The following is a 72,089-nucleotide window of genomic DNA, read 5'->3' as shown; positions in this document are numbered from 1 at the left end:
GGTCAATACTGTTCACCATAAGCCACAAATCACATGTTATGCGGATTGTTGTGTCATGAAGGTGATGCATTTAAACAGGAGTTATTTAAATGTACTTGAACACACAATTTCAGAATTCCAGATACGTTTAACCAGAGGGGGTAATCACGTGATAGTCAAGATGGCGACTTCCATGCCGAGACATTTATTTTTCGCCGTTTCATTACGTTTACTTTTGTTTAATGTTTAAATGACGCTAATTTTCCAGCCATATCAGTTAAATGGTTATAAGCGTTTATTTCGTATTTAAATTCGCTTTATACCTCGACTTAATGACCCGCAAATTATCTTAGTGGAGCCCTAATTTAGGTCATCCTGCTAAGAAATTTCGCAGCGAGTAAAGTCGAGATATAGAGCAAATATTACTATGAAATAAAAGCCAGTAAATTTCTTCCTAATATGGATGGAAAGTGAGCGGAATTGAAAATAATTTTACAAGTAATAAAGGGTATGAATCGGCGAAAAATACCTGCCTCGGCATGGACGTCGCCCTTTTGTTTGTCACGTGATTACCCCCTCTGTTAACAGGTTCAAATAAAGTATGTGAATATGTAAAACATCACACATGTCAAGTTCAACTTCGTTTGATGTAAGCCTTTTGATAAGACTGGTTATTTGTCTATTTCCTGATAGCTTATTGATAGGACGACCATGTTTGTATATGCAGGAACACCACGCTGCAGGCGCTGCGGTTTTGCCTGGTGGGGGCTGGAGTCAATATGTCCGCCGCAAACAAAAAGTTGGTGCTGCCCACTCTGGTGGAGTTGCTGGATTCCCAGGAAGAAACTACACGCACTGTCGCGTCAGGCTGTGTAGGTTCGTTCTGTAAGACGCTGCCGGACGAGGAACTCACGGCACTGCTTGTCAATGAGCTCCTCGGTATGTACAGGGTATAGTGATCATCCTGAAATATTGATTGTCTTGCTTTGATTGCAAACGTCCCGCTGATTAACCACGTTGAAACTTGACAAGGCCAAGTTTAACACTTGGTCATGTGAAGTCAAAAGTTAAATCACAAGGCAAAATCTTCGTCAATTTGTTTCACCACTTGGCCCTCTTGTTCTTAGTACTGCCCACTTACAAAACAACAAAAATAAAAATTTATGTCATATTCATTCTACCTTTGCCGTTGAAGATACCGGTTCATATGCATGCGGGACGCTTCGTCATGGTCGAGGTACAGCACTGGGTGTGGCCCTGCTGTTGGCGTCTGACCGCCTGTGGTCAGACCAATATAAAACCAACGTCCACTCGACTATAAAGGCTCTCACAGAGTCTGACCTGGTGAGATAAAGATGGTCTCCTTACTTTGTAGAAACTGTTTATGTTTCTTATCTGTTTATTGTGTAACTTATATAGCGAAAGATCTTGGATCACATATAATACAGGTAGTTGCAAAGAAATTAGGCAGGGTGAAAATCCCTACCAGTGTGCTGACGTATATATAATTAGTCTCAAAACAGTCAACTGTAAGTCATTTGCCTTGCTTTTCTTCCGTAAGGCTATTGAGTGGATGCGTGATAGCCGCAGTATACATGCTTATGTGCAAGTCTCATTAAATATCCTTATCAAAAATGAAAGATCTGTAAATAAGAATCGGCTAATATCAGTTACGGATTTTACAGAATATTTTTGAGTGGCATGTGTTTTATCTATCCATAATTGAAGACCACTGTAGCAGCAGTGAAGTGAGGGGCATCCTGCTCTTTCAGCTTTCCTAAGCCAATGTATTTCAGATCCCGCTGTGTGCCAGTGGCTACAGGTGTCTTGGCTATATACTGGCCCATCAGGTGCAGACGGGAGACTTAGATAGTGACCTGCTAGCAGTCTTCCTCAAGGTCACACAACTGTTCTTAAAATACAAATCTTGTAATGTCCCTAGTTATAAATAGGTCTCCATCAACAGTTTTGTTTACGTTATAATTCTTACAGTATATACGATAACTGATAATGACTGTCTTTGGTTTTGTTCAATAAGTTTTCAATCAACTTAGCACATGGGGATTGTTAGGATATCGGAATGTCTGTATTCGGAGGGTGCTTGCATGTGTAAATGTTTTCTTCTTACGACTTCTCTTCCTGAAACGCTTCGCAGACTAAAAAGAAATGAGTTCAAATCGTTACGATGCACTGCAGTCATTATGGCTTTAAATAGATTTAAGGTATGATATTTTGTACGTAACATCGTATGACGAGTGGGTCACGCGCGATGTGGATCGTGTTATTTCTTTACATTTGATACAGCATTTGTAAAACTATTCCAAGATATGTACATTTCCAGAAAGGAAATTCATTTTTGCGTTGAATAAGACCAAGTTCATAGAAATCGCTGCATATTTGATGATGTTATGGTTGTTCAAAGCGATGCACCCTGTTTTCGGGTCATTTAGAGGTTATATATATATATAATCTACAGGGTGGAAGTTGTATTTGAAGTTTCAATAAACCATTCAAAACTGTTGCAAGCATCCGTTTTGTGTTGATAATTATTAACCGTGCAACGTAGTCTATTTAACGAGATCGCACGGTAGAATGACAATCACAGAAATCAACATAAACTGTTTTATTCCGATATTTAGGCAAATGATAAATCTGACTGAAAGTCGCTATATTCCGACTTATACATGTACGGTTCAACGGACAAATCATCACAATCACTATTATCTTCCATTTAAGTTGTGAGACATATAAAATTCGAAGCTTTATAAAGTCGGCTCGTTATTAAGAGCATTGTCAGGTGTCGAATTAACGTCACTTCCGGTTCGAATGCCAATGGCGAGTACATCGGAATGTGTGAAAATTCGCGATTTTGTTGTAATTGTTCTCGCTAACAACACCTTTTTTGAATCAAAGTGAGATGCGAAAACGTTTTATATCTACTTAATCCGATAAATAGTGTTGTTACGGGTTTAAAAAATACGGCATTTTTCCTATAAAACGTAAATAAAAGAACAGTTATTGTACAACCATCACAATATATAAACATCACAGCCTTTTACTACCTTTCTCAAGTGAGCGATCTATGGCATTTAGGCCAATTGTCTTTAAAATTGCATGGCAAATTATTACTGTAACCATTTGTTAACGTACATCACTCTTTCAGGGCATTGAGCATGAGTCCGATGACATCAAACAGCTGATAAGCCAGTTGGTGATTTACATCATCAGTCGCACAACCGCGCCCCTCACCATGGAGATTGTCAAGATTATGATTCCCGCGCTTGTGATGGGCGCCAAGGAGAAGACTAAGCCAGTGAGAACAAACTCGGAACTGGCTCTTATATCACTGCTTCAGCTCAGAAAGGGGAATTCATATTTTAGGGTTAGCCTTATTAAAGATTTTGTAAATTTCAAATCAATATGTGAAGTGTTTGTGCACATGGTTTCATATTCTACAATTTCTTTGTACAATCAAATTACTGTCTTAAGCTGTACATTTCATAAGTGCAAATGATAAAATGAGCTTAGTGAAATTGTGGAATTACAAAATAAATTAAAAATGAACAGGACTGCGTTTTGTTGATATCCATGAAACAACCACTAAACAAAACGCTCGCCTCTGAATGAGTGATAAAATATTATGAATGTCAACAAAAGCTGTTTATTCATTTTTTATTTATTTTGTAAATCCACAATTCCACCAAGCCTATTTCATCATTTGCACTTTGAAATGTACAGCTTAGTACAGCAGTTTGTTTGTCTCCCAAACGTTAAAACAATCCTTTATAATACACGGATCCAGACTGAAGTTCAGATCAAAACCTTTAAAAGCTAAACAATATACTATTTGATTGTTTCTTAAAATTGTCAAATTGACATGACGCCTTATCTATGATCGCTCCGCCCACTAGAATTGATCCATCAATCAGCGATCGATTAATCGGGCGCACTCGTTAGCAACGACCTGTCCACCATTTTCTAGACAAGCTACATGTTAAGTTCACTTTTATTCCAACGAGTTCCTTTTGTTTTCCTCTTTAAAAAAAAACGATTTAAAATGGTTAAACGGTGTCAATGGGGATTATGTAACTCGGACAATCGATATCCTGAAAGATAAGTTGGTGACATTTAATTTATATCGTTTCCAAAGCCGAAAAGAGATCTTGAGAAGTGTAAGAGATGTATAAATACATGCGGTCGTCACCACGAACAACTGAACGTCAACACTGTCAAAGACAATTATAATATATTTTTATCGGATATACTAGCAGATTTAAATAGTTTATGTTATCGATCTGATTATCACATAATATTTCACTTTTTTTTAATAGTTTTATCAGTTACTGGGTCAGAAGCGAGGTTCATCTGCATTACTTAAAGAGAAATAAAACCCAGCATGAAGCCTAATTCATGCTGAGTTTTATTACTCTGATAGTAATGCACTTAATTGACATCATACATGTTATTTGAAGGTGACATGTGATATATTATCTTATTAACGGTATCTACACATTTGCACTTATGTGGTGTCACCAATAAACGCTTTTAATCCACACTAGGAGCTCGAATGCCTAGATCTCATTTTTAAAACGAGTTTCGTTTATTTTGTTCGGATTAAAAAACGGAATGAAATATGGCAAAAACGGTTTAAAAAGGGTAAATGCAACATTTGGTATCCAAAAAGAAAAGTTAGATGAATTAAATTTATACCATTTCCAACGCGGCAATGCGGTCTTGACAAGAGCGAGTGGAAGCTTCAAGAATTACCGAGATCCCCATTATAGAACATTAATTTATTTCACAAACTTGAAATGTCATATAAGCAATAACTAAGCATTATTAAGTATGTATAATGCCACGTGTGCATGTAAAATAATTGAGAATTTTGGTACCCAATTCGTATAACTTTACGAAATCCCCGTTAAAAATCGCGTTTCTGTGTGTGTCAGAAACAAGTGAAAACCATTTTGTTATTATTTTAATAAAGACGTATCGATAAATGCTATTGTAAAAGAGTTATTATTACTGGTATTAGTTAACCAATAAATGCGGTAACTTCGGGGAAGTCGGTACCTGCGCGAGCGTCTGATATGGGTAGCCTTATTAATTTATAATAGCCTGGCCGTATTCCATTTCTTACAACGCTAATTTTATATCAGACAATGTCCAAACTTACTGTGTTGTTTTTGCGCTTTAAAGATAGTGATTGATAAATGTCCCATAAGCAATGTTTAATATGATTAATATCACTTTTATACGCAATAACATGTGGGATTGAGGTACCCACCCGGCGTCAGAAAGCGCGTAAAACTTCACCGAATTCCCAGTTATAAAGCGCTATTTCGTGTCAAATAAATGGGTAGGGGGGAATGTTTCGGTAATCATCTTGTTAATAACACGGGTTATTACCGGTGAAGTGTTAATTTATTGCAAATACCACCATTACACGTAATAACGGGTTCGATTTCGGTAAGCGCGCAAGCGTTTCAGAGCGTGTTCAATGTACCGATTTACCCGTTATAAATTGCTGATGTTCTCTTTAATCGTATATTTTTTGCATTTGCAGAATAACTAAATGGCATCAACCCCTTTACAAGTGTAATATGGTGTTAAACAAGTCCATAAAATCATCCGGAATATCGCTTAAATCTATATGCAGTCTATAGGCAAAGAATCCATTTTGGTGTTAGCTTGTCTAGGTTTTCTTCCCGCTGAGCCACGTGATTAAGTGGGCGGAGCGATCACTGATAAGGCGTCATGGCAATTGTCATGTAATACACAACAATGCTGATAATTACGGAACAGCATACCCAACACATGCAAAAAACAGTGCAATGTTGGCACTAAACCTCAGCTCACTTATGTTGTTTTTTTTCTCACACAGAGCGTGGTTAACAACATAGACAGCAGTAGGCAGGACTCACTGCTGGAGGTCTACAGCAAGACTCTCAAGAAGATGGCCACTCTGCCCGAGCCACTCGCGGGCAACGTCGACGATACCATAATCATGTAGCAGGCTGACACTTGAATATTTTAGATTGACTTTTAATAAAATAATATTAATTGATATATTAAACCGGTGAGAGAACCACAATCGTTATAAGACACTGTGCTTAATTGAGGCGTGCAGGATAAGTGTGATAGTCACAATGTTGTTGGTCCGGTAAAAGTCAACTTATATTTGTTTGGGCGTAACATAAATACTAGAACCTTCAGCGGTTTTTGGATTATTTCCATTCCACTACCCCGATACACTTTTTATAAGATCTTAACTAGCAATATTATACGCAATGACATGTAATTAGATTTAGTGTAAATCACCATGCACTTCATTTAGAATCAGTATACATTTATAAAACACAATTGTGTACTGAAGGTATGAACACCCGCATCACTGTTTTTTAACCCTTGTCATATTTCGATGAAAACAGCATAATGTTTTCTTTCTGTATTATAATAATATAATTTGGTATAACTATATGGAACTGTAATGTCACTGTTGCATGTTTGGTGTCTCTTGAAGACAAAACTGTTTCGAAAGTTGGGAATAATAGCGTTCAAATGCTTAAAAAGAGATTTATAAACGGTTTATTTATAGAAGTTATAGATCGTTGGATCGGGATATGTTCTTTTAATGTTGATGTAAAGGTTCAGTGGTTCCAAAACAGGTTAATTCACTGGATGTTGGGAACAAATAGTCTTTTGAATAAAATGAAATTACTGATGGCCAATTATGTTCATTTTGCAAACAAAATGAGGAAAATGTAGAACACATATTCTGGGAATGTCAGATATCTAAAGCAATTATTTATGAAATGTTACCAGAATAATCTTTTTTTTTCATTAACATGACAATCTTTCTACTAGAATATTAAGTTGAGTCTGCTCGAGCCATAAATAATGTTATTGTGTTTATTAAATTACACGAGTACAAGTGTAAAATGAATAAATGTATTCCAAGCATAACAGGTGCAAAGATAAACACTAAGTATGAATATGATAACTTAATAAAAATATAAATTTAAAACAAGTTAAATTCCTTATACAGTGAATGGGAACTGTTTAATGCTATTGTCTCAAAAACTTACAATTAAAATTTGACGCTTGTTGTAGTTTTAAGCATTTTTTACAAATACTATATAAAGCGTACCGTTACTCAAATAAAATGTAGGACCCATGTGTTATATACTATAACTATAAGCACATATAATTGTTTCTCTATGCCTTTTTCATCTGTTTACAATGTACACGTTCTTTGTTGTCTTATCACATAGGGAGTTGTTTTTTTCCCGCTGTTTTCCTTTTTATGTATTTTTGTATATGTTTTTTTTTCAACATACAACTTGATATAATCGTAAAGTTTACAAGACACTTCACTAACTTATATATGCTTTGTCTGTTATTTACTACTACTATTTATTACTTTAGATATGAGTTGGTTGAATAACATGCTTGCTTTGGTTTATGTTTCCGATTGTAAATCATTATTGTTAAAATTCATATTGTACGTGTACTTGTTTGACATTTCCTTATAAAATGTGTTGGAAAACAAAAGCTTATTTTTGTAACAACGCTATTGCCCAAAGATAACATTTAAAGGGGCCTTTTCACAGATTTTGGCATTTTTTTTAACTTATTCATTAAATGCTTTATATCGATAAATGTAAACATTGGATTGTAAAAGCTCCAGTAAAAAATCAAGAATAAAATTAAAAAAAGGAAAAGAACATTGCCCGGACCAGGTTTCGAACCAGTGACCCCTGGAGTCCTGCCAGAGTCCTGAAGTAAAAACGCTTTAGTCTGCTGAGCTATTCCGCCGAGTACATATATTTGAAGTATTTTATACCTTATATAAGCAATCTTCGTAGTTTCACAAAATTTAACGACAAAAACAGAACTCTCCAAATTATTCAATCGTTTCGCGTTGCAACGCTTTATAATTTTTAGGTTTTAAAATCGTCAAAAGATGCATTTAATGGCTATATTAGACCATGGTAAATGTTCAGTATTACTGTTTCCTCACAAATATCATAACTAAAACGAAAATTTGCGAATCTGAAACAACTTTTTTCAATTTTGTCAATTTACCAAAGCGTGAAAAGATCCCTTTAAGCTCTATATTAGTCTCAATTAAATACAAAACCTATTGAAATCAAAACTTAAGATGCTGCCAACATTAGTTTACCAATAAATAAAGTTGTCAGTCAGTTGAGATTGACGGAGGATTGCCTCTTAGACGGAGGCAACGTTCACTTGGTCAGTATAAACGTAGTGTTCCCTGTGCTACATGTTTTATGTCCGCTTCATGAAGGATTATCAAAAACTTTGTTTAAGTGGCTTAGTCATCGAGAGGATGTGTAGTAGGCATGCGTCATTTACGCCGGGTCAATTTCATACTTCAAGGTCGAATATTTGAGCCTCCATTTTCATGTCCGTTTAATATCTCTTATACCTTCCGACAGATTTTCATGAAACGTGCCTTTAGTGTTAAGGGAACGGGATATATGTGCTGAAAGCATGAGTCAGTCAACGGTTTTCGTGTTCGCACCATAAGTGATATACCGGTATCCTTTGAAGGGTTTTTATGAAACTTGAATAAAATGTTTAGGTAATTGAGTCACGCCTGCCCGAAGGCATAAAGGCATATAATATGAAACGGTCATTAGTCGCAGGTATCTCACGAAGAGTGCAGTGTTGTCTCCTAACGTAGATTCTATGATGAATATTTGTCAACAAGTGTAATGAATAAGACGTTTGACGTGAATTAAATGATAGCTTGACATGTTTCAAAATTCGCTTGATCGTGAGACAATATAACAAGTAGAATCTAAATAAACAGCAGCTTAATGTCGTCGAAAAGAGCCTTACGTATGCGAACGGACAATGCTATCGTACGATCACGAGGCTGTCCATCGCGAAAGTACGATGACGTAGAAGGGAAAATACAATTAAGAAAACGTGCGACCACTAGTAGTGTATATCGCATGATTATTGCCGGCATGTCTCTAAGTTAATTTTTGCGATTTCGCGCGCGTTCACAGTAAGATCCTTTTAATTTAAAGGCGAAGATTCATATGACACATGACGATTGCCGCACACTGATGCAATCTTATTTGGCAATCAGTTAGTTTATTCTTATTAATGTTTGTTTTAATCGACCTAGCTTCTTTATATAGCAGGCTGCCATTCTGAACATTTTTAAACGGTAATCTATCTGACCTAACCTGAACAATTTATCAAGGATGTAACTCGTAACGTAATGTACATTATTATAATATTAAAATAAATTTTGATTATTAATATATCTTTTACCATAATGCAACGTGATGAATATTATTTATTTATTAGTAATTATTATATATAAATTGGAAATTATTAATAAATCTTTCATTGAAAATTATTAATAAAAGATTACCTGAAATTTGAAAATTATTAATAAGTGATAAATTATGAAGAATATGATAATATAAATAAAAGAAAAGAATCTTGATTAAGTATCCCGCAAAACATTAAAAACAAATCAGGCATAGGTCAACATACTTTGTTAATACGTTTTAGACCAGTAACTTAAAGGTCATCAACATCCTCACTACTGTATACATAACAAATTACCAGACGGATAAAATAGGTAATAGAAGTCGAAAGAAATGCTTTTGTACATTACGTTACAAACTGTGTTAAGTGAGATTTATATTTCCTACATAGTGCGCGCAGTTTATCTTCGTGGACTTAAAGGATTCTATGATTTCCGTAATTTACTCGGAACATAGCCTCCCTGACGCAGCGGCTGTCGCCAGTGTATGTAATGTTGAATTATATCCGGTGTGTTGCGGAAGTATTATCAGCAACACCTCATGACTTGAAAAGCTCCCAATTCTGTGTGATGTCAACAAATTTAATCTAGTTACAAGTAAGGTTTTGTTTTTAAAACGAGTAAATGTTGCATGTTCTATTATTTTACATTGTTTTGAAACATATTGGGTCCATTATTAATATGAATAATCTGGTCTTATTTAAAAAAAGGCAAAAAAATAAGTTTTTTGCTTCCACTAAAATCTCCAAATATGTTGCAGGTAGGTGGGTCAACCTTTTATTTTCGTTGGTAACTTGATTAGTATTCTCATGTAATTCCATGCTACATTCTATCATTATTAATTATAATCGTAAGTTTTATTTTTACACAACAAAAACTATTTATTGCAGAGGGATTGTGTAGATTTCAGCGGTGAACATCCTTAATTAAGTGGTGTCAAAATGGTGCCTTGCTCTGCCCCGTAAGGTGGACCCGGTAGTCTGTAGAGGCCTTGTACACTGAACTTTCTCCCAGTGAAGCATCAGAAGCTGTATCAATGTTGTCCTAATTGAACTGCTTCTTCCTCTGACCTAAAACTGTAATCTGAACAAGAAAATTAGCTTCAGAGTAGTTAAGGTCACTAGAATGTATTAAATAAACATTCGAATATACGTACAGCCATATCTAAAATGATAAAAATAGGTGGTGTAAAAGGTTACAATATACCAAAAGATTTCCTACACAAATTCAATGTAAAAGCAATAACTTCAACAAAAAATAAAGTCAAACTTTTGCGCATAGAGACCCCCATAACCATACCTTTTCTTAAAGAGCATTCCAAGTCGCAATGATTTAGACAATAAAAAAGGGGGGTCATGCGTTTTGCAAGAAAGAACTCGATGCGAATCAGCGGTCACTGTTTTACAGCCATCAATTTACCGGATTCGTACCAGTGGATGTGGGTTTCCCGCCATCTGTCAAAGTCTCATGTAGTCTTTAACCTTCAAGCAAATGAGTGAATTTCTGTTAAACATCAATGTTTTCCCTACCACATGCACAAAGAAACATTCTAAAATAAAGTCATGGCAAGTGCCCACACAGAGAATTGTGTCTTCTTATAAATGATGTTCAGGTTTTTAAAGAGTATAGCATTGCACTCCAAAAAGATTTAGTATATTGTAACCTAAAGGAAAAATATGTTCTGCATGAAATGTGTTTTTCTTGCATATTATTATCTTCCTATTCATATTGCACCAATATATTAAGTTTGGCTGGATTATCTGTCCATTTGGCCATTTTAGATCACATTTTCACATGCGGGTGTTTTCGGTCCGAAGAAGGCGATTTAAGGGCTGTTAAAGCTTAAATGTCCCTTTAAGAGTTAAAGCTGTTGTGTTCAATATCTGCAACAAAATACCAAAACAAACCATATGGACAGGCACGTGGGGCTTATGCGGGGTGGGGAAAGAATGAACTTGTCAGATATTTTCACTCTAAGCAATTTTGATAATGTCTTTTTTGTGTGTGTTTTTTTTTAAATACCCCCAAAAATGTCAATTTCCCAGCAAAAATATCCAATTTCATCCAAGACAAACAACAAATAAGCAAAAATGAGAGATCAAAGATACTTTGAAGTGTAGAAATCAATAAGCTTCCTATAACTTGTTGTTTCACACTTATAAAAGTGTGAAATCTTGAAAGCGCCTTGTTGCTCGGAGCCCATTTATTTACCAGTCGCAAATGGTATATTCTAGCATATAATGCCATGGGTGCCTTTAAACTGCAGCAGATGGTCAATATGCTCTGCCAGCTGTCATTCAGAGGTTCAAGAGAATACAAAATTTCATATTTTGGGCGCAAAACAAGTACTTTTGACTATTTTTATGGTGGCAATCTGGTCAAAATGGGCGTTAATAACTGAGCGAAAGACAAAAATGCTCATTTTGGGGGTTTAAACTAGAAGGAAAGGTTAAAATGAACAAGATACATATATGTTGGAGAGCATTATAAGCTTAGAAATGAAGTTCTATGAAGTAACAGGGGCAGAAAGGCAGCTCAGATCAATGCAGGCTTCCTGAAAGAGGTTTCTAGTACATCTTCTGGGGACACAGCTTCCCGCAGAATTCTCAACACAACACATATCATTGATCCATGTCACCTTTGTATGCAAAGACAAGCAAATAAGGTCAATACTTCCCATAAATCACTGAATGAGAGAAGCATGTACCAAATGAAAAACTAAACTGGTTGCTGAAAGTGCCACATTTTGGCAAAAAGATCCCTCTAAGGTAAATGATGAAGGGGACACTTGCTACAACAATCCTATATTTAAGTCGGACGCCACATCCTTTCAAGCCGGGACCATGACTGTAAGCATATTGTGAGAAAACAATACCAAACACAAGCTAATTGTAGGGTTACAAGTAGCATATCAACTCAGATGCACTGCATACATGCTTAGGAACAAGGATAAACCTGTTAAGTGCCAACTTCTGCTGCCAACAAAGCGCGAGCTTTACGTGTCAGGACGCGGAACTATCCATACAAACTGCACGGGGAATTGCAAGGCGGCAAGGGTTTGAGTGACCACAAACCTGATTATGACAGTATTTCACACCTTAAGCATCATAAATATGCTTATTTGCTTGCGTACATGATAATAATTTAGTATTATTACCTGTTTTACCATCAACAACCCTTATCCAGTGGCCCTCGGCTTAGTTGCAGACATTCCTCTACCTGAAAAAGTCAAAATTCCCAATAAAAAATAGATATAAAATGGCAAAAAACATGCACTTAAGTATTTTTAGTGTATTTTTATGAATAATATGAAGTAATAAACCTTGTTATGTTCATGATTGCACTAAATATGAAGGCTGCCTCAATTAAGTGTCTGCTGCACTGTCCAAACTGTAAAAATGTCCGCCATTCCATGTCGGTGAAATGGGGCTCTGTTTGAATGTTCATGCTTTATGCACTAGCTATTGTTGCGTTACTGGATCACGGAGTTCCTGGCGTTGAATTCTGACTTCATGTAGCACACTAACGCTACACGGTCAACCAATATGCCTTTGAATTCAAGTCGGAAAGCAATTTAGCCCTTATTTGGCTATATCAGGGTGGGGGTCAACTTGAAAAACAACTATTCCAGGTCAAATTATCTGAATTCATGCATTTAAGGCACTTATTTTCTTCTCTTTTGTTAAGAAATGACCAAAAATCAGCTTTCCCAGTCATATTTTGCACTTGCAGATGATATTTCATTTTTACCTAAAGCTAGTTTAGGTTACAATATACCAAAAGATTTCCTACACAAATTCAATGTAAAAGCAATAACTTCAACAAAAAATAAAGTCAAACTTTTGCGCATAGAGACCCCCATAACCATACCTTTTCTTAAAGAGCATTCCAAGTCGCAATGATTTAGACAATAAAAAAGGGGGGTCATGCGTTTTGCAAGAAAGAACTCGATGCGAATCAGCGGTCACTGTTTTACAGCCATCAATTTACCGGGTTCGTACCAGTGGATGTGGGTTTCCCGCCATCTGTCAAAGTCTCATGTAGTCTTTAACCTTCAAGCAAATGAGTGAATTTCTGTTAAACATCAATGTTTTCCCTACCACATGCACAAAGAAACATTCTAAAATAAAGTCATGGCAAGTGCCCACACAGAGAATTGTGTCTTCTTATAAATGATGTTCAGGTTTTTAAAGAGTATAGCATTGCACTCCAAAAAGATTTAGTATATTGTAACCAAAAACCCCAAACTGATAATATTACTAGTGTGTAACCCACGCACCTGCACGCAGACGAACGAATGGGAAAATGGGAAATTATATTAAAAGCCTAATATCAAGGTAGATTTTTATATGACTAAGAACATTACAAGAATCGATTCATACAAGCAGCAAGAGATTTTGTTGTAAGATTTTGAAAGCTAGATGGCACAGGCTAGTTTCTCACTCTGGATAAAAAATCGAACTGTTGCTTAATCTTATTGAGGATTCCGGAGAAAAACGATGTATCGCGATTTAATTGGCTGCAATCGTGATACATCGGCTATCTCGGATTCCTCCGTAAGATAGGAGAAATCAATCTGAACGCATCGGACAGTGGGCTACACCACACCGTCTCTCTGATGTACGTAGGCGGCCGTCATATTGGATTTGGAACTACTTTAGAAAAAAAGATGGCGGCCGCCTCGTAAAGAGGAAAAATTTAAATGTGTGTTTTAGCTCGTCTTTTTCAAGATTACAAGTGATATTTTTAAGTCATAAATTAATGTAGATCTGTGAATTCCCACAACGTACTTAAAAACTTGTTAAAATTTAAAGATGCCATTACTGACATACTGATAGGAGTACTTATAGTTATAGAATTGACAGCGAGTTCATTAAAAAAATTAATCGACTGTTTTCGTTATATTTTGTGAGATACGAGGATTGCTTACATAAACTTGATAAAGTATGAAACACATCACTCATGAGCATGGAGGGCCGAGTGGTCCAAACGGTAGACTTTAAAAGTTTTACTCCATGGGGTCAATGGTTCGAGCCCATTTGAGGGTTACTTATATTTTTTTATTCAATTTTTTTTTTTATTGCAGCTTTTTAGATCCAATGTTTGCATTTATCAATATAGCGTAGAGTCTATAATGAAAAAAATAATTTGGGGAGTTCTTATGTTATAGTTATACAAGGATTGCTTATATAAAGTATAAAATAAACCACTGACTATATGGGAGCACTGATGGCCATTGGTTTAAGCTTTTACTCCAAGGGTCAGTGGATCGAGCCCAGTTAAGGAAGACTTCCTTTCTTATTTTTAATTCTTTTCTTTTATTGAGGTATTTTGCTCAAATGTTTACGTATCAATATAAAGTATTTAATAACAAACTTCAATACATGTCTAATTTGTGAAAACGTCTCTTTGAAATTGCTAGTTTTCCTCTTACATGCCCTTGTATTTTAAGATAGAATACTTTCCTCTCCAGAGGAAAGAGGTATGGGTTTGAATCCCATCGGGGGCTTCAGAGGATGATTCATTTTGAGAGAAATGCTAATATTTGCTTTAGTGTATCCCAAAATTAACCTGATATTAAAGGGGCCTTTTCACAGATTTTGGCATTTTTTAACTTATTCATTAAATGCTTTATATTGATAAATGTAAACATTGGATCGTAAAAGCTCCAGTAAAAAATCAAGAATAAAATTAAAAAAAGGAAAAGAACATTGCCCGGAGCAGGTTTCGAACCAGTGACCCCTGGTGTCCTGCCAGAGTACTGAAGTAAAAACGCTTTAGCCTACTGAGCTATTCCGCCGAGTACACATACTTGACGTATTTTATACCTTATATAAGCAATCTTCGTAGTTTCACAAAATTTAACGACAAAAACAGAACTCTCCAAATTATTCAATCGTTTCGCGTTGCAACGCTTTATAATTTTTAGGTTTTAAATCGTCAAAAGATGCATATAATGGCTATATTAGACCATGGTAAATGTTCAGTATTACTGTTTACTCACAAATATCATGACTAAAACGAAAATTTGCGAATCTGAAACAACTTTTTTCAATTTTGTCAATTTACCAAAGCGTGAAAAGATCCCTTTTTAAATATATAACTGTGAAAGATAATTCAAAATAATGTTTGTTTCTATATACATTGTGATCCATGGACATGAACATTCAATTATGCAAGAAACATGTATGATTTGAGGAAAGAATACAACAGCAAACTTAGAATGGACATTCATTTTTATTTTTAAGATTGTTAAATAACTAAAACTATAAATGTTGTAAAGCTTGTGTATGACGTCCTTGCTTCTGGGCAGCAGAACAGTTTAGGCATATATGATTACTCTTTTTCTTTAGAATCAACATTGATGCATTATTACTTAAGCAAAGTTAATCTTTTTTAAAACTCTATGAATTGGGAACTGAATTTGTCATGTTCGTTGCTTGCATTGTACTGAACATAATGTTACTGGTGAACAAATGCCTTCTCTCTTTACACTTCACAGGGAGATGGTGTTTTTCATAAATGTCCAGGTTAATTTGTATAAATACCGGGTAAGACCTCGTATCATATTTATATACATGAAAGCTATACATTTATGATCAGGGATTGAAACTAATCCTTACTATTGGTGGCCCGCACGGGCAACCATCTTTAGTACTTTGGTTGCCCAGATAAAGAATAACAAGCCCAGAAGTATGTACATGCGTTAATTATACATTCTTTTAATAAAATAATAGATAATTAAATAAAATTGCTGACATTACACATGTTCAATGCATGATGTATTATTATGAGCCTGAATTGAATCATTTCCTATTCCAAAATAATGCATGTTATTTAACTTGTATTGATCCATGGTGGTCAATTGTTATTCAATTTTTTTTGCACTGAATTGTTTTCAGCTTTAAAAAAACAAGTTGCCTGGCCGGACTACCAACTTTTGAAATTGAGTTGCCCAGGCCAAAATCTACTTGCCCCGGGCTCACGGGAAACCACTAATTTCCATCCCTGATGATGATGACATTTTGTGTTTCGCTGTAAATTTACAGAGAAAATATACTACAGCCGCATGTCACCAGAGTTGTTAAAAGGGCATTTTGACAGTATTGTCCCTAACTTTTGCCAATTTTGACATATTCTCATAAACAAGAGGACCACCATGGCCCTGTATCGCTCCACTGCTGAAAAAAGGCTGAAACAAATATTCTCGGCATGTGCAAATACTTAAATATAGGCCCTTTTTAAGCACATGTTCACTTTTGTGACCCCCTGGGCTGGGTCAAATTTAACCCCAGGGGCATAATTTGAGCAAACTTTGTAGAGGACTACTATACCTCACTACATACAAAATGTGGTAGCCCTAGGTCCTAGAGTTAAGGATAAGAATATGTTGACAGTTTTCACAAAATAAGCAAGATATAAGCGTATATAATGTTCAATTTTGTGACCGCGGGTCAGGGTCAAATTTTACCCAAAGGGCATAATTTGAACAAACTTGGTAGAGGACTATAAGATGTTACTGCATACCAAATTTGGTAGCAGTTGTCCGAATGGTTTTCAACAAGAAGATTTTTAAAGATTTCACAAAATAGGCGCTTTATAAGCGTTTATTCAATCTTGTGACCCCCGGGGCAGGGTCAAAGTTGACCCCAGAGGCATTATTTGAACAAATTTGGTAGAGGTTCACTAGACGCTACTACATACCAAATTTGGTAGCCCTAGGCTCAATGGTTATGAACAAAAAGATTTTAAAGTTTTCACAAAATAGGCCCCATATAAGCGTATGTTCAGTTTTGTGACCCCCCGGGCAGGGTCAAATTTGACCCAAGGGGCATAATTTGAACAAACTTGGTAGAAAACTATAAGATGTCACTACATACCAAATTTGGTAGCCCTATGCCTTATGGTTAAGGACAAGAAGATATTTAAAGTTTTCACAAAATAGGCACTATATTAGCATATAATCGATTTTGTGGCCCCCAGGGCAGGGTCAAATTTGACCCCTTGGGCATAATTTGAACATACTAAGTAGAGGACTGTACAATGTCACTACATACCAAACTGTGTAGCCCTAGGCCTAATGGTTATGGAAAAGAATTTTCTTTTAAGTTTTCACAAAATAGGCATTATATAAGCATATGTTCAATTTTGTGACCCCTGGGGCAGGGTCAAATTTGACCCCAGGGATAAAATTTGAACAAATTTGGTAGAGAACTATAAGATGTCTCTACATACCAAATTTGGTAGCCCAATTTTTATGGTCGGACAAGAAGTTTTTAAAGTTTTCACAAAAAAGGCTCCATATAAGCGTATGTTCAATTTTGTGACTCCCAGGGCAGGGTCAAATTTGACCCCAGTGGCATAATTTGAACAAACTTGGTAGAGGACTATAAAATGTCACTACATACAAAATTTGGTAGCCCTAACCCAATTGTTATGGACAAGAAATTTTTACAGTTTTTACAAAAAAGGCCTTCTATAAGCATATTTTCAATGTTGTGACCCTCGGGGCAGGGTCAAACTTTACCCCAGGGGCATAATTTGAACAAACTTGGTAGAGGACTATAAGATGCCACTACATACCAGATTTGGTAGCCCTAGGCCCAATGGTTATGGACGAGATTTGTAAAGTTTTCACAAAATAGACCCTATATACGCATATGTTCAATTTTGTGACCCCCGGGGCAGTGTCAAATTTGACCCAGGGGCATAATTTGAATAAATTTGGTAGAGTACAATTAGATGTCTCTACATACCATATTTGATAGCCCTAGGCCCAATGGTTATCAACGAGGAGGTTAAGAAAGTTTTCACAAAATAGGCCTTCAATAAGCAATTTCCAATTTTGTGACCCCCAGGGCAGGGTCAAATTTGACCGCAGGGGCATAATTTGAACACATTTGGTAGAGGACTATTAGATGTCTCTACATACCAAATTTGATAGCCCTAGGCCCAATGGTTATGGACAAGAAGATTTTGAAAGTTTTCACAAAATATGCCTTAAATAAGCAATTTTCAATTTTGTGACCCCCAGGGCAGGGTCAAATTTGACCCAGGGGCATAATTTGAACAAATTTGGCCAGTGGAACTAAAAACTGATTCTTTGTTTAGCGTGCAAAGGGGATGGAGGAACATTTGTTGGTGCCTTTTTAAAAAGTTGTTTAATTGTGTGGAAAATTGAGTTTAAAAATGTATACACAATGCCTAATATGTGGCAAATTCCAACAATGTCTGTGGTTTTTCATGTAAAAACAAGAGATGTGTTTGTCAGAAACATAATGCCCCCTATTGCGCCGCTTTGAAGCCGTATATTTTACCTTTAAGGATGACCTTGACCTTTCAGTACTCAAAATGTGCAGCTCCATGAGATACACATGTATGCCAAATATCAAGTTGCTATCTTCAATGTTTCAAAAGTTATAGAAATGTTTAAGTTTTCAGACAGACAGTTAGCACATATAAGTTGGTTTTACAAATTCACTGAGTGTAAACATTGGGCACTTATATAGCTCAAAGTGACCGGGAAACAAATTCTTGTGTTCTGATTTACATGCATGTATTTACACTTGCAAAATTCAAAGTTAAGAATGGTAATTGTTCTCTTATTGCCAACAACTGCATAAATCTTAACATTGTAAACTGGTTGTTTTGTCTGTTTTACTACTTTTGTACATTCTTTTGTATTGCCCTCTTTATATTAACTTTCAACATATATATTATATCAAGTAATTGTAGATATCATATGTTTTGTGATGTAAATGTGTAGGGTTCTTGTTACTTGTCACACCCATTTCCATTTCATAATGCCTTAACACTGATATAGGATATTAGTGATTTTTGATTATTGTATTTATGTAAACTTATTCGATATGCTGATGAAAGTGTCATCCTTTATTTTCACAAAGATCCTAGTATCAGCAGTAGTGTTGTTTGTAAAGAACTTGAAAATTGTATTAAATGGTTAGTGGATAACAAACTGTCTTTACAACTTGGAAAAACTGAATGTATAGTGTTTGGTTCCAAAAGGAAATCTAAACTTCATAATTTTAATGTAAAATGTAATGATCACACTATTGTTTCTCAATCATCTGTTGATCACCTTGGTTCAATATTCGACACTGATCTTTCTGCTACATCTATTGTTAATAATATTATTAAAAAGGTGAACTCAAGAATAAGATTCTTCAGGGGCGTAGCTAGCATTTTTTGAGCTGTAGGCCCAAATATATTACATAAAAACAGGATGTGTGTGCAGGGGTCCTCCCCTGGAAATTGTTTAAATCCTATAACGCCTGTGGTGATATTTAAAGCATATCTAGACAAATAATAAGTTAAGAAATTATAAGACTTTGGTCTGTATTTCTTTGATATTTTACTGTTTTATCTCAATGTCAGAGAACTAAATTTTGCTGTATTATCTTTATACCAGAGAACTCAATTTTAAAACAATATGGAACAGAGAAACATTTAAAATTGTAACACTCACTTATTCACAAGACAAATCATGGGAAATCTTTCCAATAATACTGTCTGCATGTCTATATAGAAAGAAGTAGAGTTGATAATTGGAAGATATGTCCTTTGAACAAGACCAGAATCCATTGCCTGAGGATCATGACAATATAAAATGCAGATTTCTTACACCTCACCACCTTCAGGGTCAACATTTTAATGCATTTTTCAAAGTTGAAGCAATTCTATTTTTTTCATGTTTAAAAAAAATTGTAGGCCTGGGCCTGCTGTGCCTAATAGCAGCTACACCCCTGTTCTTGTATAGACAAAACCACTGTTCAAATATGGAATTAGGAATATATATATACCGGGTATATATATATATATATATATATATATATATATATATATATATATATAATAAGTATATAATAATTATATTTGTATGTACATTTAAATGTGATGACAATTGTCATCACATTTAAATGTACATACAAATAGTGTAACTAAAGCTCTCTAATAATATATGCTAATTACTATTTGATCTCAAGACTACAGTCTCAAGTTTAAATTAATGATATTTTGTATGCGTATTAATGCCACCATTTTTGTACATTTTCCACCCATCTATAGGGCCCCATTGGAAATAAGTTGCAAACCTTTCATGGGACATCCTGTGGTATATATATCATGTCTTGATTTCAACATCTTGTAACTACTTGTTATTTCAGATCTCTGCCAAATACACTGACTACAGTGTATTTCCTTGTAACTGAATTTAAATGATTTACTTTGACTGTGATATTCAAAATGTGATATATCAATGCATTGTGATCCAAAACCTGTGATAATTGTTTTCCAATTGTTAAATGTTGTAAATTGACTGTATTGTATGATCTGTACTTGTATGACATATATATGCATGAATAAATCAATATTTAGAAAAGTGTGACTGACACTGTTTCCAGACATATTACAGTTAAAATACTTCATGTCAGTAAATGGCAGTCAGGGATGGAAAATATCTTTTTACAATTGTTACCTGGACTGTCAACCATATTTAGTGTTTTTGTTTCCCATCTAAAGAGTGCAGACCATAAAACCATGGGCATGCCTGTGATATGTATCTTAAAGTTTCTTAAAAGATAAATAATATAAATTTTAACAACACAGCTCAGTTTTAACATTTCCAATACAGTATGTCTTATTTTGAGAGGCCATTCTGTTCATTTCCAAGGGCAAAGTTATGCCTTAATATATTAATATTACCAAACTGAACATTGTTACACTGTCCCTAATTTTAATGGCACTGGATTGTTTAAGGCTTTGAAAAGCTAGTTACCTGGCTGGGATTATAACAACATCTGGAATTAAAATGCCTAGGATAAAATATAAACAATATCTGCCAGAAGTACTGTATGGTTGCCATCATCAAATGTACAGAAAGAATCGTTTTTCAAATTCAATCAAGCCCCACTCATTCCATTCAATGAAACCTTTCAGGTGTCTTAATACTGATAATAGCCCCACTGAGGGCCGTACGGCTATGGTCCATATACAGTTTGTGACTGCCTGGCTGGTCACTGTAATGCCATTGGGACCAACGTAGAGTTTACTATTTCTTATATTACATCGAAGAGTTTTCTCTGTACCACTGTACAGTGTTGTACGATTGTTTATGGTATAGAACATAAACATATTGATTAAATCTCAAAATTTGTCGCCTGCAGCCTAACATCAGCAATGTTGCAATGAATATAATTTAAGAAATACTGATTCTTTTAAGTTTGAATAATGTTGATGTTTTCACTTCAATAAACAACTAATTGGCTTCCTTAAATTTGAATATTTTGCATGCAATAATATCTAATTTTAAACAATAACATTAATAAATATTCTTTTATATTACTCCTTAAAGATATTGGTCCTTATATATCTTTATTATCGGTTGATTTAGTGAAAATTTATTCGTGTGTAACCCGAACTATATTTTCGGTGTAATATCTTCCGCCTAGAGGCGTTAGACATATCCTTCCACCAAATACACCCGAGAGACGATCGCCGTTATGGCGGAATTGTCCGAGGAGTCCCGATTGAGGAGAAATATGAAATAAATCGTCTGCTGATCCAGAGTGAATTGGCTGGTCTGCAAACAATCGGAACACCTCGGACAATTCCGCCATATCGGCGATCGGTGTGGTGTAGCCCACTGTCCGATGCGGTCTGCAAACAAAGACAGGTTGCGCTAATGAATCAAAGCGCTGAAAGCATTAGAGTTGTTCCCTATTGCATAATCTTAGACGCAACTAATTTTTAAAATTATCTTGTAGCTTTTTTATCGCAAGTTTGAAATAAACACAACCCATTCAAATTTGTAAAGAGTGTGTCTAAGCGCAAAGGACGAGATGTGTGTGCAGTGTTTTTCATCTTAAAGATGGTATCAACAACAGCATGCATATTTTAGACGTTCTGAAAACATTATGAAAATGGTATAATGAGTGCAAGTTCATTTAAAATACTATTTGAATTCACCATCTTAATATAAGAACATTGATGGAATATCCAATACCTATCACACTAAAAATATAATTTCATGATTGAAATTCCCTTAAAAACTTTTTATACACCTAGACACAATTTTTGGCCCAGTTATAATTACGCGTTAACATCAATCTCGCAGAATTTCAGGGTCTGTGATTGGTCACTAAATCGTCAGGGGAAGACATAATTGGCTATCGATAAACACGCTTTTGCTTTCAAGATGAGAAAACAAACACTACAGAAAAAATTAGGGTCACGATAAGAGGGAAATCGTGTCATTATCTAATCACAAATGTTTGCCGTACTCGGTCAGCCAGTCTGGAAAGCGTTCCTGAACGCGTTAAAAGGCTACCATAGTTTGCCAGTTTGCTATATTTGCTATTTTGAATTCAATTTTATATCGAAAATCATTTTCTAAAATGTGCCATTTACAATACGCAATGAGATTTTTAAAGACCCGCGTCATGCTTAAATGGGTCTTATTCCATATGCACCAATCATAGCTGCAGCCCACCCAGGATGCGCATGTTGCAGTCTGGTCAGGAGATACATAATGTGACCATAAAACCTTGAGTGATTTTATAGCGGACAGCATCGCCTCTGAGCAGACTGCTCAGGCTGGGCTTGAGCTACGCTGGTCGGAACGCCAATAGACCCATTTTCGCATGACGCGGCTATGAACGTGTGATTTGAATGTGTCGAAAGAATACTGCGTGTAAATCAAATATTTGCGTACGATATATTTCGATGGTGAAGAAATAAACTCATGCGGTGAATATGCAAAATTGTGACATAAAACACAATAGGTAAACTTTTGTTTTCAATTTCATTATTTAGAGACGTAAATTTTCAAACTTTATTTCAAAGTCAGCATGTACGCCGAATATCTTTTAAAAGATATTTCTTGTTATATTGAGTTTTTATATTCGGTTTTAGCGATTATAAAGCATTTGTGTCATTGTCTATAGTATACCTGCACTAATGTTCACTGCTTTATAAATTGAGAATTGTGAATATAAACAAACTTTGCCTTATACTATTGCGTTGTTGTCACCGGTGCAATTGAGAATACATGAGAAATCGCCGCTACCTGATGAGAACAAAAGAAAGTTTTCAAATTTAACCCCGCTGTACTAGCAAGCACTATCAACGAGGTTACGCGACAGACGCGTGATTGTGTATTGGACTCTCCATATCCTGTGTTGATTAGCAGTAGTTTTATTGTCCCTATTTTATTTGAAGCCTCGGATTTCGAATGACGCGCAAAGTACCACGTGATTAAGACGTAGCAATTAGTGGACTATTTTAGTAATTCATAAACATTCTCTTCCGCGACGCGTATTTATATATAATTCAAAAATAGTTTGATGGTGTTTTCTATATACGCTCCGTTAAAAAATATTCTATATAACACAATATTCACATTATGTGTCAATTTGTGAATGAATATATTGGAAGAACTGAAACCTCTGATATAAATGGCGAAATCTTTATCGGCGCGGATGCAGCAGTAATCAGGTTTTGCGTGATTAGCAAATCTGACTTGCAAAACTTGGTATTAACCATAGTTGTTCGCAAACGGATCAGAGTATACCTATGCCATCCTTTAACAATGTTGGGATAATGCGACTGACTCATTCAAATTACGCCGGCCAAAGTTTTTTTGGGACGTGTATTATTTATATTGCTAAACTCACAAAAAGGCATATTTACTCGCGTTTGTTATCACGATACGCAATCACGACACCAATATTTCATAGATAATGGCAGATCCTCTTTAACAAGCTGATAATTTACGCATAGTTATGAGTAAAATTATTTTTGTCTATTCTCAAAATACTTGAAAGTTATAATCATTATCATTCAAATAACCATAACCCTTATTAATCGAATTCTTTTCTTATTAATAAATTAAACAATTACAAATACTACTGAGTGTTTAAATTTAAAGGGTTTTCTTTAAGAGCAAAAACAAGTTTTATGTTGCCCTGATGCCATGATGCCTTAGTGTGTAACTGTGATCAATTTTCATGGCACCGCTCAGTTGAAGAATCTTCAGGGCGTCCGCAAACGGTGCACAATCCTTCAGCAATGAAAAATGACATGACCTAGTTACTGAACTGAAATTAAACTAAACCACAACTTTATTAAAACTCAACGCTTGTGAACAGTTGGTCAATTATTTTAACAAATGTTGAATCGACAACGCATGTAAATGACTACACAAAACCTTACATTTTTCGCACTAAATTAACCCGTTTATGCCTAGCGTCTAGAAAAAAGGCCTTGGCGAACAGCGTATACCCAGATGAGACGCCGCATGGTGCGGCGTCTCACCAGGGTCTGCACTGTTAGCTTAAAGGAATTTCTGTAAAACATATTCTAAATATACAAATGAATATATACTAGACATCCCTAATTTTGGAAATACTTTGATCAAATTTAGTAGGATGTGAGAGTCCACTAGGCATAAATGCGTTAACCATTAACGTTCTATCGCTGGTAAATAGCATGCACAAAGCCAACATAAAAACCGCATTTTTCAAAACTACAATAATTTCATATATCTGTGCTATGAGACAGGTTATGTACTTCATTTAACAGACACACAGAAGGAGAGACGTTTGTTCAGACTTAAACAACGGTACATAGTCTTCATACTTAAGCATACACATTATTTTCTGTCATGTTCATTGGTATAACAACTAAACAATATATTAACATTCCCTTAACATTACGAAAATACTTCATCAGTTTTTAATTGTAATCTGTGTACGTTTCGTCGTAGGCCTTGTGCATCTAGACAGGCGCTTGAACGATATGCATAATGTACAACGTCACGTAATCCCCGTGGAAAGCTTGAGCGTACATTATTAAATTTAATCCCGCTCTACTTCAAGTAACTGTAAAATATAACTGTGTCAGTCAGACGGTGGCAGAAAACAAATGCGCATCGACCCAGAAAAGTTGTATAAATACTATACATTTATTGTTTTGTGTATGCCTTTAAACTTAATGTCCGCCCAGCGACCGGAAGGTGTTCGGTTCGCCTTTCTATGGGAGCGATCTAAAGCGATTTCCAATAGTACTCAGGGTGCAGAATCAACGGTTTTTTATGATTTACACAAGGGCTGGACAGTATGTAAATACACCGTTAAGGACTTTTTAAATATCTCAAGTTATTGAAATACACTTGCAAAATTGTTCGTGGATGAAAGACAGTTTTTCTTTTAGTTCGTGTCGATATCTTAAGATTTAAGAATAAATCCTTTAATACGTCTTAAATCGGTGACAAAAAAATCACGTTGCGTGCTGTATAACCGTGATGAAGAATGCTACATACACATCGAACATTTGGCTAAGAACAAAAACTGATTAAATAAAGTAAATCTGATGTATTTCAAATTGCCATTGGCAGCATACACAACTGTCTTTTATGCACTTGTTGAAATGCTTACATTAAAAAATTGTTTAAAAAAGTTATTTAAAAAAAAGTTCCACTTACCGGTGTGTTTACTTTAATTAACGTTCAATTGTGAACTACACGAGCGTCACGCTTGATATGTCATTTTAGGCTCGGGTACATCTTATATGTACCCCGGGTACTATTAAGTATACTTAAATGTACCCCGGGTACGGAAAATATACTGAATCGTACCCAGGAAGTCTAACGCTATTATGTCATATCTATGTCAATAATCTGTAAAATGAATTCTATATTATCGAAACTCCTACTATAAAAAGAATGTTGATGCAGGTTTCGTTCACAAAGAATTTTGTTTCGTATTCCGTAGCGCGTTTTCGGACATCGGACTTTTGGCGGGAATACAACTCGGGTACTGTCTTAATTGGTCTGTTATGCACGTGTTGGTACATTTTCCGTACCCGGGGTACATTTAAGTAGTACCCGAGCATACAATTACCAATGGAGTCAAAGTCATGATGATGTGATCCTGCATCCCGGTACTTGTTCAACAGAGGAAACGGACTCGAGAGGTTACTGCGACAATAAACCTATGGCATTTATTCACTTACAACAAAGACCTATAGATAACTTAAGTTATCTATAGGTCTTTGCTTACAATAATTGGCTTACAAGTACAACAAACCTTCCTAAAAAAATCACCTACCTGCCGATCCACCCGTCATCTTATGGGTCAGATTATCCCATACTAACATTTTCTTAGGGATGGCCTTATTGAGTTTAGTGCTATGCAACCTTGATGAGCAACTTACACAACAAAAAAAAATATTCTAAAATTTTATTTTTGCACATGGTTCAAATTCAAGATCATAGCGGGCAATCGAAACCAACGCATACGATTAAATTGGTCAGTATTGTTGAGGCAACTTTGATTTGTATGCACAGTCATTTTTGTAGAAATTATATTTGCTTAAATACAGGCAACGTTTGTATTTTGTTTAGATGACACAAGATTTCGCGAGGTCTGTGTTAAGTCTGCATCATCTTTTTCTAGTGTATTGTCAGATTATGAAACCAGAAACCAATTTGAAGTTCTATCTGATACTTATAAAAGTATTAAAAAGCAATTATGTTCAATAAATAGGAGTAAAGTCGTTATTATGTCAATAAATATCAACAGTGTTAGGGGTAAAAAACTGGAACTACAAACCTTAGCAACGGAAAATCCGGACATGGTCACAATACAGGAAACCAAGTTGGATAATAGTATTACTATTAAATCAAATGAAATTATACCAGACAGTTTGGAATTTAAACGGTGGTGGTACTATGTTACTCATCAAATTTAATTTCCGTTTAACTCAGTTGAAAATGAATCAGAATCAGTATGGGCCAAATTATCTTTAAAAGGGAAAGATCACTTCTTCAGCAGTTGGTATAGGCAGCCGGATGCCCCAGTAGATCATCTTGTCTTATTTAAAGATCAGTTATGTAAAATTAAATCTTATGTGAAAGAAAATGTCACACCATGTATACATGTATTGGGTGATTTTAACTTCAGAAAAATAAACTAAATAAATTTACGTCATCATGCTTATCGGACTGTGATGGCCAATCCCATATTGATATCCTAGACAAACATAGTGCTGAACAACTTGTAAATTTTCCCATGAGAACAAAAACATTCTGGATTTGTTAATTACAACACTACCCAGTCAATTTGAAAATATCTACTCGCCAGACAAGTTTAGTGATCATGATGTTATCGCTGGTAGTATCATTATACTATGTTTATTTGTAAAAAAAACAATAAATTCTCATTGAAATCTACTTCATCATGACACATTTAAGTCATTTAACACATTTGAGATATGTACCGGTAGCACCTTTTCATCACATTTATTGTCATTATATTACCATCATCCCTATGACTGCTTTTGTAACAAAACACAATCGTAATGCAGAGAACATCTAGTATATCTATTACTGTTTATCCGAATACCATACATGTCTGAAATATGTACACTTAAGAATGCCTTGCCTGTTTAACTTTAATAATCCAAATTGTCCTTGTTGTTATCTGGTTTAACAAACCTTATCAAATGTTTGTTAAATCCAGTTAATGCTTTCTCCATTTATTAATCACCATTACTTGAAATTTGAATCGCCAGCTTTGAATTGAACGCGGGTTGAATTTTACAATACGTCTGCCATTTGCAATGTCGATGGTCATGACGTAGTAATTTAATTCTACTCGGATAATTTATATCTAATCGAGGAAATGTGTTTTCTCAATGTTTATGTGTAGTATTATGACTTGTTAGTATAAAAAATGAACTGTGATTCCACTTTATATAAAACGGGTGTTTAATACTTGTAATTATCGGTGGTTTAACAAACTGACAAAACTCGCTGGACTTAATAGTGGATCTACGTAATTAATAGACCTTTGATCAATTTTGTTTTTCTTAAGTTATTGTTGCCAACTTTCTTTAACCGTGCCGTCTGCGAAAAAAACTGCAATTATCGGATGGTCAATCAATTATCACGTTATCATTAGACAACTTACGGCACGCGTGAAGAGGCACGAGTGTGTTGTTAAAGCAACCAATATTAAGAGACTGCTTTGTCACGGTCAATTAAACATCTGTGCGGGGGGTAAATTGTGTAACCGTTAGATAAACAACCAACAATAAACTTGCTAATCGCCTGCGGGGGGTAGCACGCATTGGCAATAATAATCAGGCGGCTTGATTTTCGCTTTTCCGGTCTTGTTTACTAAAAAAATTGGGCGACTTGATCTTCGCTTTTTCTGGGCTCGTAAGGCGATATCACAGGCGTTAGAGCGTAATTATCGCTCTAGTCGCCCGTAGAGTAGTCCCTGTCCATAGGAGATTATGACGCAATGAGAAAGGAAACTTCGGACTTTGCTAAGGACAAATATTTCAATATTACTGAAAAAGGAGTAGAAAAATTGCTTCAAGGCTTAAATACAACCAAGGCCATGGGTCCTGATAGTATACATCCAAAAGTATTAACCCTTAAAGCGCTGGAGCTGAATTTTAAAGGCCTTTGCAAACAGTTTGGATCCAGATGAGACGCCACAGAACGTAGCGTCTCATCAGGATCCAAACTGTTTGCTATTCTGATAGTATTCTTTGAAAAAAAATCGAAGAAAATGCTAATTTTAGAAATTCTGCAGACGACATTTTTGCAGACGACAAATTTCCCAGCATGCAAAGGGTTAAAAGAACTTGCAACTAGTATATCAAGTGTCTTAGCACATCTCTTTCAACAATCAGTAAACATTGGTACTATTCCGGAGGATTGGAAATCAGCAAATATTTGTCCGTTATACAAGAAAGATGACAGATCAAAACCAAGTAACTATAGACCTGTGTCGTTGACTTGCATATGTTGCAAAATTCTAGAGCATATCATCTGTTCCAACTTAATGCAACATTTTGATAACAACTCTATTCTGAACAAAAATCAACATGCTTTTCGTAAAAATCGCAGTTGTGAAACCCAACTTGTAACTGTCATTAATGACTGGGCAACATCAATAGATAAATCCAAACAAGTGGACATTTTTATACTCGACTTCGAAAAGGCGTTTGACACCGTGCCTCATGAATTATTAAAACCTAAATTACACAAATATGGAGTTCCCGTAAACATTCTACAGTGGATAGACTCATTTTGAGTAAACCGTAAGCAATGCGTTGTAGTTAATGGCACCAGATCAGAATCCTCAATTGTTAAATCCGCAGTAACGCAGGGAACTGTGTTAGGCCCTATCCTATTTTTGGTGCATATTAATGACATCTCTATGGACATGACTTCGAATATTAGACTTTTTGCCGACGATTGTGTTTGCTATAGGGAAATTAATAATTTTGAAGACTGCTTAGATCTACAATCGGACATTAATAAACTTGGTAATTGGGTCACTTCTTGGGGTATGAGATTCCAACCCAGTAAATGCAACATGATGACTCTTTCACATAAAAAGAATAAAATTAATTTTGACTACACATTGAAAAATACTCGTCTAGACTTCTTATCTTGTATTAAATATCTTGGAGTGAATATCACATGTGAACTGAATTGGAGCAAACATATAAATGAAGTCTGCAACAAATCGTACAGAACGTTAGGTCTTCTCAAAAGAAATTTATCCAAGTGTCCTCAAGACGTAAAACTTCAGGCATATAAAGGCTTAATCCGCCCAGTGTTAGAATATGCCAGCGCGGCCTGGGATCCGCATCAAATTTATTTACAAGAAAAACTTGAAAGCGTACAAAAGCGTTCAGCTAGATTCATCACTTCTAATTATCGGGACTATGAACCAGGATCCATGACTAAAATTTTAAAAGAATTAGAACTCCAACCTTTGAAAGAAAGAAGAAAACAAAATAGACTAATATTACTATGTAAAGGACTTAATTCATGTGCAAATTGACCATTGGACAGGGGTTGAAGAATCCACTCGACCGCTCGCATATGCGAGTGAAGTTGACGGTCTGGCGAGTAAAATTTGTTAAATACTCGACCGACCGGGCGAGTGCTGTTTTTCAAGTTGAGAAATATAAATTCAGTTCCTGAACTCCTTCCATAGATACAAATTGCGAACATTTTTTCGAACAAACAACAAATACGTTTAGTACACAAAGAAACTGCACTTTTGTTTAGACAATGAAAAATGACGTCACGGACAGGGTAAAAATAATTCTCGAAATCGGCTGCGCTCTTTTCGTCGTTGTCAGTGCTTTTAGCTAATCAATTAAAAGTGAATAAAACTGTTAAATATATTGGTCATCCCGTGAATTTTAATGTAAATATCAATAAAACAATAATTCATCATGGTTAATTATAATACTTCTTATATTTAATTAAAAATAAACAGAAAAAATAATTATTAATTAACAGAATAATTCCGAATTTCATGATCAGAAGCCTTAGGCAAAATTTACCATATTGTAACCGTTTGTCAATCAAGCGTGTCTTTTAAGTAAAAGTTCGTCTGCAATATTAAAATGGAAAAGGGTTCTATTTTAAAATATCTGCAAGGTGCAAGCGACAGGGAACAGAAAGAATTAGAAAGGTTGTCAAAACGAGAAGCGGAAAGAATTGAGAAAAGGAAAGAGGTGCAGAAAACGTAATGAAAGCAAATATAATCCATCAGATAATGTAGTTAATTTGTTTGCAGTTTAGTGTCACTATGAAAATTTGGTTTAAAAGGTTCTGGTTGATCATAACTATAAATACAGATATCTATTTTTTTAATGCAGGGCGAGTAGATTAAAGTGAAGGGCGAGTGGATTGTCGGGCCTACTAGCCCTGCAGGGCGAGTGGCTATGGAAAAATTCTTCAACCCCTGCATTGGATCAACTCCATCCACCTATTCATTTTACCAAAAACATGCATAATGAACACAAGGACAAACGTACTTAAGTTCAGTTTCATCCCAAACACAATATGTGACTGGAACTCTCTTCCTCCGGACTTGATTCGCAAATAAACAGCTACTAATGATCCTGTTTCTGCGTTTATAAACCAAATTAGAGGGGGGCTCGAAAACTAAGTATGTTTCACAGCTACTTGACGCACACGCGGTGAGTAAACGTTTTTCAATGTTTCACCATAACACATCAAGATCAAGAAGTCCGTTGAAAACGAGGCGCCGTTGAAAACTATTGCAAAAAGTCTGTTTATTGAATATTTTTCCTTTGATTTATCTATTTTATCTTTGAAATAATCTTGACAAAATCATATTTCTAGTAGGATATATAATTATTCTGCCTAGTTATATGAGCTTGCTGTTAGTGTTACAGTAGGGTCAATAATCCAATTCCCAGCTTTTTTTCCTACGGGTCACTGGGAGTTGCAACTGGTAACAAAGATTTTTCAAAGAAACTTGCCTCTCAGAATCCTGGTGGTACTTTTGGTAAAATAAGCTACATAAACTATTTTCTGGCTTAAACAAACAAAAACATTATATATTTATCACTAATATGTGAATGAAAACAACTTAAGTGTTACAGTCAACTCTCCAATAGGGGGTCACACCAATAGGGGGTCACTATCATGTATTTCATGAAAAAGTAATTAGTATAATCAAATCAAAAACAATTGTGGCATAGTGTGTCTCTTGGATAAATGTACAATTTTACAAATTTGTGAAAAGATGCTCCAACTGTTGATCTGACAGGGGAGATAATGCTGTAAACAGTGATCCTTTATTGGCGATAGTGAGTGCTTTTGTGTACCAGGGTTCGACACTAAGGCACGTCCGACAGACATTGTCTAGTAAGATCGGTGGTCGGGCTAGTAAAACTGCGGGCTAGCTTGTCCGCCTGGTCGTACATAAAAAAATCTATACTGATTCATATAACTATAACTAGCTGCTGTGAAAACCTTTATTTTTAATGTGTAAAATTACTCTCGTATCCGTTATTTACATTAAAACAAAACTAGTGTATTTAAATAAACGCGGAGCATTAAGATGATTCATCGCTATTTTTAGACGCAAAGGAGAGCTTCCTGCAGAAATTGCTTGTTTCCATTGGTCAAGTTGTCATAAATATTAATGATTTTCTGCAGTGTCGTCAAACTGTAGAGCATGATTTTACGACTTCTATCGAAAATCAGTATCGTCAATGTAAACATTTTTGCGTAGCAGACAAGAGAATGTAATTTAAAGAATGGCTTTGTTCAAGTTCGGATTTTCGTCCGACAAATCGGTTAATAAAAAAGAATCCGACGCTTAAACTGACACGAAACGTAAATATGAAGAAACACGAAAACGACAATTTTATCCTAGATGGAAAATCGAGTCAGTTCCCATGGATTGAATTTGATGGAGAAAAGCAAAAAAAAAGTTTTATTTTATTGTTTAACTCTATGCATAAAAAAAATCTGGTGTTCACTGATTATTTACTAATAAATCCTGATTAAACAGTTACATGACACAATTGTGTTAATTTGCTATGTCATTTGTGGTCTAGTAGACATCAGGTTCGGGCTAGTACATTTTAAGAGGAGCTGGTCCGACGGTCTTGCTGTATAAAAAGGTAATGTCGAACCCTGTGTACATCATTTTATTAACGGTAATGTTTATTTATTCTCAATGAAACCTTTTTCAATCTGAAAAAAGGTTAAATGACAGCGTTATAAACTGTTTAGTTTTTGTGATCATCTTATATTTTTTCATTGTTGTACTTTCATTGGTCAATTTTGCAAAAAATCAGAAGTGTACTGCGGCAAAATAATAATACAGAAAAATGATTTATTTTTACATCTTGTCATACATACACAAAAGCCAAAAGGATCAAATTCTAATGGAAATATTTAACGTTTTTTGGCATGTGATTCTCTATTGGCAAGTTGATAGTATGGTGTGCTCGCATAATAATGATATTTATCCAAAGTTTCAAACACGTCAACAGTTCATGACAATATGTCAGTTTTTGCAATTTTAAAAAGCCAAGTAATCAGCATTCAAAAATACTAGTGTTGTGTCACCATTTTGGGAATGGGGCTGGGTCCCTTTGCATGTCGGCTTTGGATTGGGGCAATTTGCAGCATTTGACTTAAAGTGGGAAATTGGTGTTTTTGTTGTTTTGCTAAAAAATCTTAAAAAGTGAGAGTATTAAAGACTTAATGTTTTCAGGGTTATATTTACTGAGGTTGAACTGAGGTTGAATATGGATGGGAGATGATCAAAATATTGAGATTTTAAAAAAAACTTTTTTTTTGGAAACCTTCCATTGGTAATTTTAAGCTCCAATTTGGGAAAATATATACTTTTTTAGCTCATCTATTTTATTTTATTTTAATTATGAGCTATTGTCATCACCTTGGCGTCGGCGTTGGCGTCCGGTTAAGATTTGCGTTTAGGTCCACTTTTCTCAGAAAGTATCAATGCTATTGCATTCAAACTTGGTACACTTACTAACTATCATGAGGGGACTGGGCAGGAAAAGTTAGATAACTCTGGCGTGCATTTTGACAGAATTATGTGCCCTTTTTATACTTAGAAAATTGAAAATTTTAGTTAAGTTTTTTGTTTAGGTTTATTTTATTCCTTAAGTATCAAAGCTATTGCTTTCATACTTGCAACACTTACTAACTATCATAAGGGGACTGTGCAGGCAAAGTTATGTAACTCTGACTGGCATTTTGACAGAATTATGTGCCCTTTTTATGCTTAGAAAATTGAAAATTTGGTTAAGATTTGTGTTTAGGTCCACTTTTTTCCTAAAGTATCAAAGCTATTGCTTTCATACTTGCAACACTTATTAACTATCATAAGGGGACTGTGCAGGCAAAGTTATGTAACTCTGACTGGCATTTGGACGGAATTATGGGCCCTTAATACTTTTGTTTTTTGGTCCACTTTACCCCCAAATTATCATCGATATTGCTTTCATACTTGGAACACTCGCAAACTATCATAAGGGTACAGTAAAAGGACAAGTTGCATAACTCTGGTTGTCACTTTTATGGAATTATGGCCCTTTTTTGACTTCGTAACTTTGAATATATGGTAAAATTTTGTGTTTCGATCCACTTTACTTCTAAAGTATCAAGGCTATCGCTTTCAAACTTCAAATACTTTCATGCTATCATGAGGTTACTGTACCTGGCAAGTTGAATTTTACCTTGACCTTTGAATGACCTTGACTCTCAAGGTCAAATAATTAAATTTTGCTAAAATTGCCATAACTTCTTTATTTGTGATTAGATTTGATTGATACTTTGACAAAACTACTCTTACCTGATATACCACAATAGACTCCACCCAAACCATCCCCCGTGCCCTCCCCCCCCCCCTATTTTTTTTTAATAAGATCATCTCACAAATGACCACCACACCCTCACACAATACCCCCCCCCCAACCCCCCCCCCCCCCCAAAATTTTTTTTGCATTTTTTTTTACTGGATTTTTGGAAAATAATGTAATAAATGTCCACACCCCCACACTATACACCCCTCTTCAATCTACCCCTCCCTCCTTTGTGATTGAAATTGAGAGTCCATTCACCTTTAAAAAGAAAATAGATGAGCGCTCTGCACCCGCAAGGCGGTGCTCTTGTTTCCTTTAGGAATTGGGCCAATTACCGGACCGGATTTTGAATGAGAAAAAACACCGAATACACTATTGATAAGATTATCTCCGAAATCCTCTGCAAGATCAATCTTGTGTCTAATTAACCAATCGTAATACACCGACTTTCTCCTCAACCTCTGTAAGATAGAACAAATTGTCTGTTCAAAACTTTGGTTTTCTGTTTGATATGTGTTTTTGTGTCAAGTTTTTTTTTAAGTATTTCGCCACAAATGACGCGTTATTTGATGTTGTTGATGACTGCTACTGTGTAGGTAAAGATGTTTTTGTTTGATTTAACTCGATTTTATAGACATACGTGAGACATATTTTGTTTGCATGGAATTTCCTCAAATATCATGAAGAACGCTGATCTGTGCATATGTAGTCATAAAAGCTCAGAGCTAGAAGAACTAGCTGTTACAGCGACATGGTAGTGACTGATTTAGACAGGACGAGCCAGGTTAAATCCTCATTGTGATCAGGATTTTTATAGCTTGGTTGCATAGTCACATTCTTACATGCAAATATGATGCTTTACATGAGCATGGTTCTGAGAAAACTGGGCTTAATGCATGTGCGGAAAGTGTCATCCCAGATTAGCCTGTGCAGTTCGCACAGGCTAATCAGGGATGACTTTTCGCCTAAATTGGAGTTTTGCTAAGAAGATACTTCATTTAAACGAAAATATCATAAAAGCGAAAAGTGTCGTCCCTGATTAGCCTGTGCGGACTGCACAGGCTAATCTGGGATGACACTTTACGCACATGAATTATGCCCATTTTTCTCAGAACATGCCAATATGATGCTTTACATCATCATCCCTGTTTCCAGCATAATTGTAGAACAAACAAGCAAGCAGATCATTGAAGACCATTGAATAATTTACTTTAAGTCATCATCCACATTCCCTTAAAGAGCATCATGTAAAAAATAATATTTATTTATTTATTCATTTTATCTTTCACAAATTTATGTTTGGTTAATAATCATAGATACATTCTGACATGCCCATATGTTGCTATATATATAATAATCAACATAACCAGGGTGATTGACTTTTATATTGTAGCATTAAACCAACCATGCCCAGCTCAGATTCCAGCAGTAGTGATGATGACAGCGGTAGCAGCAGCAGTAGTTCTAGCAGCGAGTCTGAGCCTCCAGTGATGTCTCCCAAAAAGACAGGGCCGTCAAATAATAATAAAGGTAAGTGATAATGCAGTGTGTTTTTTAAAATCATTTTTGGGTGTTGAGGTAAAAGAAGAAAGCTGAATTACTGATTAGTATGATAACATGTTTGTTATGTACACTTAAACACCGTTATTTCGAACACCAATAATCCGAAGTCACCGTTATTCCAAAGTATTTTTCCGGTCCCGATTTCGGTTCTTCTTTGTTTAATGTAAATATCATTGTTAATCTGAACTTCGTTAAACCGAAAAAATAGTTAATTGGAAGTGATTCTATCAGTCCCAACACTATAAATTGCACCTAATCATCAATCTTTAATCCGAAGTTAAAGCTGCAAAACTCTGAGCATAATTTCACACCTTTGTCGTCTGGGCGTTGTGCGTCAAAAGCTGATAATAACACCTTTGTCGTCTGCGCGTAGCGTGTTAATTTTATAATGTCGTCAAAAGCTGATAATTACTATATATGTTGTTTTGCATTCTTTAGTAACAAATTAACGTGTCACGTTAGGTCTGAGTAAGTGTGGTCCAATGAAATTCATCTTATATAAACTCTACCTTCTGCGAGCAAAACACGGGCCGAAGTGAGTTCTTAAATGTCCTTGACAAATTGGAGAAATATGTTACACGCGTCCAGTTTAGTGCTGCTAAGGCTAGTGTTCAGAGAGACATGGCGTCTTATTTACGAAAAATGTTCATTCATTTCCGAAAATGTATTCATCTGTATTTACATGTATGACAATTCGTGCTATTCGTTATATTTTATATGGTCTGATAATTTGTGCATATTTATTATATTTAATATGTTCTGTACTTGCATATAGAGAAATTATAAAAAGAAGAACAATAATCGTTTTATTCCTTCGTTTGTTACAAGTAAAAATCTATTGCAATCTGACTAGTTTACGTTTTTAAGTAAGACAATTATTAATAGTAGCATGTAACTGAACAATGCGAATTCCACAATGTTTTATTATTACAGAATCAAAGAAGTCGTCTGTCAAATGTTTATTTCAAATTATCGTTAATCCGAAGTTTTTTTAACTGTCCCGACGACTTCGAAATAACGGTGTTGAAGTATACTTTGTTACAAAACATTTATCAAATTCTTTGCTTCGAAATTACTTTGTACTCTAAATTGGTTTCATGAAAACATACTCCGTGTTCTCCATTTAAATTTGAGTAGCAAGTTATATTTTCAAAGTAGCCGTAGACTTAAAACTAAACCTGTCATTATTTGCGCTGTTTTGAATTGATATTTTGGGGACAAGTAGCCCTCGCAAAAATTGTTAGTAACCGGTAAAATCTCTGCTTCCGGAGAACACTGAATAGACTATTATCGTATACAAATATGCCTTTAAATGAGTTAAAAGAATATGAAAGTTTGTGCAATTAAATACCAAGTAATTCAAAATAGCCATCACTCACAATCTTAAGATTTCATGATGTGAATTTTCCAAATTTTAAAGTTTTTGTAGCATCAATTTTTTCCCTTATTAGATGAAACCAGTTTTTTCCCCAATTCCAATTGGAGAAAAAGTCGCTCTAATTATTGCTAAACTTATTATTAACCAGGTTTTCTGAAGGAAAAAACTGGTTATTAGATTGGCGAATGCTGGCGGGCGGGCTGGCTGGCGGGCTGGGGGGCGGGCGGAACAAGCTTGTCCGGGCCATAACTATGTCGTTCATTGTCAGATTTTAAAATCATTTGGCACATTTGTTCACCATCATTAGACGGTGTGTCGCGCAAAATAATTACGTCGATATCTCCAAGGTCAAGGTCACACTTTGAGTTCAAAGGTCAAAAATGGCCATAAATGAGCTTGTCCTGGCCATAACTATGTCATTCATTGTGAGATTTTAAAATCATTTGGCACATTTGTTCACCATCATGGGACGTTGTGTCGCACGAAAGAATCACATCAATATCTCCAATGTCAAGGTCGCCACGACTAAAAATATATTTTTTTTAAAAACAAACTTACAAAGGGGGTTAATTTTGTTTGTTCATTTCAAAAGTTCAGTTTGAGTTTTCTCCCTTTATCAGATTTTTTTTCACAATGAAAACCTGGTTTTGTGACAATTTTGTCCCTTGTTATTATTATATTATAAGTATGAAATTATTTCTGCACCCATTCTCCCAAATGCGTCTGTTTCAAGTTGGGCAGTTGTCAGTTACGGCATATGTATGTGCACTTAGAGTAGAGTCGCTTAACTGACCGTCATTATAGGACTCCAATACTGATGGAAACATGCCAACAATGCAGACCAGGGCAAAAACACCAATGTTGGGGAAAGGGCCACACCCTTTTTGTTGGGAAAAAAACGACACATTTTTCTGGCTTTTGGGGATGAAAAATACTTAGGTAGATTGGAAATTTAGAGAAAAATGCATGATTTTAAAGAAATTTCTGTAGGCAAAAGGGCCTTTTTTGTTTAAGGGGAAGAAAAAGAGGCCCCTTGCGAAGAAGGTTTTTTTGCCCTGCAGACAAAACAAACAGACAGACTGCCACAAGATAAAAGTGTTATGAAACAAGATCTTTATATAATAATGTTATAAATAAAACTTCTTGTTGTTCAAAAGGGAAAGTGGATGATGAAACAGATGAACCGGATGCTGCAGGTGACAATCAGCAAAAGAAAGGTGGGAGTAAATCAAGGCCAAATAATAACATGCACAAATTGTTTTCTATTTTCAGGCTAAGTATTGCTCATGTTTTTAACTACATTCTATTTTACTTGATAGTATAAGACTACTATATCTATCATACTCTTATACAGGGCTTTTTTTCCTTCTTTAGCAAGGGCCTTTTATCGACCCATTCCCCAAGAGAAAGGCCCCTTCCCATTAGAGAATTTCATTTAGATGAAATATTCCCTAAATTTCAAGCTTACTTTGGGAGATTTCCTCTCCTTTTTCAGTTTTGTCGTTATTTTTTTTTCCCAAAATGAAAGGCTAGCCCCTTTCCATATAAAAAAGACATGTTATGTTAATAAATAAAAATAGAAATGTATAAAATGTGTTAACCTATTTAAAGTATGATAATCCAAAGCAATGAAACTACTTTTAACAGCCGTGTTGTTATGTGGAGATCTTCATTTTTATGCCCCAGATCGATAGATCGGGGGTATATTGTTTTTGGCCTGTCTTTCTGTCTGTCATTCTGTCCCATGACTTTAACCTTGAGTAGAGTTTTGCAATAACTTTTGAAATATTGAACATAGCAACTTGATATTTGGCATGCATGTGTATCTTAGGAGCTGCATATTTTGAGTGGTGAAAGGTCAAGGTCATCCTACAAGGTCAAAGTAAAAAAAAAAGCGGCGCATTAGGGGGCATTGTGTTTCTGACAAACACATCTCTTGTTTTTCTTGTTTTGGGAATGGGGTCTGGTCCCTTTGGACTGGGGAAAAATCATGGGGCTGTATACCAGCCCTGATTTTGAATAATAAACAAACTGTTAGTGTATCTGTCATGTTTGTGAGAAATCTGTATCTAAATATCTGTTATTTTAGTTAATGCAGATAGCTTCAAGTGGACGACTGTGAAGATCATGGAGTTAGTCCATGTGGCAATGTTGAACTGTGATCCAGGCCAGTTATCATTCATGCCATACGACCAGGTGATCGTGGACTGGGACGTTGTGGCACGGACTGTGGATCTGCCGAGAGCCAAGTGCGAGGAGAAGTGGAAAGTACTGCTGAAATCTGTGAGTTGTTGCTTGTGTAATGAAAGCAGTGTTTTGTTATCCCCACGCTTTTTGAAAAAAAGGTGGGGATATTGTGGTTATCTCCGCCGTCCGTCCGTCCGTCCGTCTGTCTGTCCGTCCGTCCTGGCCACTATCTCCTCCTACACTAAAAGCACTAGAACCTTGAAAATTACACACATGGTAGCTATGAGCATATGTGCGACCCTGCACTATTTGGAATTTTGATCTGACCCCTGGGTCAAAAGTTATAGCGGTTGGGGTGGGGCCGCGTCAGAAATTATCACTCATTTTTTTAGGTTATTTTACATTTACTTCTTTATTTCTACACCGATTCACTTCAAATTGATACTGGACCTCTCTTATGACAATACTGTCAATCTCAACCATGCATGGCCCCATTCCCAACCCTGGGGCGCCCCGCCCACATAGGCCACACCCACCAAAAATTTCCATTTACTATAATTTTTTCATTTCTACACGGATTCACTTCAAATTGATACTGAACTTTTGTTATGACATTAGGGTCAATCTCAACTATGCATGGCCCCAATCCCAACCCTGGGGCGCCCGCCCACATAGGCCACACCCACCAAAAAATTCCATTTACTTTAACTTTTTCATTTCTACACGGATTCACTTCAAATTGATACTGAACTTCTCTTATGACATTAGGGTCAATCTCAACTATGCATGGCCCCATAACCAACCCTGGGGCCCCGCCCACATAGACCACACCCACCCAAAATTGCCTTTACTATAATTTCTTCATTTCTACACCGATTCACTTCAAATTGATATTGAACTTCTCTTATGACAATACAGTCAATCTCAACTATGCATGGCCCCATTACCAACCCTGGGGCGCCCCGCCCACATAGACCACACCCACCCAAAATTGCCTTTTACTATAATTTCTTCATTTCTACACCGATTCACTTCAAATTGATACTGAACCTCTCTTATGACAATACGGTCAATCTCAACTATGCATGGCCCCATTACCAACCCTGGGGCCCCGCCCACATAGACCACACCCGCCCAAAATGGCCTTTTACTATAATTTCTTCATTTCTACACCGATTCACTTCAAATTGATACTGAACTTCTCTTATGACAATACGGTCAATCTCAACTATGCATGGCACAATTACCAACCCTGGGGCGCCCTGCCCACATATGTCACACCCACCCAAAATTGCCTTTTACTATAACTTCTTCATTTCTACACCAATTCACTTCTAATTGATGATGAACTTCTCTTATGACAATACGGTCAATCTCAGCTATGCATGGCCCCATTACCAACCCTGGGGCACACCTAGGTCAAACATTCGGCGTGGGGATACGCGTCGGCCTCTGCCGCGCCATTTCTAGTTACATCTGAAATCAGTGAGTTGTTACATCTGAAATAAGTGAGTTGTTACATCTGAAATCAGTGTGTTATTACATCTGAAATCAGTGTATTGTTACATCTGAAATCAGTGAGTTGTTACATCTGAAAGCAGTGTGTTTTTACATCTGAAATCAGTGTGTTGTTACATCTGTAATATGTGACTTGTTACATCTGATATCAGTGACATGTTACATATGAAATCAGTGAGTTGTTACCACTGTACTGAACTTGTTTATTTTGCAAAATATAATCCTCAAATGATCACAGTGTTTCTATGTATGCCTATACAGTGATTTATTATTCTCCCCTTTGGAGAAGAGGGGGTATATTGTTTTGCTCATGTCGGTCAGTCCGTCGGTCCGTCCACCAGATGGTTTCCGGATGATAACTCAAGAACGCTTACGCCTAGGATCATGAAAGTTCATAGGTACATTGATCATGACTTGCAGATGACCCCTATTGATTTTCAGGTCACTAGGTCAAAGGTCAAGGTCACAGTGACTCGAACCAGTAAAATGGTTTCTGGATGATAACTCAAGAACACTTACGCCTAGGATCATGAAATGTCATAGGTACATTGATCATGACTTGCAGAATACCCCTATTGATTTTCAGGTCACTAGGTAAAAGGTCAAGGTCACGGTGACTCGAACCAGTAAACTGGTTTCCGGATGATAACTCAAGAACGCTTATGCATAGGATCATGAAACTTCATAGGTACATTGATCATGATTCGCAGATGACCCCTATTGTTTTTCAGGTCACTAGGTCAAAGGACAAGGTCACGGTGACTCCAACCAGTGAAATGGTTTTCGGATGATAATTCAAGAACACTTACGCCTAGGATCATGAAACTTCATAGGTACATTGATCATGACTCGCAGATGACCCCTATTTCATTTTCAGGTCACTTGGTCAAAGGTCAAGGTCACAGTCACTCTAAATAGTAAAATGGTTTCCAGATGATAACTCAAGAATGCTTATGCCTAGGATAATGAAAATTCATAGGTTCATTGATCATGACTGGCAAATGACCCCTATTAATTTTCAGGTCACTAGGTCAAAGGTCAAGGTCACAGTGACTCGAAACAGTAAAATGGTTTCCTGATGATAACTAAAAAATAATTAGGCCTAGGATAATGAAACTTCATAGGTACATTTATCATGACTGGCAGATGACCCGTATTGATTTTCAGGTCAATAGGTCAAAGGTCACAGTGACAGAAAACGGATTCTCACAATGGCTGCCACTACAACTGAAAGCCCATATGGGGGGCATGCATGTTTGTTTGTCTTAATTTACACCCTCTTTCAGACTGTTTCCCAATAGCAAAAAGAAACATTTTTCATTAAAATCTGGCCAAATTTCACAAAAAGGATGACAAACTTTTCTAATGAACCCAATAATTGGTTAATTGACTTAATTTTCAAATACAGTAATATTGTTCCAAAGCTATTTATTATATGAATTAAAAAATGCAGGTACAAACAATTGGAAAACTGTTATTTATAATCATTTTATAATGTTTGATACCCCCTACCCCCCCCCCCCCCCCCGAAATTTCATGGTTTATAGCGCTATTTTAATTCCAAAAGGCACCTGCTGTGAAATTTAAAGCAAACAAATCATGTATAAATGTGTGTGAATAACATATTTATGCAAATTAAATTTAAAATGCACACACATGAAATTGTCATGTACATATTTGTGCATACATAAAATTGTTAAGGAGACATTGGCCAAGTGTTAAATATTTTCAGACACGCCACTTCCGAACGCTGCCAGAAGTCATCACTGATGTGGTCCTTCAACATCATGTAAGCTTCTTTGCACCTTGTATCATATAATTCCTTTATTACATGACCTGCGCTCCAGGAGTGAAATAACATAATGCTCAATTTTGTTTATTACACGGATGTTATTACACTAGTTATATAACTGTGAAATGACGTCATTTTTTTGACGAAATGACGTCATTATTCCAGCGAATTTCTTCAGTTAAACCCTTTTACAATGTGAATAAACGGTGAAAAGAGCATAAAATGAAAAGAAAATTTGTTGGTCTTGTTATAAATAGAATCTTAGATTCGTGGTCATTTTGTATTGATTTTATTAAACTCGTCATCTAAATGAAGATAAAGCCTTGTTTTTATCTTCATTGAGATGACTTGTTTAATAAATTCAATACAAAACCACCACTCATGCAACATCCTATATTTGGGCCATCAGATTTGTGTTTGTTTTGAATCCTGAATCAGCAATTTTTTTCCTTCTTTATAAAGTACCGGAAAAAAAATCTTTCCTTCTTTATAAAGTACCGGAAAACGGAGCTTTCCCAATTAGAAAAAAAATAATTTCCAATTGCTGTAAAAAAATCCCAATTGAAGGTTAAAAAAAAGTGTTTTGTTTAATTAAATTAAAACATTTAATTAGTTTCCCTATGCAGCTCTATGGCTTGAAACAAAGTAAATATAATATTGACAACTTGTCAACACTGGATTATAAATTTAGAAGTATTTGGGAACACAAAATCAAATACACAAGTTTTCCAATATGAAGATTTAAAGACACAAATTTTACCAATGTCAGTTTTTTTCGCACACAATGTGCCGAATTGGACTTGTACTGGTACTTTTACCGATTGGGAGAACAAAATTGCTGTAAACATGATATGAGGCACATTTTGCGAAATTAGTTCTTATGCTATATGAGACTATGAAGCTGGTTCTTCCCTGTTCGCTTGTGAGACCAAAAAAGCTTTGTGTGACTTTATAGCAGACAGTTAAGGTTCAGACCAGACAGAGCAGATTTCCAAGTTGGGGTTATGCTGGCCCCGTATGGCATTAGACCCATTTCGCTTGACACGGCTAAATTTGGTTTGTGAGCTTGATGGCAATCCAGCTGTTAAGGGTGCTTCAATACACTTACTAAAAATGACTTCTCTAAAACTGGTTGACATTTTGCAGAAATATTAACTGGTAACTCATATATGGAGCTCCACTATGGGAACACTGGGCTGCATTTGTTTACAAGTGTGGTCCCAGATTAGCAAGAGCAGTCCGCACGTACTTATCTGGAAGCATAGTTAACACACATTTGCATTAAACCCCCTTTTCACAGATTGAGGTTTTTATATTTCTTAATTATTATTTCCAAACAGAAAAGTGACCTGTTTCAACACAACAAGCATGTGGATCAAGGAAACAGTTCAAAGTCAACTGAGCCAAAGAAGTCAGTTGAGCCGAAAAAGACCAGGTAAGTGACCTTAGTCATCGTGTGAACATTTGAGTTGTGTTCTGAGAAAACTGGGCTTAATGCATGTGCGTAAAGAGTCATCCTAGATTAGACTGAGCAGTCCGCAAGGGCTAATCAGGGACTACACTTTTCGCCGAAACTTGATTTTCGGTAAGGAGGGACTTCCTTGAAACTAAAAATACCACAAAAGCGGAAAGTGTCGTCCCTGATTAGCCTGTGCGGAGTGCACAGGCTAATCTGGGACGACACTTTACGCACATGTATTAAACCCAGTTTTTTCAGAACGCGGCTCATTTGGTTAATGCAGTTGAACTTGTTTACCCTTTCTTCAATAAGAAGCGAAGTAAAAATGGCTATTTGCAAACAGCACAGTATCAAATGTTTGGAAATGAAGCCTTAAAAACTTTGAATCTAGTAAGAAAGGTCAAAAATGAAACATAACTTTCTAAGGGACTGAAAATGCGTGGAAACACGTCTCTAAGTGGTAAAGGGTTAAATAAAAGTTGTTTGAATCAGATGATCACATTCAGTGAGATTTTGTTGTACATTCATTCTTTAAGATTATTTTTTACCGAAAAAATGAGAAACTTTATCCAGTGTGTGAGACTCTGTTTTAAGAGTGTTTGTGTGATTCATGGGTAACATGTTGTTGTTGTTGCAGGATCCCCGTGAACACCAATCATCCAGTGAAACCAAAGTAAGCTAAATCTGCATTATTTTATATAGACAGTGCCAGACTCCTTAAAATGGGTCTTGTCAGACATTGTGTCTGATAGCGGCCATGTTTGTGAGCCTTTCTCTGGGAATATGGGGTCTGAACGTGCGTAAGGCAGCTATTTGTTTACTTCTTTATCAAGTTGCAGAAAACAGCACTTTTACATATAGGAAACAGGTTTTTTTGGCCCAATTTTAAAGCAGAAATTCGGCTATATTCCCATAGCAAAAAGTATACTTTTTTCCCCAAATTTGCTCTCTTTTTTTTTCCAATCAAGAAAAAACGCTAATGACATTGGCTGTTTCGCTTTTTAACAAAGCATAGTCCGATCCAGTCTTGTTTGTTTTTTAGACTTTACCTCGATTTAGATAACGCCGTCATTATTCGTGTGCCCCATATTGTCTATGTTGTTCAGGCGCTTATTATATTTGCAATTAAATTCAAGCGTTTCGTGATTCTGCTGAATGGAAAACAAAAATGCAGCACAATTCGAAATTTTATGTGAAAAAGGTTCCTAAGATAAAACCTGGGCAAATGAAAACTGTTGATTTTTTTTAAGCAAGCGTCATTAAATAAACAAACATTGTCAACAAGTTCAAGTCCTATCATTGAAACACCTTCCATTGTTAATGATAGTATTTTAATAACAAGTGACCCTTTTGCATTGTCATAGTTGATTTCTGAAAGCAAAGTGCTGACTGATATTTAACATGTTGAAAGCAGTAGTTGTTCAGAAGAAGATAAAGCGCCTCCTAATAAATGGTGCCTGATGCAAGATTGTTTCCTTGCCAAAATACGAGACCAGTTATACATTGTTGTACTATAGTGATGCCAAAGAAGGCTTTTGCTTGTGATTAAAGATGTTAAACTCCTTCATGTAGTTTTAAGTCCAAATTTATTTTCCCAATTTCTTGAAAATGCTTATAAAATTACAAATGTCAAAGCCATGGGCTATCTTCCCAAAATACTGGAAAAAAAGACTGGGTAAAAAAACACAATTTACCAATGGCTGTAAAAAAAAATCCAGATTGAAGGTTTCCAAGAAAAAAATCTTGATAGTTTTGGGCCTGTATACATCAATCAAATTTTTATGTTTAAGAATGACTGACTCTCAAATTATAATTGTAATAATTACTGTTTGCAAATATAATTGAGACCAATGCTCCATCTATATAAAATAATATGATCTGTGTCCTGCGAAAATATGGCTGATGCCATATGCTGCCAGCTTAACTTGAGACCGGCCTGCAAATTCACGCAGTTCAGTCAGGAGCTACATTATAATGGACATGGTAGCTCCTAACCAGACAGCCTGAATGCCAGGGTTGGTCTGGAGCTACCCTGATTACATATGGGATAAGACCCAATGTCGCAATATTTGGCAAATATATGAGTAGTGTTCAGATAAAACTGGGCATAATGCATGTGCGTAAAGTGTCGTCCCAGATTAGCCTGTGCAGTCTGCACAGGCTAATCAGGGACGACACTTTCCGCTTGTATGTTATTTTTAGTTTCAAGGAAGTCCCTCCTTACCGAAAATCAAGTTTAGGCGGAAAGTATCGTCCCTGATTAGCCTGTGCTGACTTTACGCACGTGCACGTGCATTATGCCCAGTTTTACCAGAACACAACTCATATCATCTGTATACAGGCTGAGTGCATACAGTTACTTCTGTGAGGAGAAAGCCAAGGCTGTACCAGAGTCCGGTGTACATAAGATGATCCGGCTGGGCGTGATGTGGAAGACGACGGACGAACAAGAAAAGGCACGGTACCAGAAAATATGTGATGAGGTATGTAGACTTATAGCATGAAATCCTGTCAGGACGTATGACTTATAGCTGTTATGATGTACATAAACTATAGCCACATCTGTGATGACAAGCTTGATGCAGTCCCCACTGTCTATTCAGGGACGACACTTAACACTTTTACTGATTTTTTCATTTGAAGGTTGTCTCCACTTAACAAAAATCCAGTGTAGAGGAAAGAGGCGTCCCCTATATGACTGTGTTGGCTGCACAGGCTTATCTCAGGCAACTCTTTACACACATGCATTAAGCCCAGTTTTCCTAGTACTAGACTCATATCATATCCATGTGTGTGTTTTACAGAGGAAGGAGGCGTATATACGGGAGGTGAAGTCGTACGCCACTCTACACCCAGAGGACCTTGTGATACAGCATACCCTGGCTGAGCTGAGGAAATCAGATGTAAGGCTGTGATACAGGGTTTTTTTTTTTCCCAAAATAACAGCCTCTTACAGGCTGTTTCCCAATTGCAAAAAGTAAAAAAGGCCGTTTCCAAATGGCAAAATATAACATTTTTCCCAAAAATCTGACCAACGTTTCCCCCCAAATATGCAAAACTTTTCCCATACACACAATAATTGGTTTATTGAGTTTATTATACAGCAATTTAACTAGCACTTTTTAATATAAAGTGTCGCTCAGTCTATACTGGGTGACATTGTTTTTGCCCTGTCTGTTTGTTGGTTTGTTTGCGTCAATCTTTAACATTCAGAGCCCTTGTTTTGCACTTTTGACTGCCGAATATCAGAGGTTTCCCCCATGAAAAAGTATACTTTTTTCCCCTATTTGAGCTAAAAATTCCCCCCTCAATTTTTTTTTTTTTTTTTTTTTTTTTAATTTTATTTTATACCTGTGTTGCCAGCTGGTATCATGCTCTTAACCTTTGATTAAATGTATATTTATGTAAATCACATTAAAATATAGCAGTTTTAGGTGTTGAATGGTTGGTGAGAAGATCTTCTAAAATTCCCCTTTTCGCCCAAAACGACGCAAAATTACCCCCTCTAAGGGCCCAGGCCCCAATCCCTCAAAGTGTAGGGCTCTGACATAACTTTGCAATATTGAAGATAGCAACTTGATATTTGGTGTGCATGTTTATCTCATGGAGCTTCACATTTTGAATGGTGAAAGGTCAAGGTCATCCTTCAAGGTCAAAGGTCATATATATGGGTGGGGACATAATGTTTCACAAACACATCTTGTTTTTTCTTGATTTAAGAAAAAGGCATAGCCTTCCATTTTAAGGGAAAAATTATTGTCAAAACTGAAAAAAGGGGATACATTTCCTAAAGTAAGCTTTAAATTTAGGGGGAAATGCATCATTTTAAAGAAATTCTCTTGGTGGAAGGGGCCTATATGGGGCCCTTGCTGAATATGGAAAAAAAGCCCTGAATACTGACTTATTGTATACACCAAGTATAGTTGCACTTAAATGATTGGAGCTGATACAGAACAGAGGTTTTCAGCCTTTTATGACAGGGGCCTATTAAAGGCCCCTTCCCAATTGAAAATTTCTTTAAAATCATGCAGTTTTCCCAAAAATCCTAACTTACACCAGCTTTTTCATTTCCCAAAGCAGTAATTTTAGCGAGAATTCTTCCCAAAATGAGCAATTTCTTCCCAAAATCCATAGGCTAGGGCCTCTTCCCAATGAAGCGAGGTAAACCCTTGCAAAAGTTGCTTTAAAAAGGATTTAAATGCGTTATCTTTGTTTGTACCCACTGAGTAGTATTGCCAATATGAAGAGAAAGTCTATCTATATCAAACCTTGATCAAAGATACCGTTAACTTAAAGAAAAGCAGTGTAGGTGTTCCTACATGTTTATTGGTATTTCTACTGATAAATTGTATTTATCTTGTTACCTGGAAAACTGGGCTTATTGCATTCTTGTAAAGTATTGTCCTAGACAAGGCTGTGTAGTCTGCACAGGCTAATCTGGGATAACGCTTTCCACTTTTATTTAAAATTTGGCTGAAATAAAGTATCTTTGAAGCGAAATACAGTTTTGGAGGAAAGTGTGGACCTCCTTAAAAGCTTGTGCAGATTGCATAGGCTAATCTGAGAAATATTATGCAAATGCATTAAGCCCCATTTTCCCAGAATGAGACTCATTTACCAGTTGTACTAGTAATGAGTACATGCTCGGAGACCAGCGATTTTTTGGGCTAATTCGGAAAAGGACACAGTTCTGTTTTAAATGGGAAGAATTGGCTCAAAAAATCCTAAAATTGGGAAGAAAATTGTTTCATGAAATTTTCAGATAGGGAATTTTGGGTCTTTTAAATTGTTTGGTTTAAATTGCAAAAACCATTTCAAATATTATTGTTCATGCATTTTGGCTTGAAATGTTCAGTTTCAGTTCTTATTATGCCCCCCTTCGAAGAAGAGGGGGTATATTGTTTTGCACATGTCAGTCTGTCAGTCCGTCTGTCCACCAGATGGTTTCCGAATGATAACTCAAGAACTCTTAGGCCTAGGATCATTAAACTTCATAGGTTCATTGATCATGACTGTCAGATGACCCCTATTGATTTTCAGGTCACTAGGTCAAAGGTCAAGGTCACAGTGACTCGAAATAGTAAAATGGTTTCCGGATGATAACTCAAGAATGCTTAGGCCTAGGATCATGAAACTTCATAGGTACATTGATCATGACTGGTAGATGACCCCTAATGATTTTCAGGTCAAAGGTCAAGGTCACAGTGACTCTAAATAGTAAAATGGTTTCCGGATGATAACTCCAGAATGCTTACACCTAGAATCATGAAACTTCATAGGTACATTGATCATGACTGGCAGATGACCCCTATTAATTTTCAGGTCACTAGGTCAAAGGTCAAGGTCACAGTGACAAAAAACGTATTCACACAATGGCTTCCACTACAACTGACAGCCCATATGGGGGGCATGCATGTTTTACAAACAGCGCTTGTTTTATTTTTCATCTTGCAGATTATGCACTTTTGGCATGCAATTGACAAAATCGTCCTTCCTGTTGGGAATTTTTTCACGTAGCAATTGGAAATTTTTCAGATGGCGATTTGGGAATTTTATAGGTTTTTCTCAATTGGAAAGTATCTTTTATGGGTGTTGGTAAAAATAGAAAATATCCGTGGAGACATGCATTTATGAGTTAATAACACGTGTTCTTGTTCATGAATATTAGAAAATGATTTTGTAGGAGAGGAAGAGAAAAGAAGAGGGCTCAAAAGCAAAAGTAAAGAATGGTGCGGTTTTAAATACTGACTCCCCTAAGAAAAAATCTAAACCTGTAGAAAATGATTCAGTAAGTAGAATTACAAGGAAATACACATGTTGAGTTATTTATGTATGCCATGTGAAATAATAGTGTGAACCTTCTCATCTCCTTCTGGTGGCAGTGACCAAAAAGAAATTCTTAAATCCTAAATCAGTCACTTTCTTAATTCTTTCTGATCTGCAAGAGTTTATGATTTCTTTAAGTATTAAATCAAATGTACTTGTAAAAAACAGACAGATAATATATTGTTTGCTATTTAGAGTGTATTTTGTTGTCTGTTATTTGCTGTAAAGAGTTTATTGTATCTTGTGTTTTCTGTTATTTGCTGTTTAGAGTGTATTGTGTCCTCTGTTTTTTGTTGTTTAGAGTGTGTTGTTACCTTTTGCTTGTCTTTTCTTGAAGTCCTCACAAGAAGACCTGAACAAGACACTTCCTGTAGTTTCAAATGCCAAGACCCCGGTAAGTGAATTTACTTTATTGAGCGTTTTGTCCCAGATAACCCTGTGCAGTCAGCATAGGCTTATCAGGTAAGGCACTTTCTGCTTTTATTGCATTTCCCTTCTTAGTGTAAATCCAGTTACAGGGGCAAGTGCCATCCCTGATTAGCCTGTGCATTAAGTCCATGTCTTTCCAAACAAGGCTCTGGTTGTTTATTTTGTAGCCTAAGAAGGCAGCAAACAGAGATTACCCCTTTCCCCCACCCACCCATTTAGTCGTAGCAAAAATAACTCGAGTAGTTTTTGTGTGTGCATTAATTGCATTTATTAAGAAACATTTTGAGAAAAGAGTTTGGAAGCATATCAGACAGATGACATTTGAATAAATGCCTAATGCCTCAATCATTCTCAAGTGTCAAAGGTCTGCTATTGAATTCAAACAATAATGAAAACCGCCCCAAAATAAATGCGTTTTTCTTACTGAAAATACTCCACAACCAGTAGATGCCTGTAATAACGATAGCTTTCAGTTCTGCATGCTTTTTGTATTACTTATCTAAGGAAAAGGTAATACATTATTGAAAGTTGTCAAAATATAATCAGCAGGTATTCATTTCATATGTAGTCAACTGACAACCATTGTGCTAATGTAACATTTTCACAACCCTGTACTGTATCATCAGAATCCTTGTTATATTTCAGGTTAAGAGACACCATTCAGACACAGAGGTAAGATGTTAACCCTTTGCATGCTGGGAAATTTGTCTTCTGCTAAAATTTTGTCTGCTGAATATCTTAAATTAGCATTTTCTTCGATTTTTTTTCAAAGAATACTATCAGAATAGCAAACAGTTTGAATTCTGATGAGACGCCACGTTTTGTGGCGTCTCATCTGGATCCAAACTGTTTTCAAAGGTCTTCAAAATTCGGTTACAGCACTGAAAGAGTTATACCATGTTGTACTGTAAATCAAGTCATCACAGCTTTAGAATGTTAATAATAACAATAATATTAACAATAATTAAATAATAAAAATTATGATAATTATAGTAAAAATCTAAAACAAATAATAGCAACAACAAAAACACTGAGGTGACCTGGATGTCAAGTATGCCATAACATGTTTAGAATTTTCATCATTATAATATTAGTAGTCATATTTTTTTATAAATAATAGTCTTTATTTTCAAGATGTTGGTCATGTATTCAACACATTGATAAGAAGGTAATATTAACAGTTAAAGGTATTGCAATCATAATTTTCAAAGAGCCATTTCAACATCGATTCACAAGGTATTCAACTCAAAATGACCAGAAAACAGGATGCATCGCTTTGAACAGCCATAACTGTATTAATTTTGCAGTGGTTTCCATGAACTTGGTCTTTTTCAACACAGAAATGAATTTCCTTTCTGGAAATGTACATATCTTGTTATATTTTTTCAAATGCTGGGTCAAATTTTTAGAAATAACACAAAACACAACGCGCGTGACCTACTCGTCATAGATCAGACCCGATCCAAGACTGAAAACTACACTGATCACACCTGTGACTTTGAGTGTTTATGCACTTTTAAGTCTAAGAACAATGAATATTCTTAAAATTGGAATATTAAAGAATTGCTTTACTTTTGAGTCATACTTAATGTTAACTGACTATCTACATCAATCTTCATGTAGAACATTTGGTAAGGGCATTATCATTAATGGAAGGTTACATATATTCAAACACTGTACATATTTTTCTTTGTCCTAAATCTATTCTTCAGTCTAAGAATGGGTCAGTGAATACAGGCCCAAGTACAGCTTAAGTTTCACATTGTATTTTTCTCAGTTGTCCGTTAATAAGAAGAAAGCTCAGAGGGTTGCTAGGGTTACGGGTTTTCCACCTCAACACTATTTTCACTCTGAAGAGATTTTGTTTAAACAAAATTTACTTTTCAAGCGGATAGTGTCTTCCCTGATAAGCTTGTGCAGACTGATTACAAAAAAATAAAATCTTGTAATAAAACCTTCTCAGTTGTCCAGTAAGAAGGCTGGGAGGGTTGCTATGTTGACGGTGGAATATTTGATAAGCTTTTGTTGGACTAAGTTCAATGCATATGAGCCGCGCTCTGTGAAAAGGTGGTTTGATGAAAGTGCGTAAAGGGTTGTCCTAGATAAGCCTGTGCAGTCTGCACAGGCTAATCTAGGACGACCCTTTTAACCTTAACTGGATTTTTGCTAAGAGAAGAATTTATTAAAACGAAAAATATCATAAAAGAGGAACTGCACAGTCTTATCTGGGACGATACTTTACGCACATGCAGAAAACACCTTTCCACAGAGCACAGCCCATGTATTTGATTTTCTCTGCCAAAGGCAGAGGGATATAGAATTTGCACTGTCTGTCTGTGCCTCTGTCAGAAACAAAATGTATGTTGTTGAAGATAACAATTCAACAAATTTGCTTGTTTTAAGATTCATTTTGTTTAAATTCTTTCTCAGTTGTCTGCTAAGAAGAAGAAGAAAAAGAAGGAGAAGAAAGCGCGAAGGGAAGCCATGGTTACTGCAGAGGATGTCTATATAGAGGAGAGGTTTGATGACTACAAGATCTCCAAGCCAGACATGGAGGACAACGATATAAAGGCCAGGCTCACACACAAGTTTGGCAAAATGTCGGACAAAAAGAAGGTACATACTTTTTAGATCATGTTAACTTACTTGTGACCTTTTGTGCTTATACTTACTTGTGAGCTTTTGTACTCACCTTTTGTCCATCATTTGTCTAGCATTTCTAACATGTTTCCTGTGCTCCCTCTTACGGCACAGATATTTGGCAAATTGACAGAAAGAAGGTAAATATCACTGGAGTAGGCTCGCACACAAGTTTGGCAAACTGTCTGACGGAGACTGCTTAGGGATGATCAACACTTAGGATGAGTCCTTGATATTTTCTCACTGTCTGATGGAGTCTGCTTTGGGATGATCAACACTTAGGATGAGTCCTTGATATTTTCTCACTGTCTGACAGAGACTGCTTAGGGATGATCAACACTTAGGATGAGTCCTTGATATTTTCTCACTGTCTGACGGAGTCGGCTTAGGGATGATCAACACTTAGGATGAGTCCTTGATATTTTCTCACTGTCTGACGGAGTCGGCTTAGGGATGATCAACACTTAGGATGAGTCCTTGATATTTTCTCACTGTCTGAAGGAGTCTGCTTAGGGATGATCAACACTTAGGATGAGTCCTTGATATTTTCTCACTGTCTGACGGAGTCGGCTTAGGGATGATCAACATTTAGGATGAGTCCTTGATATTTTCTCAAAGTACTGATCTCAATAAGCTTAACCCTTTTGATGCATTTAAACACTCAACATATGTGTGTTCTCAACATATCCTGATTATATTTTAATCTTATCATGTGTATTTTTCACTTATCATTCATATCATGATTTATTTTCCACTTATCATGTGAATTTTCCACTTATTATGATGTTTTTAACCAGGTTTTACGAAGGAAAAAAATGGTTATTAGATTGGTGAATGTCGGGGGGCGGGCGGGAGGAATGAGCTTGTCCGGGTCATAACTTTGTCATTTATTGTGAGACTTTAAAATCATTTTGCCCATTTGTTCGCCATCATTGGATGGTATTTCATGCACAAAAATTACATCGATAGGTCACACTTTGAGTTCAAAGGTAAAAAATGGCCTTCAATGAGCTTGTCGGGACCGTAACTATGTCATTTATTGTGAGATTTAAAAATAACTCTGTACATTTGTTCACAATCATTGGATGATGTGTCATGCAAAAGAATTTCGTCGATATCTCCAAGGTCATCACGACTAAAAATAGATTGAAATAGGCACAAGGGGGTAACTAGGAACAATCAGTAACAATGCACATTTTGAATTGTCTCCCTTTATAAGACTTTTTTTTCAAATTGGTAACCTGGTTTTGTGACAATTTTGTCACTTCAACTAATGAAAATATATTTTCCACTTTTCATGAGGTATTTACCACTTATATGGGATTTGTTCACTTATGATGTATTTTCCACTTATCAAGATGTATTTACTACTTATCAAGATGTATTTACTACTTATCAAGATGTATTTACCACTTATCAAGATGTATTTACTACTTATCAAGATGTATTTACTACTTATCAAGATGTATTTACCACTTATCAAGATGTATTTACTACTTATCAAGATGTATTTACTACTTATCAAGATGTATTTTCCACTTATCAAGATGTATTTTCCACTTATCAAGATGTATTTTCCACTTATCAAGATGTATTTACCACTTATCAAGATGTATTTACTACTTATCAAGATGTATTTACCACTTATCAAGATGTATTTTCCACTTATCAAGATGTATTTTCCACTTATCAAGATGTATTTACTACTTATCAAGATGTATTTACTACTTATCAAGATGTATTTACCACTTATCAAGATGTATTTACTACTTATCAAGATGTATTTACCACTTATCAAGATGTATTTACCACTTATCAAGATGTATTTACCACTTATCAAGATGTATTTACCATTTATCAAGATGTATTTTCCACTTATCAAGATGTATTTTCCACTTATCAAGATGTATTTACCACTTATCAAGATGTATTTACCACTTATCAAGATGTATTTACCACTTATCAAGATGTATTTTCCACTTATCAAGATGTATTTTCCACTTATCAAGATGTATTTACCACTTATCAAGATGTATTTTCCACTTATCAAGATGTATTTACCACTTATCAAGATGTATTTACCACTTATCAAGATGTATTTTCCACTTATCAAGATGTATTTTCCACTTATCAAGATGTATTTACCACTTATCAAGATGTATTTACCACTTATCAAGATGTATTTTCCACTTATCAAGATGTATTTACCACTTATCAAGATGTATTTTCCACTTATCAAGATGTATTTACCACTTATCAAGATGTATTTACCACTTATCAAGATGTATTTTCCACTTATCAAGATGTATTTTCCACTTTTCAAGATGTATTTACTACTTATCAAGATGTATTTTCCACTTATCAAGATGTATTTACCACTTATCAAGATGTATTTTCCACTTATCAAGATGTATTTACCACTTATCAAGATGTATTTACCACTTATCAAGATGTATTTACCACTTATCAAGATGTATTTTCCACTTATCAAGATGTATTTACCACTTATCAAGATGTATTTTCCACTTATCAAGATGTATTTACCACTTATCAAGATGTATTTACCACTTATCAAGATGTATTTTCCACTTATCAAGATGTATTTACTACCCGGTACTTATCATGGTGTATTTTCAAATTATTTATTTTGTATTTCCATGTTGCAGGCAAAGTATGAGGCATTGGCAGCAGAGAGGAATGGCTGAGGACAAAAGATTACTAAAGACTGGAGTAAAAAAACTGACAACTTTTGGAGTAAAAACTTTGATAAATTTTTTAATATTTTGTGATTTGTTAACAGCCCTTCAAGATCTCTTAATTAAGTTATTAGAATGAAGTCGCTCTACTGTAAACTGTTAGTTACAAAAATGAAATATAAAATAATACCCTTGCTCTTGGAAACGGGGCTTAATGCATGTGCATAAAGTATCCTACCAATATGCACAGCCTAATCAGGGATGACTCTTTGCTTTAATGGTAGATATATTTTTTTAAAGGAAGAATTCTTAGAATCCATTTAAAGCGGAAAGTGTTGCCTTTATAAGCCTGTGTGGACTGCACAGGCCAACAGTCTGGGATGACATGTCAAGCACATGCATTAAGCCCTGTTTTCTCAATATTTGGCTCTCTATGCAAAACATTGCTACCATGTTATCAGGCCTGGGATGGTCAGTTCTATCAGTCAGCGACCCATGTTTGCTGGTCAGCTGTTGTTGCAGCATTGTCGTTTTGTTTGACCCTGTGTTCATTTTCATGTTGAAGGATGCTCCATGGTGGCAGCTATTTTAACTCGAGCACTCTTTAATTTGAAAGAATCATGGTGAAGTGTACTGGTAAGAAATGTAGTGCATTATACGGGTTGTGTCAGTATACATTGGCACTAATGTAAACAATCCAGTCCACAGTGTTTTAATAAGCTCACCTGAGCACATGCTCATGGTTAACTTGTGTGATCGCTATTGTCCGATGTGCGTCATCTGTCCGGTGTGCGTCATCTGTCCGGTGTACGTCATCTTTCCGGTGTGCTTCATCTATCCGGTGTGCGTCATCTGTCCGGTGTGCGTCATCTGTCCGGTGTGCGTCATCTGTCCAGTGTGCGTCATCTGTCGGGTGTGCGTCATCTGTCCGGTGTGCGTCATCTTTCCGGTGTGCGTCATCTGTCCGGTGTGCGTCATCTGTCCGGTGTGCGTAATCTGTCCAGTGTGCGTCATCTGTCCGGTGTGTGTCATCTGTCCGGTGTGGGTTATCTGTCCGTTGTATCTGGTATTATACTTGTAGACCTTTCCTTGGATTGCATTTTTTATTCGCCCGTTTTCGAAAACAGGACTTATTATAAGATAACCTTTGGCGGGCGGTGTCCACCGCAGTGTCTGCTCTCTAATTATCCCCCGCCATAGGCGGAGGGATATTGTTTTGGCGTTGTCCGTCCGTCCTTCCGTCCGTCTTTCCATCCGTCCGTCTGGAGCCATATCATGGAAGTGCTTTGGCGGATTTCATTGAAACTTGGTATGAGTATATATATGGGTAAAAGGATAATGCATGCCAAATGGCATTGTACACCATCTGATAATAACAGAGTTATGGCCCTTTATATTTTGAAAAAATGATTTTTGTGTGTCCAGAGCCATATCTTGGAAGTGCTTGGGCGGATTTCATTAAAACTTAGTATGAGTGTCCAGAAGCATATTTGCGGGGGATATCATTTCAACGAATTTGCTTGTTCAAATGGTTTTCATCAGATCTTCACCAAAATTGGTCAGAAGTTGTATCTAGACAGTATCTAGGTCAAGTTCGAATATGGGTCATGCCAGGTCAAAAACTAGGTCACTGGGTCATTTCACTTAGTGCATTTAAATTATTTAGCATGGTGTCCACTCTCTATTTTAAGTAGTTTTCATCGGATCTAAACCAAGTTTGATCAGAAGTTGTGTCTTATTGATATTAAGGTAAAGTTCAAAAATGGGTCATGCTGGGTCAAAAAATAGGTCATGAGGTCACTAAGTGCATTTCAATCATTAAGCATGGTGTCCGCTCTCTAATTGGAGTAGTTTTAATCCGATCTTCTCCAAATTTGGTCAGAAGTTGTGTCTAAATGATATCAAGTTCAAATATGGGTATTGTCCAAAACTATCAAACGGGCGTATCTTGTGACAGTTTGGTACTCTTGTTTTGGCTGGTAGGATCAAGGTGAAGGGCACTGTTAATTTTAGGAGAAAATCAGATTCTTCTCATAAACTTATGCTCGACTAAGGACTGTTAGAGGTATAGTTATAATATTCTGTGGGTAGGTAGCTTATCTGCAGATTTTGAGATTTGCACTATTCTTTTAATGTTATTAGATTATAATGGTAAAGACTTGGTTTTATGGCTTTTCCATGTTATATGTGTCTGTTTTTTCTGTTTCATCTGTACACAAGTTAATACATCCCTAAAATGGGTGTATTTCATGACTAGCTGGCATTCCTGTGAACAGATTGATGTGTTTTTATTGTATTTTGTTTTATACTTATTGCATGCAATATGTCTTATTTGGTTTTTTTAATGTCATTTCAGACACTGATGAAAATTTTCAAATTTGTTAGTGCATGAAATTCTGCACAAACATACACCATGTTACATTGTTGGTCGTTCATTGAGTCACCTCAGGCACTGGTTTTATGTATTCATTGTGTACTGGTTTTATGTATTCATTTTGTATTTGTGTTTTAATTGAAACTCTTTTTAAATGTTGTGTGTTATTGTCCCCTACCGGTGAATTTGGAGGGGACTTATGGTTTGCGCTCTGTCAGTCTGTCCATCAGTCTGTCTGTCACACTTTTTTGGATCCTGCGATAACTTTAAAAGTTCTTCATATTTTTTCATGAAACTTAAAATATGGATAGATGGCAATATGGAGATTATGCATGTCATTTCATTTTGTTCCTATGTCAATAATATGGTTGCTATGGCAACAAATATAAAAAAATAATAAAAAATTCTGGCAATGGTGGAGTTTCACTGGTAGGGAACCATATTGCTTGGCAATCTCTTGTTTTTATATAAATTTGTAAATGTTTTGTAACATGAATATTTGTTTTGAAGCATGTCCATGTATTGACCTTTTACCAGTGAGGCCTTTATAATATGATTTATTTCATGAATCACCATTGGCATTTTATCAAGACAATGTAAATTATTGTGTATGGTTTCTGCTGTTAACCCTTTTAGCGCTGGAACCGGATTTTAAAGGCCTTTTCAAACAGTTTGGATCCAGATGAGACGCCACAAAATGTGGCGTCTCATCAGGATCCAAACTGTTTGCTATTCTGATAGTATTATTTGAAAAAATTCGAAGAAAATGCCAATTTTAGAAATTCAGCAGACGACATTTTGCAGACGACAAATTTTCCAGCATGCAAAGGGTTAAAGGATACACTTAACCTTGTTCTGCAAAAATGGGGCTTATTAAATTGCATAAAGTGTTGTCCTAGATGAGCCTGTGCAGTCACCACATTTTCCAAGTTATTTGTTTCCTCTAAAAAAACTTTAAATATTTTTGCTTTCTACTAATTTTCTTAATCCATTGTTATAAATTGTAGTCCTTGACGTTTCATAATTGTATGTCAGGGGTCATCTTCATGGCAATCATGTCAAGTATTCTATAACAGTGTTTTTTTATGGCAATTTCGGGGCCGATATTCGGCCCCATTGCCCTAAAAAAAGAGTATATATTTTTCCCCCATTTTGTAGAAAAAATCCCCACCAAAAGTAAAAAAAAAATTTTTTTTAATTTTTTTTTTTGTTGTTGAAGTAACTGTTTTATGATAAATATACAGGGCTCAACATTTATGGTTGTCCTATTGCCCCTGGCAAGTAAAAGTTGGGTCTGGGCAAGTAATTTTATAATCTAGTTGTCCGCCCGGAAAAGTGCAAAGAAGAACAAAGAGCATTTAAAAAGAACAAAGAGCATTTAATTTAGACTTTAATTGCTGTAATCATTTTGTTAAATGTTCAAAAATAAAAAAGGTTTTGTGGTGTATCATTTTGGTTTATCAAACAATATGAGGTTTACAGTTGATGCGATATTTCATGTTTGGGCAAGTTGCTTTACGTTCAGTGCAAGTAGATTTTGGAAGTACTGGCCCGGTAGGGCAAGTTGGTTTTTCGGTTAATGTTGAGCCTTGATATATCTCAAATTTATTTCATAAACAACTAATTAAGTATATAACTATAATTAATATTATTTTGAATTATTATAAAAAGTTATATTAAGTTAGTTTTTCCCAAATCAGTTAATTTAACATGAATTGCATTTTTTTCCAAAAATGGCCAGGGAAAGGCCTGATGTATCTAGGTATATTGTGTCAATATTCGTTGATAAAAACATTCCGATTTGGTCCATTTTATCGATAAAAAATGCTCGCATTTTCCATTTTATCGATTAAAAAAATCCCAATTAGACTCAAAATGGCAAGGAAAACTAAGACTGTGCATGGAGGCTGAACTGTCTGAAACAAATGTTGAAAAAACCATTGGTACAGTATATATTTAAGAAATAGGACAAAGACATTCAGCTGTGAATATTACATTCATGCATACATGTGTATTCATATAATAAATATCATTACATATAAAAGAGTAAATTTTTAATTTTTTCCCCTTTGGACTGGTCCCGCCACCATTCCCCTATAGGTGAAAAAAAAAAATGTTTAACATGTGTTCATATGTCATCCAAGGGTGTTCATGGGTGTTTTGATGTAAGCTGTGAAATACTGCGATGTGTTCAATAATTAAGTAGGAACAGTGACCTATGTTTTATAACAAAGTTCAATAAAAGAGTTGCTATGGTTTACCATGTTTTGTTACAATTTTAATTAGTTGAGAAGCTGCGGTTTACCATGTTTTGTAACAATTTTGATTAATTGAGTAGCCACGGTTTACCATGTTTTGTAACAATTTTGGTTAATTGAGTAGCTACTGTTTACCATGATTTGTAACTATTTTGGTTAATTGAGTAGCTCCGGTTTACATGATGCTGTAACAAGGTTCAACTATAGAGTAGCTACGATTCACCATGTTATGCAATCAAAGTACTATAACAGAGTGGTGACAAAGTATAATAATAATAAAGCAACTATGGTTTACAATGTTTTGTAACAAAGTTTTATAAAACAGAAGCTAAAATTTACAATGTTTTGTTGTGACAAAGTTCAATAATTAAGAAACTATGTATTACAATGATTTGTAACAAAGTTTTATAAAACAGTAGCTACACTTTACAATGTTTTGTTGTGAAAAAGTTCAATTAAAAAGGAACTATGATAAAATGATTTGTAACAAAGCTTTATAGTTCAGTAGCTACCGTTCACCATGTTATGTAAGAAAGCTCAATAAACGAATACCTGCAGTTTTCCATGTTTAGTAACACAGTTATACAGAAAAGTAGCTACAATTTACCATGTTTTGTCCCGAATGTCCATAATAGAGGAACTATGTTCCAACATACTTTGTAACAAAGTACAATAATAAAGTAGTTACGTTTTACCATGTTTTGCAACAAAGTTCTATGATAAGAGTAGATAGGGTAAGCCTTATTATGTAACAAAGACTAGTAATAGAGTATGTACAATTTAGCCTGTTTTGTAACCAATTTTAATGTTAATTACTTACTTCATCATATTTTGTCATGAGAAACTGTTTTCTGTGTTTTTTGTCGAAACAATTAATCAAAATGGCAATTAAGACCACACAACTTTCTTGGGTGGCAGCCCTATTTAATTAAATTATCCATTTTCATCAGTCATTTTAAAATCTAAACATTGGAAATTTTGTACATAACAAAATGTCAACTCAATTTTGATTCTTCGTATTTTTAGATGCTTTTATTGTTCTGCATTTTAATATTTCTGTTGCAATTTGATGACAAGTTTTATACATGTATATAAGAAAACATCAGAACCTAAATAAAGAAGTTGTGAATAGCTGCGCAAGATTGCTGTTGTCTTTTTTTAAGCAGACAAATAGCCCTTTAACTGCGGATGTATTAATAAATTGGTGACCTACCTTACCTTATGGTTTTATTCATTAACTTTAATGCGTCTTTTTGAGAAATTTTAGGTCCCTTTAAATACTAAATATATTACTAAAAATATGTCAACATCAGCAAATGTAAAAACTGAGCATTTGGGCTGATACTATTATATAAATTATGTGATATAAATTATCTTTAAATAAAGCTTCGCTTTTGGTAAATGCATCGTAAGTGTGGTTCCAGATTAGCCTGTGCAGTGCGCACATGTATGGTTGCAATTTCAAGGAGAACAATATAGTTCAATGCTGCGCTCAAGACTGAAGGCCCGCTATTATACAACAGGTTAGCTCGTTTACTTCTACGAAAACCATTGCATGAGTATGCAGGTACGATGCATTTTTGGAAAAAAAAATACATGGGCCGTGCTCTGTGAAAAGGGGGTTTAATGCATGTGATTAAAGTGTCGTCCCAATGGGCCGTGCTCTGTGAAAAGGGGTTTAATGCATGTGCGTAAAGTGTCGTCCCAATGGGCCGTGCTCTGTGAAAAGGGGTTTAATGCATGTGCGTAAAGTGTCGTCCCAATGGGCTGTGCTCTGTGAAAAGGGGTTTAATGCATGTGCGTAAAGTGTCGTACCAATGGGCCGTGCTCTGTGAAAAGAGGTTTAATGCATGTGCGTAAAGTGTCGTCCCAATGGGCCGTGCTCTGTGAAAAGGGGGTTTAATGCATGTGCGTAAAGTGTCGTCCCAATGGGCCGTGCTCTGTGAAAAGGGGTTTATTGCATGTGCCTAGTGTCGTTCCAATGGGCCGTGCTCTGTGAAAAGGGGTTTAATGCATGTGCGTAAAATGTCGTCCCAATGGGCCGTTCTCTGTGAAAAGGGGTTTAATGCATGTGCGTAAAGTGTCCTCCCAATGGGCCGTGCTCTGTGAAAAGGGGTTTAATGCATGTGCGTAAAGTGTCGTCCCAATGGGCCGTGCTCTGTGAAAAGGGGTTTAATGCATGTGCGTAACGTGTCGTCCCAATTTACTTAGAAGAGATTTTCTTAAAACGAAAATTGTCATAAAGCGGAAAGTGTCGTCCCTGATTTACTTGTGCAGACTGCACAGGCTCATCTGGGACGACACTACGCAAATGCATTAAACCCCTTTTTCACAGAGCCCATATATAGTAATATGCTAAAACCTCTTTGATCAGATTGCGTCAGTAATACTGTTTACTCTCTAGATGACACATTTATTGCCCAAACTTTCTGAAACCTGAACAGAAAATGGGCTATAATGAAATCTTATTACTTCTTCGAAACAACGTCACGTGGGGTAAAATAAACGGGTCACAAGATCAAATTTCAAGAAAAGGTAGCGATATCTCCGTATTAAAGTATTTAAGTTTATTGCACAATCTTCATGAAATGTGATGAAAATTCAAATGATATCTTGGCTAAGGATGGAACTGTGTTATGTGGGTCTCATCGATCGGCAAAAGCGTTGCGATTGGCCATTTACAAACAATATCAACATTAATGTTTTGGGCAACATACAATGCGCCAGAATACGCGCAATACAAAAAACAAATCCAAATTTGAATATCAAACCGGAAGTAATTCATTACGCAGAAGCATCGCATTATAACTTTTTTGCAATATGTCTGATTTTTATATTGAACACATTTTTAGCTCGGCTAATACCATATATCATTTTTGTGATCGCCTTTTGTTCGTCGTGCGACGTCAGCTATAGTCTTTTACATTTAGAGGACACATTTATTGTCAAATCTTCGGGAAACGAGGATAGAACAAATGTCTCAAAGATATCTTTGACCAGTTTGAAAATGGTTCCGATTTGGCTTAAAACATGCCTGCCAGGGTCGTGGCAGTTTTCCGTATATGGCTATAGTAAACCATTGTAAACTTTCTAGAAGTCCCATTTATTGTCAAATATTCATGAAGGTTAGTCCGAACATTAGTTATATATACTGTATTAGTTCGAAAATTGTTCAGATCTGTTGAAAAACATGGTAGCCAAAGGTTGGAGCGTTTTTCCTTATATCGCTTCGTGGGAGCAGTGGTCTAATGGTAGGACGCTGGCTTAGGGATCGAGAGGTCCCGGGTTCGAATCCCGACCTGACCACTGGAATTTCCTTGAGCAAGAAATTTATCCCACATATGCTCCTTTCCACCCAGGTGTATAAATGGGTACCTGTGAGGGAAATAAGCCAATGTGCCGTGGCTGTATACTGCGCCAAGATGTTAACGGACGACTTTTGACCCAGTGATCAGGGAAAAACATGTAAAGCGCCTTTGAACGCACCCGCGAGTATGAAAAGGGCGCTATATAAATGTGGTATAAAAAAAGTAAAAACTTGTCAACACAAAAAGTCATTTTTTTGGTCAAATCTTCAGAGCATGTGTCCAAAGGATATCTTGTACAAGTTCGAAAATGGTGGCCGCCATGGGGTGGGGCAGTTTTCCTGTTAAGGCTAAAGTTAAATATTGTTAAGACTTTAGAAGTCAAATTTATTGTCAAATCTTCATGAAACTGAGTCAGAACATCAGTAATTCTGGGGGTGGGTCATTTTTCCTAATATGGCTGTAATAAATATCCTAGAAGTCACATTAATGGTCCAATTTTAAAAAACTTTGTCAAAACATATTTTCTAATGATTTCGGATAGCATGGCCGGCAGGGGGCAGGGACTTTGTCCTTATAAGGCTACAGTGAAACCGGCTTAACACTCTAGAACTTACTGTACATTTTTAGTGCAATCAAAATGAAAGTTAGTCACAAAACTTGTTCTTATGATTTCTTGGACGAGTGTCCAAATTGTTTCCGGTTTGTTGAAACACATGGCCGCCGATGTGTGTGGGGAGAGGAGACTGCGCAGTTTTTCTTATTTGGCTATAGTGAAAGCTTGTTGACGCTATATTAGCCAATTTTAATAGTCAATCTTTATGAAACTTGATCAGAACATTTGCCCCAAAGAAATCTCGTCTGAGATTGAAATTTGATCACGTGAGTTCAAAATCTAGGTAAAAAAACCCACAAATATGTTAATACTCTACAAGTCACTTTTTCAGTCCAATCTTCATGCAGCAGCTTGAACTTTTTCAGAATCAAAGACCTATAGAAAACATTACATGTATTTGATAGGTCTTTGTTCAGAATAGACCATTTCCTTTTGGTCACAGGTGAGCGCCTTAGGGCCCGTGACCCTTTTGTTTTGTCTTTTTATATACCTACCAGTTCCATATTTCAATTATTTCAAACGTAATATTGTGATTGATATCTTAGATTTAGCATGAGATGCATACCGTAAAGTTTTCGGACACCCCGTTTTTAGCCAAAATCATTATTTTCAATGACTCTACATGTTCGGACAGTTATTTTACAATACTATCTTACTAAAATTTTACCATGTTGCGCTTATCTGGTAACACTTCAATCATGAGTTTCACACCCGAATTTAAGTTATTAAACTTTGAAGACTAATCCATTCATAAATAACTATGTATGCCTGTAATAGACAATGGTATCACCCAACAACTTAAAGCGAAATATATATCAAAGTGATGTGTATTATATATTAGTTTACAAGCACGTGCATTACAATATTCGTGGAAATATTGACGGCGTATTCCCGTATGAAATTTTTAATATTGATACCCCCATTACCATTGCTAATGGGGGCTATATAGGAGTCACTTTGTCGGTCTGTCGGTCGGTCCGTCTGTCCCAAAATGTCATCCGATCTTCACCAAACTTGGTCAGAAGTTGTATCTAGATGATGTCTATGTCAATTTGAATATGGGTCATGCCAGGTCAAAAACTAGGTCACGGGGTCACTTAGTGTGTTTTAAACCGAAAGTGTCCGGACCATAATTATGTCATTTATCGTTAGATTTTAAAATGATTTGGTACATTTGTTCACCATCATGGATCGGTGTGTCGTGTGAAAAAAGTACGTCGGCATCTCAAAGGTCAAGGTCACACGTGGAATTCAAAGGTCAAATGCTTGTCCGGTCCATAATTTTGTCATTTATTGTGAGATTTTATTTTCTGTATTGTTCTCGGGATGAAGGATCGGTTGACGATTCTTGGACTATTGAAAATCTTGTTAACGTGCACTCACCTTTCTCAATGTGTCATAATGATTACACATAACATTTTACCAAGATATAAACCAATCGGATTGTTTTTTTGCAACTTTAAATTTACTGATCTTAATAACGGTATACAATGACGAAATCGCTCTAGAGTCGTCTATTCTTAACTTCAGCGGGCAATCCCAACTTTCCCGACATATTCATCTGCATTATACACGCGCAATAGTTAGTAAACGCTAATATTCTAATGTAATATTTGTAAGAAAAACATTTTTTTTCTTTTTAACAGTCGTAATAGTTACATGGCTTAATACAATCAAGTTGCTTTCTGGGGATATCGAACTAAATCCAGGCCCAATATCGATTAGTTCCCAATCTTCCTCTGTCACGGAGTTAAATTCTCTTACTGACTTATTGATTATCCCTAACAATTTTTTATTTATTCAGTATAATGTGCAAAGCATTTTTAACAAAATGGATATTCTCAGAATTATCGAGTTTTGATGTATTATCTTTTACTGAGACTTGTCTTAATAACACTATTGAAAATGACGATCTACTTATCCCATCCTATCACCGCCCCGAGCGCAAGATCGAACACACGATAGCCACGGTGGGGTCATTCTATACGTAAAAGACTATCCAATATGAACGCATACCTGACCTTGAACTTATCTCATTTGAATGTATTTGGATTGAATTACACTTGCAGAGTAAAAAGCGTGTCTTATTTAGTTTATATTATAGAACACCAAACGCAGATGCATCCTACACTAATTTAATTGATAACTCTATAGGCTAAGCAATTGGCACTGGTATATCAGATAATATAGTAAAGGGCGATTTTAACATGAATAACAATATATCTACATTAGCCAGGAAACTTGATTCTTGGTGCACTGAGTACAGCCTTGTTCGAGTAATTAACGAACCAACGCATTTTACAGAAAGTTCTTCGTCAATTCTTGATTTGTTGCTTTTAAGTAACCCAAACAGCTTGGTATTATCAGGTGTCGGTGATCATTTTCTTGACCAACATTATTGCTACCATTGTCCTATTTTTGGTCTAATCAAATATAACAAGCCAAAGGCGAAAATATACGAGCGTCTCATATTGAAATACGATGACGGTAACTACGATTTGTTAAGTGAAACTTTCTCTTTATTTAATTAGGAATCAAATGTAAGTAATGATGTCAAAATATATTGCACTAATATTACTGATACCATTATTCGAAATGCTAAACTTTGTATTCCACACAGGCTAATTAAGATCAAACCGCGTGACGCCCTCTGGCTTAATTCACACATACGTCGTATGATAAGAAAACGCAAAAGAGCTTACAAACATGCAAAATGCAAAAATAGCATGTATTTTTGGTCAAAATTTCGTACACTTCGTAACCAGACCACATCATTAATTAGACAAGCCATGAGCATTGCTACGATAGTCTATGCGAAAAACTTAAGCAAGCTAACCACACGTCTAAGGACTGGTGGAGAACTCTTAAGCCATTTATCAACAAACCTTATAATAACTCAATTACTGCACTCGTTAATCCCGCCGACAATTCCATTATAACTGATTGTGTCGAAAAGGCGAACATTCTTAACAATTTCTTTCAGTCAGTCAAAAACTGACATTGCTAACGATAGTTTACCGGATCTCGCTCATGTACCAATTTGAGTTGACTTGCTAGAGTCCTTCATTATCACTCCTACTGATGTTCATGATATTCTCAAAACACTTCCTGTTGATAAAGCATCAGGACCTGACGGTATAATTAACCGTATATTAAAAGAATGTAGAGTCGAATTATCAACCTCCTTATGTAACTTTTTAAATTTCTCACTCGACAAATGTATAATGCCAAGCTGTTGGAAAGAAGCGAACGTCAGTGCAGTCTTTAAAAAAGGTGACCCTAAACTAGCAATAAACTACCGTCCTATATCATTGCTTATTACAATCGAAAAAGTGTTTGAAAAAATTATATTTAAACATGTGTACAACCACCTAATTAATAACAAAATTCTAACCCCATTTCAGTCTGGCTTCTTGCCAGGTGATTCAACCACAAACCAAGTTACTTATATTTACGATACATTTTGCAAAGCCCTCGACAACGGTTTAGAGGTCAACGCTGTGTTTTTCGACATTAGTAAAGCATTTGATAAAGTCTGGCACCTGGGTCTTTTACATAAACTAAATGCTATTGGCATCCGTGGAAAATTACACTCTTGGTTTACAAACTATCTTAATGGAAGACGTCAACGTGTAGTACTTCCAGGCGCCGTTTCAAACTGGGCTTCACTAGAGGCCGGTGTTCCTCAGGGCTCTATATTAGGTTCCCTTCTATTTCTAATTTTCATAAACGATATTGTACACGATATTCAAAGTAACATTCGTCTTTTTGCCGACGACACATCCCTTTACATAATCATAGATGGCCCAAACACTTCAATATTACATAACGACATCAACCGAATATCTAACTGGGCACTAAAATGGCATGTCTTATTCAATCCTACCAAATCTGAAACACTTACTTTCTCCAGAAAACAACAACCTAATACCTATCAATTCACAATGTTGCCAACGCCAATACCGGAAGTAAGCTCTCACAAACACCTTGGAGTTTTTCTTTCGAACGATTGTAAGTGGCACATCCGTATTAAATACATAACTGATAAAGCATGGAGTCGGATTAATATCATGCGTAAACTGAGATTTAAACTTGACCCAAAATCACTTGAAACTATTTATACGTCATTTATACGATCGTTAGTAGAATATTCAGACGTAATATGGGATAACTGCACTCAAGCAGAAAACATGAACTTGACAAAATTCAAACCGAAGCAGCGCGAATTGCATATGGAGCATCTAAATTAGTATCATTAAATGAATTGCAAAAATAAATTAATTTGGAACCGCTTCAAGATCGACGCGACAAACATCAACTTATACTTTTTTACAAAATGCAAAATTCGCTTACCCCTCAGTACTTGACCGACCTTGTACCTCAACATGTCGGAGCTGCTACAAGGTATAATCTCCGCAATGCACGTGAATTACGTACATCCAAATCAAGATCAACGCTCTACTATAATTCCTTTCTACCAGCAGTCATTCGAAAATGGAATATACTACCAGAAGCAATTAAACATAGTGAATCATTGAATATATTTAAATCCAACCTTAAAAAAATTTGATTAAAACACCATCGTACTTTTATGTAGGAAAACGTTAACTCCAAATACTTCATACGCGGCTAAGGAGTAAATCGAGTGCTCTTAATGAATACCTTTACGCAAAAATCTTAATCGCATCCCCATTGTGCTCCTGTGGAGATATTGAGTCCAATCAACACTTCCTTCTCGTATGTCCTCACTTTATCACTATGCGTATTACATAATTGAATAGTATCATCAGAATAACCAGCGATGTTGAGCTTGATATTCTACTCTTCGGTAATAAACATCTTAACGATACTGAAAACTCTGAAAATTTCCTACATGTTCAACAATTTATAAAAGAATCCCGGCGATTCGCTTAACAATCCGGTTAAGATTTGTCGTTACTGTTTTTAATCATAGTCCTCACATTTACAATCCTTCATCCTTATTTGCCTATTTGCTTATTGTTTTCCTTATCTTATCTCATATTTAGCTCGCGTTTTTTTATTTCTTTTTTTTCCTGTTTTCCAAAACCTTTATATATGTATCACTCACATTTCCTATGTCTATATTGTTTCTATTGCACTGCCAATAATGTGTTAACATAATCCCAAGGAGAGAAACCATATAAGAATTATTTCTTTCGTTTTAATCCTTTTCTGATATATATATTGTATTGCGTATTTTGATACATTGTACTTGACAAAAGAAATAAATATGTTTAAACTAAAGCGCTTTTTCCAACAAAAGCACAATCTTAAACGCTTTTTCCAACAAAAGCATAATCTAAAGCGCTACAGCTGCATTAAGCAGACCTTTGATACTTTTATATTTTTCCAACGCTTCATAGATACACGTATTTTCCTAATAATAATTGAATGGCTTTGCACAGGTTTAATTAATTAACCGATTTTTATTACAAATTATTCATTAGAAATCGATATGCGTAACATTTGTCCGAGCGTGTTTTTTGCTTGTTTAAATGATGATTTATTGTTTTTGCCAACTGTGGAAATGTTCGTCTTAAATACTATTTTGCATGATGTTGGAAAGTATGACATTGCATATCATAGTGAAATACAGGTAATGTTTGAAAGGCTAAGTTAATATTAATCACAAAATTCAGCAAGTACATTTTGAAAAAGTTTGGTAGGAGTAAGGATGGGATCATGTATACCATGATTTATGATAGCTGCGAGATCTAGGCCACAATGAGAGTTCACGTCATCTGCGTATTGCAAATCAGAGCACCATACCTTTACTCTTGTTCGAGCCCATGTTTACACAGTGTCGAAGGATGGTCATGGCTGTTGCCCGTCATTCATATTCGTTGTATTTTCTGATCATTAATGAGGTCGGTTCGTGGTTAGTTTAAAAATGTCAAGACCCTTGTCAGCCATTCATATTTCTTGTTTCCTGGTCGCTTTGAGGGGTCGGTTTGTGGTCAGTGGTATGCGCTTCACCGCACGTAACATTTTATGCATAGTAAGCATTTTGTTTGTTAATGATATATATTCCTTTAATGTGAGTTTAATAGAGATGACGAAGATTCTTTAATATAATGCACTGATTGTTGCCAATTAGTCAAAATGAGTGCCGGTTTACTACTTATACCATAAACGTTCCGTTGACGCTATCCAAACTAGGAATTCCTCTCTGTTTATGACGAATTTTTGATGGAACTTCCTTGATAGATTATTTATATCAATACTTCACCTGAGATTGTGCATGGGATTTCTGGGATCAAGGTCAAGAGAGCTGTAACAAACATAAAAAAAGGTTTTATCTTAAACAATCGAGAACAAATGAAGTGATTGCATTGAAAGTTCATACTTTATAAGAACCAGCTTGGGATTGTATTAGGAGTGGGTGATCTATTGTATTAGTGGTGGGTGATCTATTGTATTAGTGGTGGATGATCTATTGTATTAGTGGCGGGTGATCTGAAGGTCGCCATAAGTTAAAATAGAAACATGGTTTCTTTTCAATAACTAATGAGAAAAAATGAAGGTTGCAATTAAATTGCATATTTTTTTATATTCATGCCAAACTAGGGATTGCACATGGGATGGGCGAATTAAAAGTCAAGGTCTTCAAAACTAAATACAGACGAATGCGTGTGACTAAATAGCTCCATAACAAGCTGATCCATCGTCATGATACCGCAAACACCATTGTCTATCCATATTTTATTTGAGATTACATATGGGGTAAAGTTCGCTCATACGAAATATATGAATATAGTTTCCGCCCAATAACTACTTGTATGTCACGAATTTAGATTTTGTATTTTAATTTAAATCGTTAAAGGGGCCTTTCACAGATTTTGACATGTTTTGAAGTTTGTCATTAAATGCTTTATATTGATAAATGTAAACATTGGTTCTAAAAAGCTCCAGTAAAAAATCAATAATAAAGTTTAAAAAAAGAAAAAAAAGGTAACCCTCAGCAGGACTCGAACCACTGACCCCTGGTGTTCGGGAGTAAAAAGTCTGCGCATTAGACCTCTAGGCCATCCTTCCGTATACCATTAAAAGTGTATTTTATACTTCATATAACCGATCCTCGTAGTTTCACAAAATATGATGACAACAACAGAACTCTCAAATTTTTTTAATCGTTTCGCGTTGCAACGCTTTATAATTTTCAGGTTTTTATATCGTCAAACGATGCATATAAAGGCTATTTTAGAGCATGGTAAACGTTCAGTATTACGGTTTCCTCACAAATATCATAACTAAAACGAAAATTTGCGAATATGAAACAACTTTTTTCAATTTTGTCAATTTACCCAAACGTGAAAAGGCCCCTTTAATACCTAACATCAAGATCCATGGGGAAAGATTGCATATCAGGTAGGTGTTGTCAGTGTAAAGGTCATCGTTGGCAGAATTGTTTTCGCGCAAATATCAAAAGAATAAATTAAACTATCTTTAATAAATTCCATAAATATATACCTTTTATCTTGACTTTATAGGAATTACTCGCGGTATGCATGAGAACAAGACCAGTG

At 35.8% G+C, this 72,089-nt stretch overlaps 1 protein-coding gene across 2 annotated transcripts; it reads left to right on the top strand.

The window, feature by feature from the left end:
• The first annotated feature begins 26,503 nt into the window (after window positions 1–26,503).
• LOC127857039 (uncharacterized) lies at window positions 26,504–61,756 on the top strand. 2 transcript variants are annotated; one of them, XM_052393323.1, is made up of 15 exons: window positions 26,530–26,616; window positions 31,004–31,327; window positions 35,895–36,031; window positions 38,600–38,659; window positions 39,532–39,725; window positions 42,880–42,936; window positions 44,280–44,374; window positions 45,036–45,071; window positions 46,740–46,881; window positions 47,203–47,301; window positions 50,082–50,186; window positions 50,562–50,618; window positions 51,299–51,325; window positions 53,084–53,269; window positions 55,960–61,756. In XM_052393323.1, the coding sequence occupies exons 2-15, from the start codon at window positions 31,299–31,301 to the stop codon at window positions 55,996–55,998; spliced, it is 1,263 nt and encodes a 420-aa protein (XP_052249283.1). In that variant the 5' UTR covers window positions 26,530–26,616; window positions 31,004–31,298; the 3' UTR covers window positions 55,999–61,756. The 2 variants fall into 2 exon arrangements, with proteins under 2 accessions (XP_052249284.1, XP_052249283.1); XM_052393324.1 differs by lacking the exon at window positions 31,004–31,327 and having other exon boundaries at window positions 26,504–26,616.
• The last annotated feature ends 10,333 nt before the right edge of the window (window positions 61,757–72,089 follow it).

The sequence above is a fragment of the Dreissena polymorpha genome, chromosome 14 (assembly GCF_020536995.1).
Source record: "Dreissena polymorpha isolate Duluth1 chromosome 14, UMN_Dpol_1.0, whole genome shotgun sequence".
Classification (NCBI taxonomy): Eukaryota; Metazoa; Mollusca; class Bivalvia; order Myida; family Dreissenidae; genus Dreissena; species Dreissena polymorpha.
Note: the sequence above shows the minus strand (reverse complement) of the source record. Positions and strands in the feature narration are given on the sequence as shown.

Excerpts from the sequence above, each read along its gene's own strand:
- LOC127857039 (XM_052393323.1), top strand. The coding sequence starts at position 31,299 with ATGTTTCACAGCTACTTGACGCACACGCG. Across the intron at positions 42,937-44,279 it reads ATGTGGTCCTTCAACATCAT|AAAAGTGACCTGTTTCAACA; the intron begins GTAAGCTTCTTT and ends ATTTCCAAACAG. Across the intron at positions 50,619-51,298 it reads TTTCAAATGCCAAGACCCCG|GTTAAGAGACACCATTCAGA; the intron begins GTAAGTGAATTT and ends GTTATATTTCAG.